Source organism: Anopheles funestus, chromosome 2RL (genome assembly GCF_943734845.2).
Source record: "Anopheles funestus chromosome 2RL, idAnoFuneDA-416_04, whole genome shotgun sequence".
NCBI lineage: Eukaryota > Metazoa > Arthropoda > Insecta > Diptera > Culicidae > Anopheles > Anopheles funestus.
Genome location: NC_064598.1, coordinates 99537978 through 99607999, shown reverse-complemented (window position 1 = coordinate 99607999; position 70022 = coordinate 99537978). Strand labels below are relative to the sequence as shown.

The following is a 70022-nucleotide window of genomic DNA, read 5'->3' as shown; positions in this document are numbered from 1 at the left end:
GGAGTGAGTGACGCACCTGGCACAGCACATCGCGTTCATTGCTGATCGGATGGAAGTTTTCGCCTGCCCGAAATCAAAACAGCTCATTCCACACGGCATGGCGAACGGGAATGGGGGACGGGAAACTGAAACCTGCGGGTCCAGTTATTTATGCGATACTGTCGGTCGATTTGTTCACCGTGTGCTTTCGTTCTTCTCACGTCCCTCTCACAACACGTGCCCTTATGTCGCACCTAATTATAGTGCGTTTTGGGTGGTGGAAAACAGACGCGAAAGCAGAGTGTGACAGTTTTGCCCGGTTGCGGATATCCCTGTTCCCTCTGCATTCAGGATAGAAGTTTTGTTAATTATTCTTTTTTCGGTTCCGTTGCAGCGATGCGTCTTAAGCAGGGGGCGAACTTTACGATACAAATTATGGGAACAAATTTATGACAGCGTGTGTTGAGTGCGTTGCAATTCCCCTCGGGAAGGTTCCGTGCAGGACGTGGGTGCAGCACGGCAGGAGAAAATCGAACCATCAACACCATCATAGAGCGCATAGTGCAGCGTGAAAGGTGATAAATTTTTCCTCATCATTTCCTCATTTTCCACAGCCCGGTCATCATGTGAATACAGTGCTCAAATGAAGCGTTCATCGTAACGCGTTCTATACCGTGATTTAGCTCCGGAGTTTTCCCTCGCTCGGGAGACGCTTTTCCTCGGAGATGAAAGCAAGCCTTGTTTGTGTGTATGGATGCACACAAATTAACTCTTTCGCTTAGCGTGGAGTCATGAAGATAGGGTTATTTGTTTTCCATTCCGACCTGCCCACCGGGAATTGTCAAATAAACTTAACCTGAATGTCACGCCCGAATCTCATCGGTAAGCATCGAGGAAGACAACAACATCATCAGCATAAAATCGAAAATGTTAGCAACCGCGAGGAAAAGGGTTACGCAGGGTGAGGAATTTGTTTCTCCTCCCATTTGTTGCCGAATTGTTCGTTTACCCGTACCCAAAACACAGCCGAAGAAGCTACATTTCATTTCGTTGAAAAGGATGTCAAATTTTAATTCGTTTCTAATGCTGTGCACCTTTTTCTCGTGGATTTTCACGTTCCACCCATGCGTGCTGCCCGTGGTTTGAGAAGCGTGATGACAAATTGATGAAATAATGCGACACATTTATCATATTTCCAGAAGAAACTCGGGGCCAACCGAGTTTGACATTTTGAGGTGGCCTGGGGGAGAAAAAGGTCATGGAGTAGTTTGACTGTTTTGGTCCGGTTCCGAATCGAATCACCATTCTTGCCTTGGAGGATGAGTGATGAGATGGGGGTTTTAAGAACGAGGAACAACCTATAAAGTAACGTCCTGTTGGATTGAGAATGAAATATTAGGCATTTTGACGAATCGGGAACCAACCATTAATTTGCATTTTAATTTTATTGGGGCATTTGAAACGAAAAAGAGAGAAGATAAAAGAACGGGAACATAATCTTTGAATAGAAAAAAAGTATGGTTGTGAGAAGTGTTGGTCAATGGGATAGTTTAAGTTATTGACTTGGTGGGACAAACAGTATCAAACAGCAGACAAACCAAAACTTTCTTCTTCATACAGCTATGAGTGTAGAATTTTAATCACAGTGCTGATTCACGGAGTATCGCTTTGAAGAATGGCTTATAGATTTTGTTTTCCGTTTTTGTTTTCAATGCATTAATCCCTTGCCATCCCAATTTCCCTAGCATCTTTTGATGAGGTTTTAGTGTATCCGCTCCCGGCATGCGCGTTTTTGGAAAGAATAACACAACTACAACACTGTGTTTCATTTAAACAAACAGATATAATCAAGAAGCCTCATTTACCGTCAACCAATGCTGCATGGAAAGACCACACGTGACACGGTAACGTAACATGAAGGAAGAGACAAAATTGTAATTGAATTCATTTGTACACAGCGAGTCGCCATAAACAAACAACAGTCATCAAAAGGCCGATGCGTTTTTTTATTCTTTCATTTCACCGACTACAGAACCCAAGCCTCAGTATTCCTCAGGGGACATGAGAATGAAGGGGAAAATCTTGGTAGGTTGGGAATAATAACAATTTATGTTTTCCAAGGTTCATTCAGCCAAGTCGGCCTGTGTCGACAAGTGCCGTCAATCCTTTCTGATCGTTCCCGAGCGACATGTGTTGTCAAATTGCGTTTGTGTGTGTTTGTTCATAAGTGGGGGGAGGTTTTCCGCGAGTTTCCAACTCGTTGAAAGGCATGGTTCAATTACGATAATCCCCTCAAGTAGCCGTACCACTTGTGGTGGTGGTAAGCCACTCGTCCTGCCAACGATGCAAGCCACAGTATCCCACGGAACAAGGGCAATTCCTCGTACACGTGTCCTTGCGTATGCAATTTGTACGAGTGGCACGGGGTGTCTGAAGAGAAGTTACGACGCCGTTCTGTGGTCATGATCGGATTGGATTGGTGGAAGTGCTCCGAGCCGCTTGGAAGGGTGAGTTATCGTTTCCTTTCTCTCATGTGATGGTTCATAAAAAAGTAACCGAGGGGTTGAATTTGTTTCCCCTAGGGGGAAACACTTCCGAACTTCTTAGTTCCTTAGGATTGGTTTTTTCTCCTTTGCCGAGAGGAATGCAAACAAATGTAAATGAACTGTCATAGTTGCTTGACGCTCTGGTAGGCTTAGGGAGCGTATCTTAAAGATGGGATCCGCTGCTGCTACTGCGGCACGGGAACCTGTTATCGTGTTGAAGCATCGCGGCACAATCGGATGTCCGGAAGAAGTCGCAGCATTTGGGAATCTTGCAGTGGAACGGAGAATAGAATAGAAGGAAGTTTGCTTGGGTGGTTCGAAAGAAGAACAACGGCAAGTCACCGTTTCGGTGCGGTGCACACACTTGCGTACCTGTAGTAGCTTCTGGACATGTCGCACCGAGCCGGTACAGTGATTTTGTGTATTCTTTACTTTGGGACAAGATATCATCTCCCCTCCACAAAACTAAACTGTACCGTGTGAATACGGAAAACAACACATTTCACGCCAGAACCCAGGGCGATATGGTTGAGCTGTAGAATTCTAGACAGTCTAGCGCATCATTTCCGTTCCAACGTTCGGTACGCTGTGGTCAATCGCTTCCGGGATCCGAACGTCTCCAGCTCCACCACTTGAAAGGGAGCGAAGCATGGGGCGATTCTACGCTACCGGAATAACTAGACTATGGTGTTCGCTCCGGCCAAGCCGCGAGATGCAGCGAGGCGTGAAGTAATTTCTGCGTTGAATTTCAGTTACTTCTGGTGATTCTTCTGCTTCCTGCTGCTTCTCTTAGCGTGACATCGGACATTTGAAAGAACCTCTCGGCGATGACTTGAGGTTGTCCGAGCAGCACGACGACGACGACGGTGTCATATGGCACCCATGGATGGACGTTCTTCAGCGTGTACTTCCGTCAGGTTACGGTTCGATGGAGACACAGTCGCTCACTTCCGGCCCAAGTTGGGCGAAGAAGTCGCAACCAAAGACGATGACCCAAAACAACGTGTAATGAGGAAGATACACACATGTAGGCGCATAGAGGCACGCACTAATGCATGTTGTCGGTGAGTCGTAATTGGTAAATCACTCGCAACTGTCCACTTGTGGGTAATTTCTTATACGAGAGTAGGGCTGTCATTGCGTCACACTGAGTACACTGCCAGTGGCATCATTCATCATGACCTGAAGAACACTGCACTACCATGGGAACCGTATTCTTGCTTCTGAACGAAGCGCGGAAACTAGAACCGCCACATGTTGGAATAGACGACAAATTTAAATACCTCCATCAAGTAGAACCGGTTCGTTTGTTAATTTCTTCACTTCCGTCTCGGGCGTTGTGGTGTAGTGGATGATATCACAGAGAAGGGGTTTTTAGTTCCTCTCCATCGTATTGTGTGTGGTGCTGCTCATAGTTTGGGGGTCAATAGTTGACTGGCCGGAGACCACAGTAATAGGCAAGAAGGTCTTGAACTGTAGTGCAGGGTGGTTCAAGGCGCTTTGAGGTTAGGCGTGTTGACATCTAAGCTCGTGTGTACGATTTATGATGTCTCAAAATTAATTTCCGTCTATGGCTTGCAACAATATGAGAAGTGCATCCAACGTTTGTATTTCCTAGCGGTACGAATAATTCCTTCAGAGAAGCGATAAGGTATTGTAAGGTACAGTATGTATTCTAACTAAAGAATGTTGCACAAAGAATAAACTTCAATCTGACTGGTTCCCAAGAATGTTTTTGTCCAGTTCCAGTGTTTGGTGAAAGTTTCCATTTGAAAGACCGCACCGAAAGACGAATGAGACCGGAAGTATGGTTCGTGTGGTGCACAAAGCTTCCTCTTGGTGGACACACCGTGTCCAAGGAACGATCCTGGAGATCGCACGCTTCATGATTGCCATCCACAATCGTACCGATGCGTTCATGTTTTTCGCTCCGTTTATGCTGCACTGCATTATTGTTTCTCTTTTGACGTAAAACCCACTGCTCTTCTCTGCTCTTCCATCGACAATTCCTTCCTGTTCGCTTCTTATGCTTTTCACTTCTGTTGGCTATTGCGTGGCCCCTTTTTTAACACAACCAAGGGCACTGAACCGATTCGACCGATGCGACAAACGATGCGAACGAATCGATGACATTTCGTCATGTGCATCTTCTTCTGTTCGTTTCCGGAACATGGGAAGTCTCCAGATGGTACGATGATGAGAAAGGCATGGGCGAAAGAGGGGGTTGTTGTGCTTCTCCCCGACATAATGATTATGTCGACCGATGCACTGATGCGTGATTGCAGTTGGGCGCAAAATCAAAGGTTTTTGGTTTATGTATTTTTTTTTGTGGGCAATCAGTGCAAAGGTGCAATGGCACAGGGCGACATCATTACTCGTGCAAGCGATTGGAAAGGCTGACGAACTTATACCACGGCGTTCCCACCGTTAAGAGTTCTGTGATTCTGAGGCCGGAAGTCGCACCTAGGTAGCTGTGTAGGTAGGTCGGATCGATTTCCCACGATCGGTACGCAGTCGTTTCTGCAGCGCAAAGTGTACCAAGGGCGTTTAACAATATCTTAAGAAAATCATAGGGAAGAAATTGGAACTTGTCCTTGAACGTGGGTGACTGAGAAATGTAAGGCAAAAGAATTTAAAGCAATGGAACAATCGATCTGTTGCAATAACGTATTCTTTTGATAGAAAATAAGAGACTTGCCACGCATAACTTATTTCAATATGTATGAATGTATAAAACTTTTGAAAATCGAGATGTTTTGGAAATGTATTTACACCTCTTTCCGGGGCGTGACTTAAAGGGCAATGTGTGTACCAGAAAATAAGGTTGCAACGTGTTTCCTTTTACAGCGCACTCATGTCCCTCCCATAATGAGGAAAATTCCCGTTTCACAGGAAAAACAGTAATAAAGCAGGATTGGCTCGAGCCCGATAATGGAAAGCAAACGGCATACGGGGCTAGTTGTAATATCTGACGGCCGCTCCCCCAAACCCTGTACAATACGAAATGACTCATCCAAATCGGCGAGATCACCTACGGAACGCAGAAAACAGTGAAATAAAAACACGTCGTAAGATCTAGCGAACATCGATCGAGCTCTCAGATGAAGCTGAAGATAGAGGATCGCAGCCATGGTTTTATCGGGCTGATGAGAGGAATACGCGTTCCTTTTCTTTTAACACTCCGCGATCTCTTCTTCCCCTTTGGTGTGGAGCTTAGTTTTTTCCCATTAAAAATTCTAAAAGGCTTCTGTAGCGTCCAAGCGACGGATCAGGTGCGCCAAGGGTGGAGAATTGCGGCAGAAGAAGCAATCTCACGCTCTTGGGGTTTTTTGGACCATCCGATCAGATCGGTGTAAATGGTGAATAATTAAAAAAGCCCCGTGAAAGCGCTACCATCATCTCAGTCCTATGCCGAGGATGAGTGGATCCGATTCCCTCAGTAATCGAATGTAAAATGGGGGAAAAAATAAATGAGTACTATATAGTGCCGAAAGTGGGGGACTGAGAGAGGGTTAAGATGAATCCAGAAGCTGGACAGATATGATGGGCACTAAAATCATTCGATTCGATCGATACGGAGACGACCGGAAGAAGTGGTCAAATGGCAGCAATAACAGCAATCGGACGGTGGACGGGAGTTAAAGGATGGTTGGACCTTGCAGAGACACGCATCGTACCGTTTGGTTGCTGGGAAACGCCGGATGACATGGACGCATCTGCCTTGTAGATGTCGAAGCCAGTGCATTTACGGTGTGGGATGCGTAATTTCATTCTAGCCAGTCATTAGACGAAAGATGGGCTACTGAACATCTCGGGAACTAAGCGAATGTCTATGCAAATCATGCCGAGAGAGTTTCATGGGCACAAACACACACACACACAGCGGCGTTACGGTAGCCATCACGATGGGCAACTTAGCAACGGAAGACACTCTCCTTGTCCTTGGAAAATGGAATGGATGGAAGCGCAAGAAAATAACTGGAGACTCGCCCGCTGACGTCGTTCCGTTGTGCCGCTGGCAAAGGAAGGCCTCGAAACAACCGTTACTATTAATAACATGCTTTAAATCGATGCTGGCTTTTATGATCCTGCAAACTACCACTACTACACCCCATGCGTCCAAGGGGATGGACGTTCCTGTGTGAACCTGTCCAACATTATTGTCATCGCGCGCTCTCCGGCGCTTCGTGAAGTTCGTCTCGTCCCGGGCGGCTTTCGGGCGCTTTTTCGCGTTTGTTGCGATTTGTTTTCAACGGCTCTCATTCCGTTCCGGTTGTCATCGAAGATTGTCCGGGCATGGGTATGAGCGATTGTGTCTCTTTTTTTTCTGCAATCGAAACACACACCTGATTCGTACCGTCCGGGAACGCAACAACAGTAGCAAAAACCAGGAGCAACAACAAACGGTGCATTAAAATGGACCGTGCTGCTACATGTGGCGCCGCAGGGAAATGGAGAAATTATTGGCTGCTACAAAACCGTGGAAGTCGCTGGGAAATGGATAATAATGGTACAAGCGAGAAGTAACGCAAAACAAAGAAATAACTTCCAAGCTGAAGCTAAGTATGTAATGTGTGGCTATTCTTCAGTTTTCTTGCGCAGAAGTCACCGCGTGTCTGCGAATGTTTATTAACGGTTTAGTGAGTCTGTTTGTCAGAACGTTGTTTTTGTTTTTTTGCTTCAGATTGACGAAGCAATTAGAAGCGTGCTGCAACTGGTAGTGGCGATCAATTTAATGATGTTTTTGCGTCGTAAGTCATTGGGCGGCCGAGGTGAACAGTAGGCTCGGCTTGTTAGTAGTAGCAGTGTAGAGTGGTCAACATGAGCGTGTTATAAAAACAATATATTTTTTTAAGATAGGGACCTAATTCTTACAAGACGAAAGTACGTAGTACTGAGTGTTCAGGATTCGATTAAGTTAATGAAAACCCGAAATTTCAGGCATAAGATTTCCTGTGGCGTGATATGAAGAAAAAGATAAGGAAAGGATACTGAAAACTCACTTAAAGATTTGTTGCCACTTCTGGCAAATTATAAACGATATTAGTCTAATAATATTAGCATGTAAAAAGGGCAGAACTTTGCCGTCAAAAATTGCAGTTGAATATATTGGACCAAATGAGCCATCGAAACGAAGAATTGATTTTTCACCGTTTAATACGACAATAGCTCAGCAATTTGTCGCTTAACTTAACCTAAAGAAAGGTTCTTTGTCGCTTCACCGACTTTCCCGCTTGTCGGCTTCCGTACACTTAATAACCACCAACCGAATTACACCAAAGCTCATCCACCCTTAAATCCACCCTCGATCGATTCCACCCGCACACAAAAAGGTCGTGATCCGAACGAACGAATTGGATCATCAACCGTCCCTCTCTATAGCGAACCAAACTCCACGACCACTCGAAAATACGACTCGCGACCGTTAGAAGGCGCTCGCCGTAGCTGCAGCGGAACAAGTCAACCAAGGTGATCCGATTACCGTGGCGACAGTGACGCTGGTTTTTGCTTTGATGTTGTCCCAACCACCGCGAGTGCTTCGACCGTCAAAAGGTCACTTAACGGTAGCTCAATCAGGGTTGGATCAGTAGCCGTTTTGGTGGTAGGAATTGTGTCTTAAGAGCCGAGACCGTCTTTGGCCCATCCCGCCGGTGTTGGGTTCCTTTCCTCCTCTCGCCAAATATCAAAGGAATCGATGTGTGAGGGATTTAAGCCTTAGTCCGTCGTGAAAAAAAAGCGATGGCCAGTGCATGGTAATTGGTACGAGGTGCATATGAGCGGAAAATGCATTTACACACGCTACTGGAAAACGCTCGCTTAATCCATACCGGAAAAATTGGTTAGCTCTGCGAGGATCGGCCCAACAACGGGCAGTGTCCGTACGCTGGAGGATTTTAGGGCTCGTAATGTGAGATGGTTGATTCATTTTCTGGTTCCGGTCTGGCGGAAAAACGTCCCACTCAGTTGAGTTGGAATTAGAATGCATTTGGTTTGTGTGGACGGTGGTGGCTTTGCGACGGGAAATGTCATTTGACCGCAAAATGTGGTGGTACGAGAGGCGCGCATTGGTCAACGGTCAACGGTGGGATCTCGAATCTCCCTGTGCAGGCCTTCATCGGTCACTAAGCTTAGCATGTGAACACAAGGAAACAAGCAGTGTGGATGCACACTTGTGCTATCGGTCGACCATTTCAGTTGCAGTTGCGTTACGTCGTTGCTGGGCAGTGGAAAAGAAACCACCCGCCCATCCTTTTTAGCACGGCTGCACACATATATTGTGTCACATGTATTATTAATGGATTTCAGTTTATAACAATTGCACCGATTGGAGGCTTTCATGTTTAGCCGTCGTCACCATCGTTGTCGTCAGCGTGTTAATTGCCACCAAATGGGCATCCTGGGGTTGATCCTGAGGGGGTGGTTTTTTTGTGCCTTTGCTGACCTACAAGACCGGCTGTGATGCAGCCGCTCCATTCCGTGTTGGTTGGGAAAGAAAATTTCATAATTATCACCATACGAGCACCGGAACAAGATGACGCACGCGGACGATGGACCATTTCCGTGATTACAACTGTGCAGTGTACGGGCACACAATGGCCAAACGGCGTCGCAGTGCAATAGGCCGCGAGGTTTTGCAGCGCAATGCGTGACACATGCGAATGACTCGCCGTTTTTGGATGTCATTTGCAGATTGGTCCCGTGAAACCCCTGGGCTACGGCAGTTTGGGAAGATTTGAATTTTCCCGCTGACAGGATTTGTTGCTGCATTGTTGGAAAAGCTGGCTACTTTTCAAAACCCGCAACAGGAGCATTAAGCGCCGTTGGACCAGTTTTGGGTAGGTGTGTTTTGGGGTGTCTTGAAGCTACAAAAAGCCGTGTGACTGGGGCCAAATTATGAAACAAGAATCGTCATTTGGAAAGGAAAAGTCGCTTGCTTTCCTGTTTTGTGAAGGAAAATACATGATGCATCCGGTACTGGAACAGGATCGGTATGACAGTGTTTTGGAGAATGCAGGTTCATAAAGCACGGAAATAGGAATTGTCCGTTGGCAATAATCGGGGATTTAAATCATGGTTTGGGGAGTGTGTATATTAGGTCTCTAGCCACACAAGTTGTGTTCTGGATGCTTTTAGTTAAATTGGTATGGGTTGAACATTCGTCGAATTTATCGTTGGTAATTTGAGGCTCACTTCTTGACAGTCCTGTTTGGTCGAATCGGGTGTGTTAAAATTGATACAACAGTGGTACAAAACTGTAATTTTTTTTTTAACAGAAGTTAGTTGTGTAACCTTTTGAATAGGTAGAAAAGGCTTTTTTAACCCTAGAGAGATTATTATTCTTTTCTGTAACGATATACACACTAGAACTTTCCATTTTTTTTCCTCCGATAATGACCCTTTTGTGCGTCAACAGAAATTCTGCTTGAGGTGCGTGAGAGGTTGTAATCTTTTGTCTGACGCAAGAGGTCATCATTTATAGCCGTGGGTAACGCTTTGCTACAATTTCGAGACTTCCTCGAAGAGGCAATCAATCATTGGTAGCTTCTTATCCTTTCCCTTTTGGGTCCTTCAGGGGCAACCAAACGGAAGAGATCTCGTAGTTACTAGAAAAAAAGGACCCAAAAGCTTACGACGGAATGTAGCATGCATCGTGTGGAAATAAATCCAGATCGGTATGGAGGTATGTGCCGGAGGTGGTGAATGATTGAAAATCATTACCACCACCCGACAGCTGTCAGAGAGGAACCATTATGGGAAAGGAAATGACGATTTGTTCATGATTTGTTGCTTTTCTTCCTCACTGTTCGTTGATCACATATGGTTGAGCAATTCGTAGAAGAAGAGCATGAAGTAGAAATATTCCGATAGTTCAAACATATTTTACTCCTGTTGGATAGGAAATAGGACGCCCTTGGACGATCGTTAGCGAATGGAATGGGTGCGAACGGCATTCAAATTAGCGCTCAATAAACTCTTGCAAATTGGGCGAAACGAAATCGGCAAGGAAAACAAAAAAAAGTTAACCATTATTAAGATAGACAACAGATGGAATGTTTCGGCATGGCTCGGCAATATAATGTGTCTTGCGATGTAGTAAAATTAATTTATCGCTACCTTGTACATATTGAACGTGAAGGTGCGCCAACCGGCGTTGAGAGAAAGCTTCTCCGGCAAGATATCGTGAAGGGAATATTCTATGAAGCGTTTACCGGTTTAGAAGGTTCACCATGGCGGATGCATGTGTGGTTGGCATCATGTAAAAGAGCAACAATATTATGCAGAACGTTCGTTTGCTTCGTTTGCTCACGTAGCTTTTGTCGTAGATAGTGTTGGGTCATGAGCGAAAGAGGTATCTCCATCGCTCCGCTCATCTATAAGATAAAGCCTTATGAAATTTTCAAATTTTTAGTTTTTATTTAATTTTTTATCAGTTTTTTGTTCATTTTTAATTTAAAGCATTATTTGAGTGAAAAGAAACTTATTTGAACCAATTGGCATTAAAAAAAATCAATTTTATTTTTTTTGCAAAATTTCTCAAAAAAAACGTAAGGGGTACCCCTTATGAAATTTTCGAGTGGAAAATTTTTTTGAAATTTTTTTCTGATTTTTTATTCTTTTTTTAGTTTAAAGCATTATTTGAGTGAAAAGAAACTTATTGCAACAAATTCGCATTAAAATATATCACATTTAAAAATTTTGCTGAATTGCAGAAAAATGAGGAAAATTTTACATTTTCTCAAACAGGGTAAGGAACTTGGTTCCTCGAATAACTTCTGGCACAGACATCTGAGGGCATGGTCGTCCAAGAAGATAATGTAGCCATTGGTGCCATCTATCGACCACAAGTTAAAGATTGGCGATCCGTTGGATACCGACCGAGTTATAGGCAAAACTTGGTGCAAAAATGAGGAAAATTTTACATTTTCTCAAACAGGGTAAGGAACTTGGTTCCTCGAATAACTTCTGGCACAGACATCTGAGGGCATCGTCGTCCAAGAAGATAATGTAGCCATTGGTGCCATCTATCGACCACAAGTTAAAGATTGGCGATCCGTTGGATACCGACCGAGCTATAGCCAAAACTTGTTGCAAAAATGAACCTCTTGAAATTTTCAAATTTTTATATTTTTCTTATTTTTTCGGATTTTTTATTCTTTTTTCAATTTAAAGCATTATTTGAGTGAAAAGAAACTTATTTGAACCAATTGGCATTAAAAAAAAATCAATTTTTTTTTTTTTGCAAAATTTCTCAAAAAAAACGTAAGGGGTACCCCTTATGAAATTTTCGAGTGAAAAATTTTTTTGAATTTTTTTTCTGATTTTTTATTCTTTTTTTAGTTTAAAGCATTATTTGAGTGAAAAGAAACTTATTGCAACAAATTCGCATTAAAATATATCACATTTAAAAATTTTGCTGAATTGCAGAAAAATGAGGAAAATTTTACATTTTCTCAAACAGGGTAAGGAACTTGGGTTCTCGAATAACTTCTGGCACAGACATCTGAGGGCATGGTCGTCCAAGAAGATAATGTAGCCATTGGTGCCATCTATCGACCACAAGTTAAAGATTGGCGATCCGTTGGATACCGACCGAGTTATAGCTAAAACTTGGCGCAAAAATGAGCTTTATGAAATTTTCTAATTTTTCTAATGTTTTAATTTTTTTATAATTTTTTATTCTGTTTTTTATTTAAAGCATTATTTGAGTGAAAAGAAACTTATTTGAACCAATTGGCATTAAAAAAAATCAATTTTATTTTTTTTGCAAAATTTCTCAAAAAAACGTAAGGGGTACCCCTTATGAAATTTTCGAGTGGAAAATTTTTTTGAAATTTTTTTCTGATTTTTTATTCTTTTTTTTAGTTTAAAGCATTATTTGAGTGAAAAGAAACTTATTGCAACAAATTCGCATTAAAATATATCACATTTAAAAATTTTGCTGAATTGCAGAAAAATGAGGAAAATTTTACATTTTCTCAAACAGGGTAAGGAACTTGGTTCCTCGAATAACTTCTGGCACAGACATCTGAGGGCATGGTCGTCCAAGAAGATAATGTAGCCATTGGTGCCATCTTTCGACCACAAGTTAAAGATTGGCGATCCGTTGGATACCGACCGAGTTATAGCTAAAACTTGGCGCAAAAATGAGGAAAATTTTACATTTTCTCAAACAGGGTAAGGAACTTGGTTCCTCGAATAACTTCTGGCACAGACATCTGAGGGCATGGTCGTCCAAGAAGATAATGTAGCCATTGGTGCCATCTATCGACCACAAGTTAAAGATTGGCGATCCGTTGGATACCGACCGAGTTATAGGCAAAACTTGGTGCAAAAATGAACCTTTTGAAATTTTCAAATTTTTATATTTTTCATTTTTTTTCGGATTTTTTATTCTTTTTTCAATTTAAAGCATTATTTGAGTGAAAAGAAACTTATTTGAACCAATTGGCATTAAAAAAAAATCAATTTTTTTTTTTTGCAAAATTTCTCAAAAAAAACGTAAGGGGTACCCCTTATGAAATTTTCGAGTGAAAAATTTTTTTGAATTTTTTTCTGATTTTTTATTCTTTTTTTAGTTTAAAGCATTATTTGAGTGAAAAGAAACTTATTGCAACAAATTCGCATTAAAATATATCACATTTAAAAATTTTGCTGAATTGCAGAAAAATGAGGAAAATTTTACATTTTCTCAAACAGGGTAAGGAACTTGGGTTCTCGAATAACTTCTGGCACAGACATCTGAGGGCATGGTCGTCCAAGAAGAAAATGTAGCCATTAGTACCATCTATCGACCACATTTTAAAGATTGGCGATCCGTTGGATACCGACCGAGTTATAGCTAAAACTTGGCGCAAAAATGAACCTTTTGAAATTTTAAAATATTTATATTTTTCTTATTTTTTCGGATTTTTTATTTTTTTTTCAATTTAAAGCATTATTTGAGTGAAAAGAAACTTATTTGAACCAATTGGCATTAAAAAAAATCAATTTAATTTTTTTTGCAAAATTTCTCAAAAAAATCGCAAGGGGTACCCCTTATGAAATTTTCGAGTGGAATATTTTTTTGAAATTTTTTTCTGATTTTTTATTCTTTTTTTAGTTTAAAGCATTATTTGAGTGAAAAGAAACTTATTGCAACAAATTCGCATTAAAATATATCACATTTAAAAATTTTGCTGAATTGCAGAAAAATGAGGAAAATTTTACATTTTCTCAAACAGGGTAAGGAACTTGGTTCCTCGAATAACTTCTGGCACAGACATCTGAGGGCATGGTCGTCCAAGAAGATAATGTAGCCATTGGTGCCATCTATCGACCACAAGTTAAAGATTGGCGATCCGTTGGATACCGACCGAGTTATAGCAAAAACTTGGCGCAAAAATGAGGAAAATTTTACATTTTCTCAAACAGGGTAAGGAACTTGGTTCCTCGAATAACTTCTGGCACAGACATCTGAGGGCATGGTCGTCCAAGAAGATAATGTAGCCATTGGTGCCATCTATCGACCACAAGTTAAAGATTGGCGATCCGTTGGATACCGACCGAGTTATAGGCAAAACTTGGTGCAAAAATGAACCTTTTGAAATTTTCAAATATTTATATTTTTCTTATTTTTTCGGATTTATTATTCCTTTTTTCAATTTAAAGCATTATTTGAGTGAAAAGAAACTTATTGCAACCAATTGGCATTAAAAAAATCAATTTTATTTTTTTTGCAAAATTTCTCAAAAAAAAACGTAAGGGGTACCCCTTATGAAATTTTCGAGTGGAAAATTTTTTTGAATTTTTTTTCTGATTTTTTATTCTTTTTTTAGTTTAAAGCATTATTTGAGTGAAAAGAAACTTATTGCAACAAATTCGCATTAAAATATATCACATTTAAAAATTTTGCTGAATTGCAGAAAAATGAGGAAAATTTTACATTTTCTCAAACAGGGTAAGGAACTTGATTCCTCGAATAACTTCTGGCACATACATCTGAGGGCATGGTCGTCCAAGAAGATAATGTAGCCATTGGTGCCATCTATCGACCACAAGTTAAAGATTGGCGATCCGTTGGATACCGACCGAGTTATAGGCAAAACTTGGTACAAAAATGAACCTTTTGAAATTTTCAAATTTTTATATTTTTCATTTTTTTTCGGATTTTTTATTCTTTTTTCAATTTGAAGCATTATTTGAGTGAAAAGAAACTTATTTGAACCAATTGGCATTAAAAAAAAATCAATTTTATTTTTTTTGCAAAATTTCTCAAAAAAAACGTAAGGGGTACCCCTTATGAAATTTTCGAGTGAAAAATTTTTTTGAATTTTTTTTCTGATTTTTTATTCTTTTTTTAGTTTAAACCATTATTTGAGTGAAAAGAAACTTATTGCAACAAATTCGCATTAAAATATATCACATTTAAAAATTTTGCTGAATTGCAGAAAAATGAGGAAAATTTTACATTTTCTCAAACAGGGTAAGGAACTTGGGTTCTCGAATAGCTTCTGGCACAGACATCTGAGGGCATGGTCGTCCAAGAAGATAATGTAGCCATTGGTGCCATCTATCGACCACAAGTTAAAGATTGGCGATCCGTTGGATACCGACCGAGTTATAGGCAAAACTTGGTGCAAAAATGAACCTTTTGAAATTTTAAAATTTTTATATTTTTCTTATTTTTTTCGGATTTTTTATTCTTTTTTCAATTTAAAGCATTATTTGAGTGAAAAGAAACTTATTTGAACCAATTGGCATTAAAAAAAATCAATTTAATTTTTTTTGCAAAATTTCTCAAAAAAAACGTAAGGGGTACCCCTTATGAAATTTTCGAGTGGAAAATTTTTTTGAATTTTTTTTCTGATTTTTTATTCTTTTTTTAGTTTAAAGCATTATTTGAGTGAAAAGAAACTTATTGCAACAAATTCGCATTAAAATATATCACATTTAAAAATTTTGCTGAATTGCAGAAAAATGAGGAAAATTTTACATTTTCTCAAACAGGGTAAGGAACTTGGTTCCTCGAATAACTTCTGGCACAGACATCTGAGGGCATGGTCGTCCAAGAAGATAATGTAGCCATTGGTGCCATCTATCGACCACAAGTTAAAGATTGGCGATCCGTTGGATACCGACCGAGTTATAGCTAAAACTTGGCGCAAAAATGAGGAAAATTTTACATTTTCTCAAACAGGGTAAGGAACTTGGTTCCTCGAATAACTTCTGGCACAGACATCTGAGGGCATGGTCGTCCAAGAAGATAATGTAGCCATTGGTGCCATCTATCGACCACAAGTGAAAGATTGGCGATCCGTTGGATACCGACCGAGTTATAGGCAAAACTTGGTGCAAAAATGAGCCTTAGTAAATTTTCAAATATTTATATTTTTCTTATTTTTTTCGGATTTTTTATTCTTTTTTCAATTTAAAGCATTATTTGAGTGAAAAGAAACTTATTGCAACCAATTGGCATTAAAAAAAATCAATTTTATTTTTTTTGCCAAATTTCTCAAAAAAACGTAAGGGGTACCCCTTATGAAATTTTCGAGTGGAAAATTTTTTTGAATTTTTTTTCTGATTTTTTATTCTATTTTTAGTTTAAAGCATTATTTGAGTGAAAAGAAACTTATTGCAACAAATTCGCATTAAAATATATCACATTTAAAAATTTTGCTGAATTGCAGAAAAATGAGGAAAATTTTACATTTTCTCAAACAGGGTAAGGAACTTGGTTCCTCGAATAACTTCTGGCACAGACATCTGAGGGCATGGTCGTCCAAGAAGATAATGTAGCCATTGGTGCCATCTATCGACCACAAGTTAAAGATTGGCGATCCGTTGGATACCGACCGAGTTATAGCTAAAACTTGGTGCAAAAATGAACCTTTTGAAATTTTCAAATTTTTATATTTTTCATATTTTTTTCGGATTTTTTATTCTTTTTTCAATTTAAAGCATTATTTGAGTGAAAAGAAACTTATTGGAACCAATTGGCATTAAAAAAAATCAATTTTATTTTTTTTGCAAAATTTCTCAAAAAAAACGTAAGGGGTACCCCTTATGAAATTTTCGAGTTGAAAATCAAAAAAAAAATTCTGATTTTTTATTCTTTTTTTAGTTTAAAGCATTATTTGAGTGAAAAGAAACTTATTGCAACAAATTCTCATTCGCCTTACCTTTTTTTGGGAAGTTTAGCAAACTTTAAAAATTGTTTTATTTTAATGCGAATCGATTGAAATGAGTTTCTTTTCACTGAAATAATGCTTCAAATAAAAAAAAGAATAAAAAACAAATAATAAATAAAAAAACAAAAAATTTGAAAATGTCCTAAGGCTATAGCTAGTGGGTCAAGAGCGAAAGGGTATTTCAATCGCTCCGGTCATGTTATTGTGCGCGCTCCCGCACAGCTCACGCGAAAAAGAGGTAGCTGTATCGCAGGAATCGCTCCTGCGTGCAGCGCTCCGGGTGCGAAACTTCGATCCTGGAAGCGCATCGCACAATCGCACCTGTGTGGAGCGCTCCTTCTGGAGCTACCTCAAGCGCACCGCATACTTTAGAGAGCGAGAGCGGTGCCCTCCGCTCTTGCAAAAGAGCTACTTGACACAACACTAGTCGTAGAGTTCCTCAGTGACGGGATATCATGATCCATGCAGGAGTGTGTACATTGACAGATAAATGGTTTGGAAGATAAATAGCTGGCAAAGAATAGAATTTCATTCGCATAAAGTTTACATTTAAATCGATCTGTATGCATCTGTAGCGCTATTTCTATGATCGATTTTGAACGGTATTACAACCTCAGGTAGAGCGCTAGGAGCTACAGGAAGTCAATGGTATTTTCAATCTCCCATGTAGATCACGATGGACATCACAATTTAACGCTCCCATTCATTGTCTGGCGGCAGTGGCCGCGTAACGGAAAACCCCTTAAAAACAGGGAATCTTGCATAGAGTTTTCCCACTCACTGTCCCACCCCATTTAACAGCCTTCCACAGGTTTGCCTTTTCAACGGGTGTTCGTCAAAGACAATAAACAGTTTTCATGTTTTTTTTGGTCTCTCCTCTAACCCAGGTGCTGCTGGGAAAGGTACGACTTCGACTGTTTGGCTGGAAATCACTGAAAGGTCTGTGGGAACACTTATCGTGCTACTTTATCCTGCCGTTCAATAAAAAAAGAAACATACATTCATGAGCTGACGAAAACAAAAAAAAACAGAAAATCCAGAAAGACGTTCTACTGTGTGTGTCTCCTCGGTAAACTGGGCAATTAACGTTTATCACGGGACGGTTCGAAATGTTTCGCTTCGAATGTTTGGCCACGACAGTCGGAAAGCACGGTCCGGAAGAAATTAATAAAATAACTAACTAATAACGTTTCCACGACTGGGAACGTTTAGCTGGAACGACACCCCAGGTCGGGATGGATGCTAACGAGAAAGCGAAGCTTTCAGCTATAAATGCCGACTGCCCTGCGGGTGCAGGAAGTAATTGCCGTTTAGTTTGGGGTTTAAAATTCTCCACGTGAAGATGTACGATGAGGCGATAAAAGGTATTTTTAATCACAAAGGTTCATGGGTTTCCTATGTAAGACAATCGGTTCGCTTAGCGTTCGTCAATTAAGACATTCATCGTTGAATGCGTGTAAATGTAAATAAATCATAATTGTTCATCGTACATGAAATAGGCATTTCAACAACCACAGAAGACAATGCCATATGTTACGCAAGCAAAATGAAGGTGTGTTTTGCTGTGTGTGAAGAATTACCATAGCGTTTATGGTACAATTAATATTCTGAAGGTATTGTCCGAACGGCGCGATGGAAGAATGTGAGTTTTGACGCGCTATTGACACATGTTCAAGATTTTCGTGAGTGAGTATAGCGCACCTGGCAATAGATGGGGATGTGTTTGGATATAACATTTGTTTTCATGCTTTTAATTTTAAATTCTTTCTGTCGTAGATGATCGTATCTACTCATAGCTTATTCTACAGAGTCTAGTGTTCAATATATTTAACATGAAAATGATTTGAATGTGTTAAAGTGAGCTGTTAACCCTCAATTCTGTCGGATTGGAATACTGGTTCTGTTGATGTGAAGGTTACAATAAGACATTTACCGACTTGTTGCCAAAGGCACTATTAGAAAGCAACCGGATGTACCTAGTCATCGCTGTTTAATGTCTAGCACTGCCTCGAGCGATATGGTTTTGCACACACAAGGTGTCAGACATTTCCTTAACCGTAAGAAGGTCACTCCAGTAGAGCACCTCGGCGAACCTCCTGCGAAGAGTGTATCGTTCTACCGCTCCCACGACATTCTAGCACGGCATCCTCGGGGGCTTTCATTATTACTGTACCCGCTACAAGAGCGAAAACAACACACAAACATTCAATCCGTTCGTTCAGCATCCGTGATAGAGCAGGCAGGTTCTAGAGGAGCTCTCAATGAAGTAATTACCGTTTACCATGCGCACTAGTTTGTTCCTGCCTAGCTGACGACTACGCCACCAAGCAATACTCGCGAACGTTTGGTGGGGGTGAGCGAATCGAACCCAGCGACTTCCGCGTTCTAGCCAGGCGTCATCGGCATCGGCTTGCACATAAATCTTCAGTGTGAACTTTCACTGCTCGCACCGTTGGTTGGCGTGCTGCGTTTTGACCGACGGATGGTGATTGCAGGTGGTTGATGCAGGGTCAACTGCAAACTACAAACTTGCCCGTCGGTCATGCTGTGGAAGCAAATGTCGCAATTGTGTGGGGTAGCTCACGAACTGGATAGGACAAGCGTGTGCACCCGCTCGCGACACAGTTACGCGGTGAGAACAAGCCGTTCCTACCCAAGGTCGATAAGTTATGCAAATATTTTCAACCTGCAGAACGCTTCGTTCGAGGAGCTGCAACCAACCTTCGACATTAAAGGGTTTGCAAAGGTGCGGATTGGGCTATTGGTGTGAAGTATGCAATGAATTCTCACTCCCACAACCTGACGCGAGTTGGAAGTTCGCCTTCGCAGGCGGATGTTACCATGTTTGGAGTGCACCGTTGGGAATGTGACAAGTAAGTGTGAGCGATGATGAGCTGTTGTGCCGGATGGGATGTAATCGAAGGTGTGGAAAGACGATTCTTGAGGATATCTAACAATCGACGCTCTTTCTCACACAGACAGGGTAGTTACGTTAAGATTCTAGTTTCAGGAAATCAACACCGAAGTAGTCAAATCTGAAGCAGCATGGAACACGAGCAATAATTGAAAAGTCATCTTATATAAGCGAACGTTGTCGGAAGTCAAGTGGATTACTAGAGTCTGTCGTGCTCGGTACTTTTCGCACAAAAAAGGGATGACGACTAGAGAACGGCATTCGCCGCACCGGGCGCCATTCCGAATTTAAAAGGCGGAAGTTATAGCATCGGTGCACAAGTTCCAAGCCCTCTCCCACGATTCCATTCGATTGGTGCTGTTGCACCGGAGTAGCAGTACCTGGCATATGCACCCTATTTCTATTGCTGTGCTTCACCGCCCTCAGCCGCTGCCCAGTGAGGCAATAAAACTTGATTAACGGTTGCTCGTGGAGCTGCCGTTTCTGTTGCTACTGTGGCCACAAACCGGGCAATATAGATATTGAGGTTTAAGGGTGGCACACAGCAAGAAGAAGAAATCGATACGGAACACACGAAGTTGTCACGGCGTTCAGCGATCACCGGGCCAACGGACGGAGGCTCGGGCGGGTGATAATTTCGCTAATCTGCGAGTAGATGCACTTCCGCGGGTTAGAGTATACCGATATGTCTCCGCCTTTACTTCATGAGGGAGTTTCTTAAGCGAAGTGCAGTAACGTGAAGTTAATTGCCGGACAATAGGTTTCGCGATTGATATTGGGTGGTGGGGTAAATTACCGCTTCACAAGTAAATCACGGAACCTTGGCGAGACTCTGGGTAATGGTCGAGTTCATTCAATTTTCTTCTTTCCTTTCATAGATCGCGATAAACCCCTGCAGCGTCTAGCACAGTTCTTTCTTTCTCACCTGTGGAAAGTAAGTTCCGCTAGGTTCGCATTGAGCTAGTTAGGGTGTTACAATTTTCACAGCAGGAATAAATTATGAAACAATTTAGCAGTAGGAACACCTACGGAAATCCTTAGAAAAGGCTCAGGATTATATGTTCTCGTGTAGCATCCTTGCTGCATTTGGGAAGCGAAAAGAAATCCCATATTAACACACAGCAATAACCGAACAGCACATCATAAAATTCTCAAGCTGTTTATCTAAAAGAAGGAAGCAAATTGGATTGAGGAAAAAAAAGAGGAAAATAGAAACGGTTGATCGAGAAAACGCCTCAAAGAGCTGAAGTACCTCTCTAAGGCTCACGTTGCAGTTGCCGTTTTCAGCTGCAGAAATGTTCCCACGCTTCGAAAATCCTAATGCAGACAATTAGAGTACAGAATGCCTGGATGTTACCAACACCACCATCATCCAGCTCGGGTTCATTTCCTACTGCCTTCTTGGAGAAAATCGATCGAGAAGCGATTCTTATTCCTTGCTTTGTCTCCTCTCTTAATTGTGGCGTTGCTGCACTGGTGTATCCTTTTGCCCGAGGACTAGGAGCGAGCTTAGGTTATGGACATCCTGTTTTGATAAAGTCCCAACGGTAAGGACATCATCCCGTGCAATGTTTAGTACAACCGCATCATGCCTGAAACTGAATTCAGTTTGCGTCATTTTTCTTATTCGTTGGTGCTTTTCCATTTTTCGTTCTACATTGGTGTGCGTTAAGCAGGTCGAGATCGAGTACGTTTTGATCATTGACACCGGCCGCCATCAGGATCAGTGCGGTAGATAGAGCAGCATGCTATCGTTAATGGTTTCCTTTTTTACTCGTTTTTTCCATTCCAGTGTCTGTTTTGTACTTGTAGATGGTGTCGCACCAAGGATGGTTTGGTTTTCAAAACAAAAATTATATCTTCCTGTGTGTCAGCGGAACGGATCGTATCGAGCATTACTGGTTTTGTTGGTGAGGTCCTCTGACGAGCCGGTTGGAATGTAGGAAGAACTAACGAGCAGCCTGTCGGAGGGTCGCTTATGCCCTGTCAGTGACCTGAAAGTGTCCGCATTGATGAGAAAGCGTAAGTAAAGAGATATAAGAAACCTTTAGAAATAGGATCCTTTTACAACGATTGCTTTCAGAGTAGGTAGGATAGGGTGATAGGGAAGGACGTTGTGTCGTTTGTAACTTGTTTAATGCTCAATGTCCAAATGGAAAATGAAGGAGAAAAAAAATAGAAAACGAACGTGCGGGAGTACGCAATTGGGAAAAAGGACTTTGCGCGAGAAAAAAGGATCGTATTTAAAAAATTCCTTTGTACATCCGATCCGACTGATCGTGAGTTATGAGGGTTGGTTCCTGTTTGTTTGTGCGCGGGTATGTTTCAGGGATGGAAATTGGCTTCCGTCTACTTGGCCTGGGAGAACAACGCCAAGTGATCCTTGCCATGAAAAGCTTCAATCTTTACGGTAAAGATTTTGATCGCCACCTAAGAGACCATTAAAAACGGCGCTTCAACCTTTCGATAGGTTGACGAGTTTTATTCGATTATTGAGGAGTCGTAAAACGATAAAATCATCCGTTGGAGGTATATTGCTGACGAGGTGAAACGAGAGCGTTGCGGTCAATCGTAATGTTTTCCTCGAAATCGCTAATCGGCAGCGATCGGCTGTTTGCATCACCCTTTTCCCAGAGGTTCCTTCCTTAAAGTTGGGTTGGCCAATGGTGGAGACATATTTTACTCGCGTAACGGGGCGGTACTGTAGTCACCAACCAGCTCAACGTTTGGGTCTAATCTTCCATTCTAATCGAGAAGATTAGGACAATTTCGTAGCTTTTACTTTGGGTGTCGGCCCCGGACCGTTCTAGAGAGATCCGGCAACATAGAACGAGCAGCACAGTGCGCAGGTCTTAAAGACTTTCTAGCTTTCCGGCATGGGATTGAAGTGGATCGTAAATGTTATGACAACAACAGAAGCAGGCAGCTTCCATCGTGCTGCCGTTAAACGTTAGCATCTACTCTTTAGCAGTGGAACCGAATGCCGTGGATGACCGCGGCTTGAATTATGAGCGTAATTTCCGTGGTCGTTAAAATGGGACGATTTTTTTACGACGCTCAAAACCGGGTTCCTTGCGCCGCAGCTTGGTGATGCTGTTGAAAGAGTGTGTGATGAGTGTGACTGTGTGTGTGTCGTTGGTTCTTTTGTTAACAGATGAAATCAAGGTGCTTCGGTTGGCGACAAATTCTTGGAAAAATCGTTAATTTTGAAGACAAACACAGATGTCATCAGGTCTTGAATTGGAGAAGCCAGTGTGGCATACGGAAGATAGTTCCGCCCGAGATAGTTGGGTGGAATGATACATATATGCATTAGGATAGACGTTTACAGGTTCAGATATTTTGTTTTAAATTTATTCAAAATAACCGGACGGGTACGGCTGTTAGACTGGCGATCAAGATTAGACTGTTCTTGTTTTTGGAGAGATCTGACACAAAGAAAACATCTAGACTATATTAAATCAGGGTTGCGTACAAGCATTGGGAAGATTGATAAATTTCGTTTGATGTTTAACAGCACGGAAATTCATTAAGGAATTGAAAATTTCTTGTTCCATTATATTGCACTGAAGTTCTTTTTTTCGATAACAATACACTAGGTGAGTTGCATTCTTTTTGACCGTGGGAACATGTATGCACTCTTTGCAATTTCTTTCTGAGCGGATCTTTACGGAAGGATCTTCCTGTGTGGTATATTTGGTTGAAAATTGCTCTCCGTACACGATCTATGGAATTATCCTTTCCGCAAATAGGAGAAGAACAGCATTATCCCGATACGCTTTGAGCTCTCCTTTGAATTGCAGCGTGTCGAGAAATTCATTAATTGCCCACTGCTGGCAGGCACATTCAAAAGCAACCGTCCCATTCTGTACAGGACCAGCAAATAATGAACTCACACTCAGCAGGAGGTAACGCTGAAGGTTTATGAACTACCACCGAGACCACCATGAGTGCAGAGCGAACAACAGTACACCCGTACGGCACTGGAACAGGTGACACTGCAATGCTCCCAATCCAGTCCAGTTTCGGAAGGAAATGAAACGTGAAAAGCCCGAAATAGAAGAGTGCAAACTAAACTACGTAGAAAATAAAATCACATTTCTGCGGAGATTATGCTTTTCAAATCTTCCCCAACGGGTGAGTTGGTACGGGAAAGGCCGGAATGTGATGGTGCATGTTTTTCAAGCTGTTAGGTAAGGGAACGAGAGAGAGGAAGGTACAATGTACCCGGGGGGCATCGATAAATCATCTCTTCAGCCGATTAGCCTTTTGTGACAGGCGACGAGTTGTTAATTTTGTATTTGTGTGGTGTATTTTTTTTGTTATTTACCTTTATGTTCGCGAAAACACGAACGACGTCGATGTGCAGTAAAGCGACGAACCCACTACTGATTGGAGATGGAAGGAGCAATGTTTCCGAAAAAAACACACACACACAATTTGCCTGCGGGTATTCTTTTCTGATTTTCAGGGTTTTCACCTGTGGAATGAAGGTAGGTATTTGGTGGATCATATTTCTGCCCAATAAATTATTCAATTCCAGACGAAAGCACTGCGCATAAAATAAAAGCTTCTATCTCCGTGACGGTGGGTGGAAGCGTTTTTACGTTAGTTGCGCCACTCCTTTACGTGAGTGATAGAAGAAAGAGGAGTGATGGGGTACAAAGAAATTGTAAGTAAATTCAACATAAAATATTCGTGCGTGTACGTTTGTGAGAAGCTGTTGTGTTTGTGTATTTTTTTATTACTTTAAATCAACATTTCTCCTCGGTCATACGAACGGGCGCGATCGGCACTCGGATGGCATTTTTGACATATGTAAATATGCTCGAGGCCCAGAGGAAGCAAATGATTGAACAAGTGGGAAAAAAGAAGGAAACGAAAAAAAATCTAACCTTCGTAAGCTGGAAGGTTTGATCGCATCAAAACCACTGTGAGGAAGTCAGGATGAGGAGCCTTCCATCACAGGGGCAAGGGTTAGGGTTGCTTTGGATAGAATATTAAATTATCTTTTATGCGGCATGAGAATTTTATGCTCCATCTCACTCAAGCACGGTGTTGTTCCCGTTTCTTTCAACGTTTTATTTTTCCTGTTCCGTGACTGTGTTTTTTGTTGTTATTCCTGTTCATTTTGAAACAGCAGTAGCGATGGTGGCACAAGTTCTTCCTGAACTTCCCCTGCCAGGCGGGGCTGTGTGTGAGCGATTCTTTACTATATGCTTTTCGTTGCGCATTCCACCGCTAAAACCCTCAGTTCAGTCTATCCCTTGTGTGCCAATCCGATCCGGGTTCAGAGGCCCCGGCTCTGATGCGATCGGTGATGTTTATTAATTCTTTTCAAAATATGCCACTTGATAGCCGCCTCGCCCTCTTTGTGTGTGTATGTGTGTCTCGTTCTCCACATCCTCATCCATTATCGTCGGAGCATGGATGCTATCTCGTATCGATGCCGTATACCTGCACGTGTTCGGCAGACGAGAGCTCGAACGTCCCCAACCATCCTCACACCTCAGGCACCCTCCGGATAAGAACCGGCATGATTCAATTCTAGCATAAGCGGGCAAGAGAGCTCAAAACGGAACTCGGAATGAGCAAGCAACCGGTTCTCGAACCAGCTTCTTGGAAGTTTTTTGCTTCCTTCGCCTGTTCTTCCCCACCCTCACATTTCTTCCGCCGACCCGAGGGCAGGTTGCTGGACGGCCGGGATGTACACACTTGTTGACAAAAGAGCGTTTGGGTAGGGATGTGAAGGGGTTGGTTGTTCTGGGTCCGCTTCAAACCGCTATTCCACCCGTTCTACTCCATCAGTTCTGGAAGGGAAATTAAAATCTTACGCCAAATGACAGCCGAGCTATCTCGGATGTCTGTAATGGAGGAATGGCTAGTGGAGGTGGGAGTCGAGGAGAAAGATGAAGGGAAGTGTGTTGAATTATTATACGATCATTTGACCACACAGCAAACTGGGGAAGATGATTGTTGCATGTGAAGCGGTTTCCACACTACTCGGCTCGGAAATCTGATCGCCCGGTGTGTTTCCTGCAGAAGGACATCTCGATTGGAATTAATTTAAATGAAAAGTGAAACAAGCGATCAAGAAAGATGCGGCCCCCGTTGCATGCATGGCTATAAGTGGTGGTGTTTATTGTCACGAGAAAAATAATGTTAAACTATTTGTGATAGAGCAAACCGTATAAGCTTTTCGAATAGTATATTTAATTAAGTGAAGCAGCCGTAACTGTTTACGAATTTTGTATAATTTTACACTAAAGGGTGAATGGTGTATAATGACAACATTAATTGGTATATTTTACAAAATCTCAAAAACAAAAAATGTAAAAAGGTATCAGCTTGAGTGAATAGTTGACAAATGATGATTTTGTTCCATTGTACCATCGTTGGAAGATACCGACATGGAAGATCATGCTGGCATATGAAATTCATCAAGGAATGTAAAAGAAAAGAAAAGATTATTCGAAAAACTTTAAATCAAACCCAATTGATTGGATCCTTTTCCAATTGGTCGGCGCTGCAACAATGTAGAAAATATTTTGGACTGCGTAGTGTGTGCTTCGCTTTTCACTCCATTCTGGCTGACCACAATAAATACCACCGAGCGGTAGCGGGTACGGCCGGAAATTGGATATCGGATCACATGAAAGGTTTCCTTTCCTCGGGGCACGATCCACCGGCATTCGAAACAGGTCCCCGCGCGATCTTGAGATCCTCCGGTCGAAGTGAGTAACCTCGGGTTGATTTGTGCGAACGGATAACGGGACACAAAGAACGCTTCATGGAGATGTCTGGCCGACGAAGGGTCGGTGCGAAAATGGCAGCTAGCGGAGAAGAAACCGAAGCTGCGCTGGTGGCTCCAGTGCACTGATTAAAGGAAACAGCCATCAAAATAAATGATGGAAGCGGGAAAAAAGCAAGAGTTCGCAGTGAGGCGAAAGGATATTTTATAAAACCTCCGATGAGGCGATGAGGCAACTCATCGTTGGTTCGCTCACGTGACAAGGCCCTTTCGGGGGGGCTGTCTTTTTTTGTTGTTGCTTGCTCAATGCTTCTTCGTACTCGGCACGAAGATGGAAAACGGGAGTTGGAAACCTTTAATTAGGCTACACGCACAACCAGTTCACCGGTACCAGCAGAGCGTGCTGATGATGCTGATGATGATGACGGTCAATCTGGGTGTGTCCGACGTGAAAGGATCTGGCCCCGAGGCACTCGTCATCGCCATCGTCATCGCCCATGCTGACTCAGGCACTTGGGTAGGTTCCAGGTTATCTTCCCAAGACGCGCACGTTATTTTTAATGGGCAAGTGTCAAGCGCGAGCCTCGTCAACATTCTTTTCCCACCATATACCGAAAAATGGCACATAAAATCAAATGAAACACACGTACACCTTTGCACCAGTGTGTGTAAAGTAAAGTGGTAAAAACGGTACGCAAAGGTACGCGTACGCGAAACCGGGCCGGAAGTCATTGCGCATACTAGCGCTGGAATGTGATGGCTAGGCATGATCAGTACATTCCTGGCACGTTCTGGCGAGTCGTAAATATCATTTCTAAACTATCTAATTAATAGCGTATAAAGCGTGGAGTGTGATTCGTGGAAGTGGGCGAAAGTTCTGCTGAATGCTCAAGAGGAAATCAGACGAATGCAAAGCGTGAAGGTACCATGAAAAGTGGAAAGAATTTCAATTGACTCATTATCATAAGCATGTGAAAAGATGTTGCTTTAAACTTCTTCCTCCCAAGCGTATGTTTGTTGTACTGAAGTGACTGCGGGAAGATGTAAATAACGAGTACCGGCAAATGTGTTGTAATACTTCATGTTGATGCCAAAGTTTACAGGAACGCAAAACTTTGTAAATAGTCATTGCCTAAAGGCGCTCACACGTGGACGCCACATTGTCTGGACATGCTAGAGATGCCATTTTTGGCAATCGATCGAGGGAATGGGAAGTGTGAACTGATGTTGATTCTTGTGTTTTCTGTGATCTCCGGTGTACACTGCCGTGGTTGTGAGTGTGTGTTTACCTTTCACAGCGAACCGAAATGAGTTCCACAAACAGTTGGGGTGGAACTATGAAATGGTGTTTGCGCTGATAACATCAACAGCCGTACAAACATTAATCACAAATGAGATAAAGGTGAGAAAATATCTTTCCTTTTTTCATGTAGTTGGTGATTTTTTAGTCATAAGTGTACTTTTCGGTAATTCCTTTTTAAAGACATTCATCGAAAGTGTCCTCAAAATCATGAAGAGGAAGACGTCCGACTAAAGGTGGTCGGGTTTGATGCGTCGTAACATCTGGTGGGGGTCCTTTTTCTGTCTTGATTTCGTGACAAATTCCTGCTTCCAAATTCAATTGCGTAATTTCATATCCGAGTGGGGACTTTCAAGACCGGTTGTCAAGACTATCAGCTAGAGGAAATGAAAGCTTTAACCTTATTTTGCAATGTAATAGTTTTTAATTCCAGACATTTGTAAAGCATCGTAGACAGTTGGGGTGTTAATTATCTGCCACATAGTACCTATATGTCCTGGTTTTCTGTGTCAATGAAGTAATTTATTAAGGTTATAAACAGGACTTGTAGATAACATTTAACTTTCTTAGTTGAAACCTCATCTCAATGCAGGTAAAGCCGCGTGAGTTCCTCATCGGTCATGAGTAACTTGAGAAACGAAAATGAAGTAACGATCGCACAGCCAACTACTACAGATCTTCCGCTTTTGTTTGTCAAATGATGGCGAAATCGGTCAGCAATGAAACAGCTCGTTTCGCATCGCAATTGGAACGAAACTATGAGCCAGAGGTGTTTTATTTTGTTCGTTTCTTATTCGAGTAAAAATAATAAGAATCACACCACAACGGAGGGTAAGCCGAAGGAGGTTTCCTAGGGGGTGACCGCATTACCTTTCACTTTCCGCTGCACGACCAGGCTTCACCAGGCATGGTGCATGGTGGTGGTAAGGTTCGCGATCGCGATGCGGAATTTGGTCATGAAATGAATACATCCGCATTATTTAATTTTCGCCGCTAATATTTTACGTGATTTTCATTCAGTTCCTCCCCACGCCAGTTGGTTTTTGCGTGTGTTTTTTCACTTTTTTTTTATCTTTGTTATGGCCACAGATCGGCCAATCGTCTCGCTCCCATGAGCTCCCCAGGTGTGTGCCTCGTGCATCGTGAATTATGTATTAATAACGAACCACTTGGAATCTCTGGCCGACTCGGTGAGCGGGAGATGGCAAATGCTATACGGAACAACAGCATAATAATGCCTCCGCCCCGAATCCCACCACCTCGTGAGGGGTTTAACGATCGTGGCGGAGGGCCGATTTGGCGTTCCGTATGCGATTCAGATGAAAAAGAAAGGGACAGTACGGATTACATCATCACCATCTTGTCTGGTGTACCGGTGTGGGAAGGTTTCGTGTGGAGGGAAGCGCTGGTGGACTTATTTCACTCCGCCGTCACATCGTCATGTTTTATCTGTTAGTTGTTATCTGTTTTTCCCCCCGTCTTTTCGGACTTCCAATTATAAAGCTCGGTAGGTCAGCTGTTTTTTAAACATGAAAAGATGTTAAGGCTGTGTCGTTGTAATATAGTGATGTAGGGGGTGTTTTCAGTGACATGAGTTAATCATTACAATTGTTCAATTTGATTCGAATTGTATGAAATGATAATTTTTTGGAATATTAAACATTTTAATTGAGTCAATTGGTTCAACTCTCGAATCCTGGTCATGGCACCACAAATGTGTTTTTTTCCACTATGCGTGCCTTTATTCTCAAAACTGGGCCAACAATTACAATGATTAGTATTATTCAGTTTACAAATAATATAAAATTAACAATGCGTTAAAAAGAAAGGTCGTGCGGGTGGGAACAAATAACACAAAAGGCGAGATGAAAAAACAAGAAAAACTGTAGGCGTACCAAGTCGATTATAAAACTATTAGGCGAAAGAGGCAGCTTCCCTGTGGTCTGTCTTTCCCGCGGTACCAACCAACGTCTGTATGTAAGTGTACACGTCAGCTGGAAGCTACGCGGAGCAGCTCTTTCGGCATTGCGATGTGTGTCTCTCTCCGTCGGTACCGTGACACAGATTTTGTTCGGTGGTCTTTTCTTTTCCTGTATACTGCGGGCGCTTAACGTAACGCGAGCCCCTGCGATAGTGGCCGGCTGGGGCCACTTTTTGCCATCCAAATCGAAGGTATGAGCTGTCTTTTCGTGGGGTGTACGGATGCAATCGTATGCAATAGCGTTGCATTTCGTGTGTCAGCAAGCTGCCGGATGAAAGGGGTCGGTGCTGTGAGTGTTTTTTTTGTTATTGTGCCTTTCGCTTCGCGAAAAATGGCACCGTGTTGAGGTTCGTTCGGCATACTCGCGGCCGGGGAAGGTTTTATAGTTGTGTAGGCTTTCGGATGCAGTTCCAGTTTCCAGGCGAACACGATTTATTTTCCCGCCGTGAAGGTTTTTGGGAAAGGATAGTATCACGCTTCCGGCTTTCTTTCCGGCACGATACTGGGAAGGTGTTTATTTACAGTCAGCCAGACGGTGGAGAGATGACGATGGCGATAAGCGAAATGTCAACTAAAGTTTCGTGAAGGGCGGCAAGTAGTATTATGCAACACAATCGGTTCTGAGAGGCATTAAAGTCTTTGTCGTTAAATAAAAACGAGAAACGTTCGTAAAATGAGACATCTCCATACGATTCAACCATAATCGGGAGTGATAAGAATTAACAACAAGGTTGGACCATCGTTACCCGACACGATGCAGCCCGTTGGGAGTCGCCACAGAATACCAAACAGTTTCAATCCGAGTAGCGTGTAAAGTGCACTACCGGCAGCGTTCTTAGACATTTTTCCGTCTCCAAAATGTCCCAGCCGTACATTCTACATGCGGTGCTGATGAATTAACATTCCGTTCAATTGACCAGTGAAGAAGTAACCAGTGGAAAGAAAGCGTTAAGCACTGTGTGTCCCGTGCGGCAAACTGTGGAAACGATCGGAACGAGCGGACATTCTTGCGCCCAATTCCTTCCGACTGATGATGATCAGAGTGACAGCGTGAAATCCACTTTGCTCGCTGCAAATAAGACAACGATCTGAATAAATTCGAATAAATTTTCTTTCTCCCATCTCTGCTGCTACCCGGTTACGGTTTAACAGTGCCGGACCTGGATCTCGGCCCGCTCACTTCGTCTCCTTCCCTGAACGGACGGTTCAGGAAGACGGAGCAACCACCACCGGTCACAGTTCAAACAACTTCAATTGAGCCAATCAAACGAGATGTGATGTGTGATGTACGGTCGATTCCGTTGCGTATTTGCGGCTTCTTGGGTGCAGTTGGACCCGTAGCATACCCAACATCTTCCGGCAGTGCGCACGAGCTCGCTAGTATAGCTGTTAGCGTATGTGTAGACGTCAGGAACTCCGCCATCGAGTGATGTGAAATTGTCAGCTAAAACCATAATAATTTAACTGATTACCACTCATCACGATTATGATGGCTTTGGGAAGATTTTTGAAGGAGTTGAGGAAATGGTCACCAGATATGGCGGTTCGCGAGTGGTTACGTCTTTGGTGTAACGAATTAAGGTCAACGGTGGTTGGTGAGAATTTTAAACCGGATCGGACATGACATATTTGGTGTGTTTTTTGTAGGAGTTATCTGAACATGTCTGGACCTGTGATGGGATGAGATCCAATTGAACGAATTTTTAATAACAATATCCAGAGTTTGTGATGTTCCAAAGTGGAAGTGTCTGGTGGGTTTGGTTGGGCAGTATTGTACAAGTGGCCGTAACTTGACGAAGGATCGACTAAACCGGAACACTTGTACAACATTCGAAGGAAAGAAATCAAACAGAACCCTGGAACGCTTCAAGCCACTCGAGGAAACATTGTGGTATCATGTTTCGGGACGCGTATTGCGCTTCTCAAGCAGACTTGTTGTCAAGTAGTTAAATAATGTATATAATTACAGGCATCCGAAAGGCGAAAGATCGTGCGTGAGTGGAAAGCGGTGAAAGTCCTGGGTCCGGTAAGGCTTACGAGGACATTCAGACATTGTGAAAAGTACAACTAAGAAACGAGATGGAACAGTGCGAGAGAAAATCCTGAATGATCATCATCGTTTCGGCATGTGTGTGTCCTTTTTTGTGTAGTGGCCACATTTTTGTTCCCGACTGGGCTGTTTGGTTCGTGTTCTTCTTGGGCTGGTGACGCACTACGACTGCCGTAACTGTCATTCGGCATGTGCATAAAGGAGATGAAGAAGAGCATTAAAGAGAGTAAAAATCTATCACTCAAAGAAACAAGATCGTATTTGGTAAGGGGTAGGCAGACAGAAGAAATGCATAGGGACGTTTGTTTACAAACGCATCCTGCCGGAGCGGATCTTAACGAACTTTCCCACGCATGTGGTACCATGAAGATATGGCACTCTGGGAGGGAAAGAAGCGGGGTGTGGTGTGGCGGAAAACGCACCAGATTAAACATGTGCGCAGTTGGGCACATTAGATGACATCCTTGTTTTTTTTGGATCGTATTTTTTTCCTGCTGTCAAAGAATTCAGACAAAGAAATACTGTCGCTTTCTTTGCAGTTGGTTTTAGGATGGATAGAAAGGTACAGCATGATGTGACAATAACTCTTTATATTACAGATATAATATGAAATTAATGTTCACTTATTCCAGTTCTTAGTGCCTAATGTTTCATTTGGTTTATTTAAGGTCTTTTGATAACTATTGCATTACCGACTCTTTCTCTCTCTCTCTTTTTTTCTCTCTCTCTCTCTCTCTCTCTCTCTGCTCTCTTTCAGAGTTTAATGACTCTTACAGGTTATGCAGGCCGTTACAGGCTTACTAGACTTATTTTTACCACTTAGCCGAATAGTCAGTTCTTTCTGCGGGGAGACGGTTCGATCCGCGTACTTCAACTCTTGATCTCCAATTCTACGGCCTAATTTGGTTTGCTATGCATTGTTTGTAATGAAGGAAGATGTAAAAAAAAAATCAGCGAAATCACCTAATTCTTTGTAAGTCTCCATCTAATCTTTAATGAGCTGCGAGCTTCTTACGTGTGCGGCGGTACATGACGTTACATATCCAACAGCTTGTCAAAGCAGTGACGTCGCATCACATACTTACCGATCATTACGATCTCGGATGAGAAAACCGATCCATCCGTGAAAGGTGTTCATAGTTTTTTCAACCCTGATTTTTCACCCACCTCACACCCCCCTTGGGGAGTTTAGATAGGATTATAACAAAAATAGGAAAAATAAATAAAATTGTTGGCCTAGTTCCGCTCTTCGGCCTACGCTCGATGCCACGCAATACACACACACAAACAATTCTCGCTGTTACCGCATCAGACAGGGCACGCGAGGAAACCAATGGATGAAAGAGTTGCTTGCAGCGCAACGCAACGAACTCCACGCGCATGCTGGTATGGTTTTTTTTCTTACCACCCAGTTGTGTGGTTTGTGCGAAAAAAAACCCTACCATAAACCTTAAACCCAAACCTCGTAACCCACTGCCGCGAAGAGGCCCACCGCTGCAAAACCACTTTCTTCGGTGGCACGTCCCGAAACGCGCTGGTGCTTGGGTGCGATTGCGTGAGAGCTTACGCATTCGACTACACAACGGTATGAAAGGGGTCGAGCAGTTGCGGGAAAAGCAATGGGGTGAAAGCGCTCACCGGCTGGTGTGAAGATCTCGAGAGAGCAAAAAAAAAAATGAATCATCGATCAACGCGCAAAAGACAATTGGGCGGAAAAAGTGGGCTGCATTGAGATTGCTTCGTTGCATCGCGAGATCATGCGGCGTGTGCTGCTGTTTTGCAGCACACTGTACGTGGTTAGTCCGATATTGCGTCACACCCGCCAAACGATCATCTGCCAGTATTGAGGTGGAGTGTTTATTTTCCCGCCGTCGCCGTATTCGTTGCCATGGTTGCTGGTTGGTTGCTGAATGAAAGTGGAAGTGGAACGGTTCGATCATGCGCGCGATCCAGCTGGGTTGTTGGGGTGTTGTTATGAAATCGGTTTGGAAAAGATTTCTTTCACTCGTGTCGCTTTCCGCAGACGATTGTCTTTAGTGTGCCACCGTGTTGACCTGGCAAAGCAGAAGGTGTTGCTGTAGGTGCTGTAAGTTGTTTGTCTATTGTTGTTTGCTTCCGTCGCACGAGAGCAGGAAAATGAGGTTTTGAACTACAATTGGCGATTGAGTAGCAGGAGTAAAAATGGTACACATTTTATTTATTTGAAAAATGCCTCTATTTTTTTTCTCTGTACTCTTTTATGATGAACAGGGAATAACCTTGAAATTCTAGATCATTTGTTCAATAATCTTCCCTTAATGGAGGACACAGTTCCTTAATTCTGAATGGGTATTGGCAAAATATTCGATCCTGAAAATATTGGCTTATTAGTTTTTTGTAGATCTTAAATGATATTTTAGTTGAATCGTACATCCGGGAAAAATGGAGGAGGATTGATGCCATAATCAGGTTGAGCAACCACCAATCCCAGAAGAGCTGAAATACATGAAATACGTTATATGTTATCAGTTTCACGTTAAGCAATATGGCGGGATATTTTTACAGGAATAAAAAAAAGTGTCACGTTAGCTTTAAATGTCTTACCGAATATAACGAATAGAAAAACTGTGTTTAAGTGCTTCATGTTCCTTAGTTGTTAGTTACAGAGTACAACGGCGATAGAAGTCAGTATTTCATTTAAATACTAATTTGAGTGCAACAAATGGTGTCGAATTGTTTTGTATGTTAATATTTCTCATTTTTGTTGAATGTGTTCAACGAATTGTGTGTAAATAATTAGCACCTGAACTATTACATCGTTTCCAGTGTAACGGATTGTAGGTAACGGAACTAAAGCTAGTTGACAAACAGGATACTTTTTTTAGTCAAAAAGTAAATTTACTTTTTAGTCATGTGAAATCTAAAATAAAGTACAAGTAAATGCACGATTTCCTTTAATTAAATTTTAAAAGAATATGAGAACTATATCATTTGCTAAATATGCTAAGCTGAATTATCCGCGTAAAGCATGAAATTATCGCACGATATGAGCTAAAATTCGGAATGAATCCCTCAATTCGGAATGAATTTACAATACAGTGATAGAAAAATACTTTGTTCTGTATTAGTTCAATAGATTTATTGTGGTGTCGATACCTAAATTATTAATCATCTTATTTGTTTTACGTGCACGTTGGTGGTATCGTTTACGGTAAATGTTTACACAGATTCAAATGCTTTAATTACGGTGGACATCTCTCTCTTCTTGGCTTAACGACCTTACAGGTCACGCCGGCCATTTCTGGCTTACTAAACTTATTTTTACCACGTAGCCGGATAGTCAGTCCTTGCTACGGGGGACGGTCCGGATGGGATTTGAACCCGGTCCGGCCGTGTGGACTGGCGCCGTTTATCACATGCACCGTAGTTCCGTCCCTCCCGGTGGACATAAATCCTGTAAATATTTGCTTATTAGTCTTATGTAGATCTTAAATGATATTTTAGTGGGATCCTACATCATCTTCGACAATTGGAGGAGATCCGACGCCATATTCAGGTTGGGCAACCACCAATCCCAGAAGAGCTGAATCACATGAAATACGTTATATGTTATCAGTTTCACGTTAAGCAATATGGCGGGGTATTTTTACAGGAATAAAAAAAAGTGTCACGTTAGCTTTAAATGTCTTACCGAATATAACGAATAGAAATACTGTATTTAAGTGCTTCATGTTCCTTAGTTGTTAGTTACAAAGTACAACGACGATAGAAGTCAACATTTCATTTAAATACTAATTTGAGTGCAACAAATGGTGTCGAATTGTTTTGTATGTTAATATTTCTCATTTTTGTTGAATGTGTTCAACGAATTGTGTGTAAATAATTAGCACATGAACAATTACACCGTTTTCAGTGTAACGGATTGTAGGTAACGCAACTAAAGCTAGTTAACAAACAGGATACTTTTTTTAGTCAAACAGTAAATTTACTTTTTAGTCATGTGAAATCTAAAATAAAGTACAAGTAAATGCACGATTTCCTTTAATTTAATTTTACTATTCTAATTGATATGGAGTCATATAATTGAATGATGACATGAGTCATATATTGAAGTCATATCAAAAGTAACTTTCCTTTTATTACTTTGCTGATATCCAAGTTTTACCGGTGCTTAATAGTACCAATATATGCGGCCTTTGATAGCTCATGGTGGACACTCTCTGATAACTCCAACCGAATCCTCACATGGATACAAAGGAGTCTGAAAATTGGTGCTTGTTAACTTGATATAACTCTTACTTTATAATTTATCTGTCTTACATAACGTTGAGTAACGACAGGAGAAGGATCAACTTTTGTCGTAGTGACATCAATTTCTTCTGATCCTACAATGCCCATTATAACTGAAATACATACAATATTTTATTTATAATTGTTGTTTTAGTACGACTTTTACTGCTGCTCAATATTATTTACCGAATATAACGAATAATATTACTATCTTGAAATGTTTCATGTCCTTTAGTTGCTGTTACTGACGATTGGGCAATGTGGGCAATATTCACAAAATAGCCTTTTTATATACCCAATACGATTGTAACAAATATAAACGAATTTATCGCTGTATGAGCTTGTAGAACTGTGTGTACCATAACAGATTAATTATTTGGGCAAATCGGTGAAATAGTAGCAGTATCCCACGCGACCGGCTCGGTGCCAAATCGCATTTGACCGGTGCTTCCGTACGGTGCAGATTATAGAGATAAATATTATAGATTACAGATATTGCAGAAATTTTAAAAGAATATGAGAACTATATCATTTGCTAAATATGCTAAGTTCAATTACCCGCGTAAAGCATGAAATTATCGCACGATATAAGTTAAAATTCGGAATGAATCCCTCAATTCGGAATGAATTTACAATACAGTGATAGAAAAATACTTTGTTCTGTATTAGTTCAATAGATTTATTGTGGTGTCGATAGCTACATTATAAATCATCATATTTGTTTTACGTGCACGTTGGCGGTAACGTTTACGGCGTTGCCGGTAAATGTTTACACAGATTCAAATGTTTTAATTCCTCTGGACATAAAATGTCATCCTGAAAATATTTGCTTATTAGTCTTATGTAGATCTTAAATGATATTTTAGTGGGATCCTACATAATGATAATCTTCGACAATTGGAGGAGATCCGACGCCATATTCAGGTTGGGCAACCACCAATCCCAGAAGAGCTGAATCACATGAAATACGTTTTATGTTATCAGTTTCACATTAAGCAATATGGCGGGGTATTTTTACAGGAATAAAAAAAAGTTTCACGTTAGCTTTAAATGTCTTACCGAAAATAACGAATAGAAATACTGTGTTTAAGTGCTTCATGTTCCTTAGTTGTTAGTTACAAAGTACAACGACGATAGAAGCCAGTTTTTCATTTAAATACTAATTTGAGTGCAACAAATGGTGTCGAATTGGTTTGACGAATTGTTTATGAAAAATTACAAATGGTTTTGAATAAACAAATACACACCTTTTACATGAAATGGTGGTAATATAATGCATTTGATAACAGAGTAGTACAATAGATGTTGTTATGAAATGGCGTTTAAGAATTAGTCAGTACTCCATTATGGAAAAACCATAAATTGGTCTTTATTGGCGAGTGAATAAATAGGCCGAACTTATCTTTTGATTTGACAAATAGGATGAAGAAGAAAAATAAATATTTGGAAAGTAACTTTTCCGTTTAAATTTTTTTCGTGCAAATATAAGTCAAATATCATGCTTTGTTTTTTTTCCAGGGATAATATTTATTACAGTATTGTTATCAACGATCTAACTATGCATTTTTTTCCAATTTTCTAAATCTAATATTTTCTAAGTCACTGTTAACAGGTAATGGTTGTTCTTCCTAATCTGGTGAAACAGTTTCGAGCGAACAGAAGATCCATTTTCCGAATTCATTTAAGCATGGTTCTTTTGGTTCGCCCTGCAACATAAAGGAGGTTTTTAATTTTTGAAATCATCTGCTAGTTTGTAGATTTATCATACCCATATCACAATACCATCTGGATCAACATTGTACGTTGTGCTTGTTATTTGCCCCCTGGTCACTAATCCCGAAGTGGCTGAAATGTGAAGATAAAAATGTAGAATAAGAACCGCCGTCGAATTAATTTTTTATATTCGTATAAAACGATCTATAGCATAGAATTAGTTTTGTGAATGGATTTGAAATATAAAATTTCCCCAAGTTTTTAATAGATCTGTTAACAACAAAAGATTTTTTCTGCTATTATCAAAAGGTAAATCTTTCTACTTTGGTAAAATAATTTCCCTCGGACAGAGTATTCTTGTTCCAAATTCATTTATGCTTAATGAATGTTCAGTAGGTTAATTTGCCCTCCAATAAGTGTTCTAAAAGTTCATTACGTTATTCTGTTTGTCAACTTGTAGATCATCGCCATGTCTATATCTCAATACCTGTAGGATTTTCCGTTGTATCTGTGATTTGCCCCGCAGCCATTAACTCTAACAGGCCTAAAATAAGACATTTGAAATAAGAAAATATGTTGAAGTTGTTGTCATATGTACATCTATACCTTACCGAGTACTGTAGAAAACAGTATTTGTGTCAAGAATTTCATTGCAATAGAGGATTACAGTATGATGATGTTGAAAAACGTCTTGTGTAATAAATAATGGAGTACAACTTTGATTATTTAAGTAGCAGTGGACCTTTGCTCTTTGTTTGTACAATAATAGTCTTGCTTGTTTGTTGATATTGTTTGACGAATTGTATAAGAAGAGTACGAATATTGAGAATTTCCTAAATGATGATAATGATGTTCTTATGCATAGCAAGTTAATGTTATATGTTGAAGCGAAACACGTCTAATAATGAAATATAGGATTTGGTACGTAATGAGATGTTTTTATTTCTGTTTTTAGAGCAACATTTTGAAAATATGTTAACGTTATTAAAGTTAAAGCAATCAAGAATCTTACTGCCCTTTCAACGTGTGTTGTTTCGTTTCAGGCTTCGGTGCATGTTGCGAATTCATCACGGTTGGAATAGCATGTCCACATTTGTGAGACCCCGGCATGCTACAAACTTCTATATGATACTGCGAAAGAATTGTTCATACAATGGTAATGTTATTATTTTTTTGGATTTAAAATATATTGGATGCAATGTTTACATCGTAAACCGGAAACGTTGGCAGTGGTAAAGTGTCATCCAAAGTTTGACCCATCGTTGATGCGATTAATACTGCAAAGTAGATTGCTAATTTAAATAAAGTTTAGTTTTAGTGTTTGCAAAATGAAATACTTTTTTTACCAATAACTATAAAACGGATAATTTTGATCAAAAATAGCATTTTCTTGTTACGGGTAACTTTGCTTTTTACACCAAATCGAGGAAGTAGTAGTGATGTTACTTGTGTTAATACTTGTGGTAACATTGTATAACTTATTTATAATTATGAAAAATGTATGCGTGGAAATGTGGCTTGAATAATTTTTGCTCTGGCATGGTTAATTGATTCAGCCGATTGATTTGTCGTACATATTAGTCACTGATACACCGAAAAACTGTAGTTGATCTGCAAATATAAGTATATGAACTTGTTTTCAGCAAATTAGAAAAGCTTATCAGACCCGTAGTGTGAACCGAAGCGTATGAAATTATTCAACGACTGTTTATTCAATAACATTAAATGCAAAAAGAGAAATACATGTATGTTTTGTTGAATAGTGATCATGAAAAAGATTAGTATCACTCAAAGTAAGTAGAAGCACCAATAAAAATATTCGATTATCATAAAGAAAACAATATAACTCTGGTTTTGGACCTCAGTAAAGATTCAAGAGAAAGTTTATTTTTGTTTTTAGTTAAAGTTTCAATGATTTTACTTTTTGTAATGGAAATTATACTATTACTTTTTAATTACACCATTTTTATCGTAAGGATCGTTGGTAGACAGCAGAGTCGGCAGTAAGTTAGACATGTTGTAATAATTTGAAGAACCAAATTTCCATTCCTGTATTAGTGTTGTTATTATATCTATCTCTCAGCAGCAGGGACAGTTGTGTCTGACTCTTTGGGAACGGTTTCTGTAAAATAAAAAGTAAAAAATAACTGAAAACATACTGTTTATAGTCTTAGTTTCCAAAGCATACTTGTCTTTGAGAAGATATTACGAAACGTATCGGGATATTTCTTCACTGCAATAACTCCCGTTATTACTGAAAAGTAATTTTTATTATCTTATATACATCGGACAATCATTGCAATGAAACAATAGTTTGAAAATAAACTTTGCCTACCTACTTGTGAAACAATAAACAGTTTCATAGAAAGCTTCATTATTTGCGTCTTTAGGTAATGCGATGTGTGAACGTACTGAAGAGGCTTTGGTGTTTCTTAAGGTAATTTGCAGATATTTTCTACAACGCAAACAAATATTGTTGATAGTGCTTAACATTCGCGACCAATCCGTAACAAGCATACAAGCTGTTTACTTCAAGTGGCACAGAGTAAGCGATAAGATTTACCGGGGAAAAAAGTTTCATTTATGACGGAGGCGAAAAATTATAAATGCAGTAGCCTTTCCCAGGCTACATTAACAATTGGTGAGTTTGCGACTAACATTTTCTACTTTAATAATAAGATGTTTTGAATGTAACATCACCAAACATCAGCAAAACATGAAAGAGCATCGCTTTTAGTAAATTATTTCTGATTTATTGACCAAAACGCCAAATTCCCGTAATATCAGTCTGTCTACGAGCTGCAGGTGTAATTTCTAACACAAAAAAATAAAAGAAAACGTAAATGTAATTTAATGTTAGTTTACATATTTTAACTGTGAACAAATTACCTCCATCCAAATAATACATGTCCAACCTATTCAGCAGAAATTCTGAAAAACAATGAACATTGAAACATTTGTAAAAGGAAAACAGATTATTTTTTTAAACATCAATGCAATAGTGTGTCTTCTTTAATTTCCTAATTACCTAATAATGCGTAGAGAAACTCAATCAGTAAATCCTTCATTATGTTTTGTTTTGTTTTATGAAGTGTCTTGCTTAGTTTCAACTAACGTGTGAGCAATAAAGTAGCTGATAGCTTTTGCTATTTAAATGAAAATGTGAGAGAGCGAACTCTCTGCCCTGTTTGTTACTGAATTGTTGTGAGTTTTAGTTGATAATTAGTATAAAATTGTTTGTTTTGTTTTTACGAGTGCGTAGTGAATATATTTTTTCCGTATTATAAACCATCAACTATGTCGATTTTTTGGTTTTTAACTTTTCCTCAAAACATTCAGCTGGTGGTTGTCCATGTTGGAGGCGTAGCAGTAATCCAGCAATCCTTTTCACGGCCGAGTTTGACACATAATCTCTCATAAGCCGCCTACAAGGGAAAACCAAGGTTAGTTGGTACGCTTTTGATAATTTCTATATGCATCTGTGTGAATCTTACAATATCTTCTGGAGGTGGTTTAGCAGACACAACTCCCAATAAAGCTGCTCAAATGATAATAAAAAGTTGGACAAATTAATTCTCACGACATATGTACTAGTATCACTTACCGATGAAAGCAAAAAGAAAAATTTTTGTTAGAAACCTCATGTTTGGTGTTTTACTTCTGAGGGTGTAGTTTCTAGTTATAGCTAGCAAAGCAATTTTAAGACTGGTAAGAGCTATTTGAAGAAAGTGTTGGTTTTAATAAAAATAAATTCTGGTATATGGTCAGCATGTTTGCAATTCACTACACCTTTTGGATTGTTGTTAGCATGTATGTAGCTACATACCCTTGAGTTTGACCAAGAAAGTCATACCTTTAAACATCACGTTGGATTGGTGTTTTTGTGAAATGACTACTTCCATGAAAAAAGGTGGAAAAAATGGAAAATAGTTTGATATCAAATATGTTTTGTTATCGGCTGTTAGCGTTTCTGTTTGTTGCGTCTCTATAGGTGTAATAATATCAGAATATTGCTATTGTATGTCAATTTATACCGTGTATACTACAGATGAGAATAACAACTCTTTTTAGTGAACCAACTCAGAGTGAATGAGTCGTTATTAAGAGTCAGCTCGTTTAACGACTCATTTCGCAGTCATAAAAAAACCAGCATAAATCTCCTTAGCTTTTTTTTTGGGAAAATTTAAACAAAATTTTATAAATCGATTTATTCTAATGGGAATTTGTTGAAATAAATTTCATTTCACTCAAATAATGCTTTAAATGAAAAAAAGAATAAAAAATCAGAAAATTTTTTTTAAAACATTTTCAACTCGAAAATTTCATAAGGCTTACCCCTTACGTTTTTTTTTAGAAATTTTGCAAAAAAAATAAAATTGATTTAATTTAATGCCAATTGGTTGCAATGTGTTTCTTTTCACTCAAGTAATGCTTTAAATATAAAAAAAGGGAAAAATTATAACAAAAATCAAAAAATTAAAAAAAATTAAAACTAAGGCTCATTTTTGCACCAAGTTTTGCCTATAAATCGGTCGGTATCCAACGAATCGCCAATCTTTAACCTCTGGTCGATAGATGGCACCAATGGCTACATTTTCTTCTTGGACGGCCATGACCTCAGGTGTCCGTGCCAGAAGTTATTCGAGGAACCAAGTTCCATACCCTGTTTGAGAAAATGTAAAATTTTCTTCATTTTTGAGCAATGAAGCAAAATTTATAAATGTGATATATTTGAATGCGAATTTGTTGCAATAAGTTTCTTTTCACTCAAATAATGCTTTAAATTGAAAAAAGAATAAAAAATCAGAAAGAAATTTTAAAAATATTTTCAACTCGAAAATTTCATAAGGGGTACCCCTTACGTTTTTTTTGGGAAATTTCGCAAAAAAAATGAAATTGATTTATTTTAATGCGAATTGGTTGAACTATATTTCTTTTCACTCAAATGATGCTTTAAATTGAAAAAAGAATAAAAAATAATTAAAAATTAAAAAAATGTAAAAAATTGAAAATTTCCTGAGGCAGTTCTCTTGTCGCCATTATATCTCTAATTGGGACATTCATTGTCTGTAGTTTGCTGTAGTCATCAAAGTCTTTACAAGATCTGTTTTTATAGTGTAGAGTGTAGTTGAAGGGCACCTTTAGGAAGCCCTTCAGACCAAGGTTGTAATGACACAAATTTATGTGATATATTCTCAAAAAGGGGCGCCCATAGGGGTGTATGTGATAAACAGGAACTATCAGGATGGGATTGTAAGAACTGACACTCCGTCAACGTAGTATAAATAAATCTAGTAAGCCAGAATTGACCGGCATGACCTTAGAGGTCGTTAAGCCAACAAGAGATAGTTTCTCAAGTAGCGTGTTGCGTAGCCTCACCAACACGTGAATATAGTTAAAGGTAAAAATGTTTAGATTTAGCAAATGTTAGAACACGATTTCGCTTTCATGGATTTATTACCAGACCATAGTTTCACAACATTGAATTTTGCAATAACTTATCACCACATCATTGAGCCGACGATTTTGTAGTTGGAGGACGAACAGTTATCCAACAATCCTTCTCAAATCCATATGTAATGCATAACTTTTCATACACCTCCTGTAATATAATATTAACGTTAGCGGGTACGTTAAATTGTAATTTCTATCTGGTATGAAAATCTTACAATATCTTCCAATGGTGGCTTGGCAGACACGAATCCTATTAAACCTGCAAAAACTAAAAAAAATTAAAAGGTTTTTAGCTACTGTTATTAGCATAATTGTACTAATTTGACTTGCCCACGAGTGTAAAAAGGGATATTGTTATCAAGAACCTCATGTTACGGGTTATACTTCTGGGATAATAAATGGAATCAACCAGTTATACTGGGTTTTAAAGAGTAAACGCGCATTATATTGATTGGCTTTTAATAAAAATATGTTAACATATGCTCCATATGCTTACAATTTTCTACAGCTCTTGTTAGAATGTTGCATGTAGCAGGAGTACAGTATGTACCTAAATTGGAGCAGGAAAAAACATTTCTTTTGATGAATAATGCAGTCTTTCTCTCCCTCTCTCTTCTTGGTTTAATGACGTCTAAGTTCATGCCTGCTATTTCTAGCTTACTTGATTTATATTTGCCATGTAACCTGTTTTTGCTACGGTCCGGAGGGGATTTGGTACCCGGTAGAGTGGGATGGTTTAATTTAGAATAATTTAGAACGTTAGTAGAACATTAGATTATCAGTATAAAGTATCGCAATACTTAAATTAATCCTGAAGACTGCTAAGAAGCACTTTGCATAAGACTTTACGTCTATTTTGAACGAAGCTGTAAATCATGCTACTGCTACCTTAAGAGGTCTATTTTACCCGTAGCAAGATAGTCAGTCCTGCATATGGAGTTTTGTCCCGCATGGATTTTGATCGCTGGTCCTGTCGTGTAGAGACCGGCGCCGCAAACATCTCCATCACCCTTTTGTTTGAAACAAATATTATAAATCTAGAGTTGTATGGAGGAAACCAAAGGAAACCAATTGCTCTATTTAAAGGATCACAGCTTGTGAGGTCAACCTAGACCTCTTCGCAAAAAACCTGAATGAGATGTTATTGAAGGCGAGCTACGAATTATGACTTTTTAAATCAAAAATAGAGAGCTAATATCGATCAGTTCATAGTTAAAAAATTATACAACAATAAAAATAAATAAGTAAAACAAAATAGGATTTACTTTTGCTGTTTCACATAGTTGTTTATATCATTTTATTTCACAAAACCTCTTATTGCGGGGGTTTGAAGGTTTGTCTAAGCGGTACGTGAGACACTTCCGCGCCAGCTACTGTGGTAGGACCTGTCACCCAGCAGTCTTTTTCCAGACCATGCGCTTCGCAACGTTTTTCATAGTCTTTCTGCGGGGTGAAATAAGAGAAAAATCTTTGTTAACCCCATATGAAAGAAATGATTGATCAGAGTAATTACAATTTCTTCTTCGGTTTGCTTTCCGGCGGCAAAACCAATCAATGCTGCAATGAAAAAAATGAAAAGATTGAAGCTGTAATAAGATAGTCAAACATATTTAACCCAATACTGTTATCATTTACCGATGAGAGCGAACAGGAACACTTTCACGAGGAACTTCATTGTATTGTAATGTTGTTTAGAGGTATACTTTGTACTTTGTAGAGACGGTGAGCTCCGACGATGACACTGGTACAGAAATAGCCTATTGCTGCCTATTTATATGAAAACGCTGCATAAAGTTTTAAAAGGCATATAGGTTACTCCACCCAATTCCTATGTACGCAATTAGTCAGGTTATGTTGTTTTTCGTTGTTAACATGGATGTTTTTGAACAATAGTTGTGTTACCCTTATCATGCGTTTATTGTAATCATTTCGTTTCGTTTGAGATTACAATACGAACTATTGTGCAAGGCTGTATACACCCAGTTTGATACAGATGCGCTTTTTATATCCATCGTTTAGTTCTCGTTGGATTAGTGAACTTGAGCGTGCACTAAAAGTATTGAATATATGATTCGTACAGAGCACCATTACTTGGTTTTCAGCAAAGTTTCATAAAGATAACGATATGGTTATTATTATGCAGCCATCTACTTCATAGCATAAAAGATATTCTGTAGACGGTGCTAATCTCATTAGAAGAAAGATTGCAGAAAATACAAAATTAAGAATAAAAAAAATTGCAAAAAGCGGAACAATATTTACCGCAAAAGACGTAGAAGAACACTTTTATTATGCTTTTCTTCATTGATTTTGAACTTCTCTCGCACTTTAATAACGTTATGTTTCGTTAACCCGATTTATCGGGAATATTTTAAACTATCTAATCAGATAAATATGCAACAATGGTTGATTGATTGGGGGCGTGAAATTCGAAATAGTAAATAAAGGGATAGCTATTCGTCGCAAATTTGGGCCTGCTCGATGGTGTATCCGCTATCGTCGTCGATCGACCGTACGACAAGATATAACATAACATTCGCATAGTTCTTCGTTGCAATTATTGACTAATATAATTAAGTGTATTAACCTAGTTAAGGTCGACTTTTTGCCAAAAAGAAACAGAAGTAGAGCTTACTCGAGGGTTAGGGAAAAATGTGCAAAAACAGACAATGGACGTCAAGTGTAAGTTCAAAAAAAAAATTAAACGACATGTAAGAAGTAGTGTATGATATTTATGTTATTACACCATATGATTACAAAGGCAGAGGATCGGGTCTGATGATATTTTAACCCCACCAGTAGAAATTGGGGCACATTATTCTGCCGTCCATAATTACACAGGCAGCAGGAGCAGGATATTTCATTGCCGGGGCTTTTGCACTCGGATAAGCCGTAGTTACGCCGATGAGAGATACTGCAAAAATTGTGAGATTGAAATTATCATTTTAGGCAAATGTTAATCTAAACACACTCACCTGCTACGATGAGCGTTAAAACAGAAATGAAGAATACGTATTTCATACTGTTGCCTGTCACGCTTAGATTATGGGCCAAATAGTGGCTTGCGAATGACATATGCGATAAAGTGTTGCGTCCCTTTTATAATCTTTTTTCCAATTAGTGTTTTGCTAATCAGTCAATCTAATGCTAATCTAGACAAGGTATGTACAGCAAGGAATATATTTATGTTGTAATGTATGCTTATCGGACAAGTAAGTTGTGTAGTTATGTTTTACATTTCATTTAACCTAACCTTACGTCTTTTTTGTATTGTTTTGCTTAATGGCTTAATAGCGATAGTTTTTGTTGTTTTGTGTTAGTCATATTTTCGTCGTTACATATTGATCAAATCTTAAAAAAATTACATCTACTTAATTTTGCATTCTGTGCTGTATGTTTTTTATTCGCTTATTTTCTTACATTGAAATGTCTGAAAAATGACGAAATCAATGCTGGTTACGAACATAGACAGGAATATCAAATATGATCAAGGATGGTAAATTTACTCGCATGTAAAGGCAAGTGTCAGAGTAGTGAATAAGAACCTAACCTATAAGAATCGGAAGAGGAATGTTTTGCGGCTATATTGTATTTATCAATCTAGGTTCATGAATAGGCCAATGATATATGGATGCCATGTTACTGGTTTTGGGCAACCACTACTGCTTTTTTTTATAAATAACGATTTTCTTTTTCTTTACTTTTTTTATTGAACTTCAGTTATTAGTTTTACGTTTTCATAATGAACAAAAAAAACAAAAATGCCATATTTGCTATTGTTTTTTTCTCTGAACGTATTTATTGCTTAAGCACGAAGCATATGGGAAGTTTCAAATATAAGCATTTTCATTAAGAAGATATTACATTTCTTAAGACGAAAAAGGTTCTTTCTGATCGATAAGGTTAGGATCTGGTTCTGATAGCCTCCATATAATTCATAGCATGTCGAAGCCGTCTCAAAATCCCGGGTGGATAAGTCGTGTACAATTGTTGTGGTTCAGCATCAGCAACCGAAAGCGAAGCTATTAGGAAAACAAAGAAAGAAACGAACCATTTTAAATATTGGCTTACAATTGTTGTATAGTTGATACTTACCTGCTATTAAGAATACGACGAGCGCAAAAAAGAAAAGTTTCTTCAACATCGCCATTATTGTTTGCCTTCGAAGGGAACACAAAGCACAAAATGGATGTGGGTTGCCAGTTTTATGGTAAAACTGTTCCTATGACTAATTATCATACATTATACAAGTTGTAAAATCGTGTAAGTTAAGTGTAGAGCAAATGAAATAGTGTAGTCGAAACCATGTAGTTAGTTGAATTGAAATGAACATGAAAATATTCATAACATTTCTTAGGGATGATTTAATCACTACGTAACGCAAACATTGTACATTTTTCCCTCCCTATCGTAACGAAACGTAACGCTGGAAGCATGTGCTCTCTATTATTTACATAATAGTTCATAATAGTATAACAAAAATAAAAAATAACATTTAATAGATTTTCATATTTCACATTTCTTAAGACAACAGTAAGGAGCAGTCCTAAAAAAATAAGGATTTTCTTATTGTAGTGTCGGTTTTACAGTAATGTATAGTTTTATTTGCTGGAATAACCTTATACACTAAGCTTTCTTTTCGAATTTAATGCCGATGCTTTATTTTCGAATTATAGTTATGTGTTTAACTACCTAATTGATCTGTTTAATATATTTTTCTGTTAGTTTGTAGAACTTTGCTTTGTTACTTACTGTTCAGGGAAAAGTAGAGCATAAAGTTAAATTAATTAGAATTACTTTATCACAGTATCAATGAAATTAATGTACAATTCTGTTGCAATGAAAATTGAATTACTTCTATTGAATTAATTCTAGAAATACAGTACAACTTAAGCGGGTTTCAGCCATTTCTGGCGTTCCTTAACATTGCTTACCTTATAAAGTTGCACTTTATACTTCTTTTCATTTATTGAATGATTGAAAATCTTTCTTTGTTATCCCTTATCTAGCGAATGTCAACGACGGCTTGCAAAAACTGTAAATGAAAGATCTTCTTCATGTCTATATGTGAGACAGCTTTCATCATTTCGACGATATTGCGATATCACAAAAACATGCAAAGAGACTATTTCAAACAAATTAATTCGCTCGCTCGTAATCATCAAATTTATTAAAGAGGTTCTCACACACTAAAGAATTTAAAAGCCAAACGTTGTTGTATTCATCTTGAGCATCTGCTTAGACGCACAACACGATAATGGTGGGCAAAGATAGATCATAGTGATATCTTGGGTCAAACCTATACCATTTAGGATATTTTTTCAACTTTAACCCTTCGTCTGTTCTTTAGTCTGTGCGTCTTTAGTTTGGGGTACTTGTTCCACCTGAGCGCGTGGTGATTGTTTCTTTGGTGACGCTTGCGCAGATCCTTTGATTTGTGGTTGTGAAGGTCCTTGCGGACCTTTCGTTTGTCTAGGTCCTTGCGAACCTTTCGTTTGTGGAGGTCCTTTTACCTGCGCTGGAGGAGTTTTAACGGCAGATTTTGAAGTTTTCGTTGTTGGGGTACCTTTAATTTGGGATTGTGGATGTTTCGCTTCCGGAGGACCTTTGATCTGTTTTTGTGGTGGTTCTTTTTCACCCTTTGCGGAGGGAGTTTTCTTCTTCGGCGAATTTGGACTTGGAGGATGCTTATCTTTCGGTTTTTGTATTTTTTCCGGTTTTTGACCTTGTGGGGGATTTGATGGTTTCTTGACTCCTGATGTCTTTTGAGGTGAATTTGTATGGGGATGGTTTGGAAGTTTCGGAGCTTGTTGTTGCTCTTGAACAGTCTGCTGGGGAGGTGTTTCTCCTTTTACCTGCTGACTTCGAAATTGGACTGGCTTTACTTCCTGAACTTGTTGTGAGTCTTCTCGTTTCTCCAGTGCTCTCGCATTAGCTGTAGATGTAGAAATAAGTATTTTAAGATACGGTGAGGTTTTGGGGGAAGGGATGATGTTATTGGTGTTTTGATTAATTTACCTATTGTTGCTATACAAATCAGAATTATCAATCGCTTCATGGTTGCCAGCACTCTAGACTTGAGTTTTCGAAGACTTTCTAATGCATTGTAAGGTAGTTTAGGATAACTACTATTTTTATAGTGCATTTAACAATTCTTCCGTAAAAAATCGATTGGTCGCATTAGTTAGTGTGGCATGAGGCGTGAAAAAATAAAATGAAATTCTTATTGTTGGCAATTAGTTTTACAAGACGGGTACTTACTGTGCAAATTTAACAAGGATACTGGAAAAAAGTTTGCATAAATGAGATTTCAAGCAACAATTGATTAACAATTGGATACATTTATAATGGAAATGGAAATGAATTGCGTGTATTATACATTCTCGCTTACACGGCACTATGTTTAGTTTCTGATCTTGCTCTAGGTGTAAAGGTATGCACAGGATGATGAAGTCTTTCCGATGTATTCAAAACTCCTTAATTGACTACAGTCATAGAATTTGCGGTACATGTATGATTCATTCAATAAATACAATTCCTGAATATCCATTGACTGACGAAATACTGAAGAGTATATGCACCATAATGCTTTATAATGTGTAGTATGTCAGTTTAAGAGTATAACGAAAAATATGAAAAAAAGCTTGTTGTTTAAGCAAATGTAGAAAAATTTTATTTGATAGCTGTCATACAAAGGCACCCGAAAGATGAAAGAGCTGTACTGCGCTTTTCTCTGATAACCAGTATCATAATGCAGTGGTTCTTAACTGTGATGACGCCTAGGTTCATCTTTGGACGGGGGCCCTAATCCACCCATCCAATGCTAAAATTAGAAATTGCAATATGAAAAAAGCTGATTTTTGAATTGTATTTTGCTGGAAGAACTACGTACTCCACCATGTCTTCCTGGTGGAGGTATCCGGTATCGTAGATGATGTCTGCCCAACCCATGGCCTTCCTTCGGTTGAAGTGCTTCAGCTGACGTGACAGTGACGAAGAGATATGCTGTTGGTAGGATAACATAATATACATTATACATATGCAAATATTACAAATACCTATATGAAATGAATGCAAAAAACTACCAATTGCTGCCAACAATGCCGTGATGTATTTCATACTGACGCTTGTCGCTTCCCTTTGACAGTACTACACCACCAAGACGTCCTTAAAATAACTAACTGATAACTTTGGCTGACTATTTATATATTCTCTCTTAAACAGATTAAATTCATGCAGCACTAAATAATTCGACATGATTTGTAGTTTGTTTTTTAGTATTTTTTATTACACGCACTAATTGCGTTATAAATTTTACACGTGTACTTTTTTATAGTAGAGTTTCTAGAAACGACTTTTTATTTCATCTGTACCCTATTTTGAAGAACTTGTTGCGTAGATCATCGTCTAACTCAAGTGAATTTATCACTGATGATCACATGATTTCAGAAATGAATAGTACAGACGTTTCATATCCTAGACAACACATCTCATCCGAAATTGTTAAGAGTAATGTAGGCTGAATCTACCAATAGTAAAACCAGTGAAACTCGTACAGATTCCAGCGATGATGTAATATAAAGCTAGAGTATCTCGAATGGTACTCTGTCTGCCAAAGCGTATTCCAATAACCGGGATGTTGGGTTCGTTTTTAATAATGAACACTTTATTTGATTTTGTATTTAACATGGGTCATAATAGGGGCAAAATGTTGGACATCGCGTTACGCTGATGGGTTCTTCCTTGTTATTGCAGTTTTTAACCGTGATGATGATTATGTCCATGCTGTTCACAATCACCCCATAGGCACCTACGTCCATGTGCGCGCAGCCTTTCAGGGCGTGGCTAAAATTTTGATAGACCAATTTCACGTTTATAAGTTTTGGATTATTTTCGGTATTTTAAACCACGTACAGGTTTTCTAGGCTCCCAACACTTTCCATAGAGGCCTGGTGTGCAAGGTCTCTTATACTCTTTTTCTACCTGTCGTAACAAATGTCTGTTCAACGCATGGTGTTCTCTTGGATGTTGTGATTCAGCAGATGTTAAAGTGATGAACACATATGCTGTTTAATGGAGAACGTAATGTTAAATATCAACAAATGGCCGATGTAATGAGTGAATGCTAAAATAATTTACCAATTGCAACCAACAGTGCCGCGACGTACTTCATGTTGATTCTTTTCCCTTACGTTTGGTTCGATACAAACACAAGAACTTTCTCAAAAAAGGTTTCATTGGCTGATCTTTTATATACACTCCTGTTGTAAATAGTAGTCTGATTCGGATCGTATGCGTATGCGGATCGGAGATTAGTAACATACAGATTAACTCTTTTAATTAATTCGGCATGATTTAGAATTTGTTTGCGTTAGTAGTTATATGGTATAATTCTCCATGACAACGTTATCGTTTCCATGGACCTTAAAAAGCACAAAAAGGGTTATGTTTCAGTACTACAAAGAAAATTAAATGTACGACAGTAGGTGGCTATTTTACGGTAATTGTATGCTTTTCTTTTCATGAGATCGAAAGGTGATATGAAATATATGTAAGTTCTTGTTGGAGCCTGCTGCAAAAATTATCGTACCTGGTTACTGTCACTCTCCTCTCTTGAATCAATCTCATATTAAAGGCATTTCTGGCGAACGCATCAACGTCATCATTGCATCTCAATGTCGGGACCATCAAGCCTTTTCTCTCAAAGTTATCGGTAAAGACTTCACAGGTGGGATTGTTCGGTCTTATTCTAATGACGTTACCAGCTTGTCGGAATATGGGAAGCCTACGTTGCACGATAGTGACACGTAGTTCCGGCAGTAGTTCAAAGATGAACAATTTTAACGATATATAGTTGGCATGAAAAGGATTTTATTTAAGCAAAACCAAGAAAACAATAGAGAACTTTCATAAGAAGAATCCCAGAAGTTCCCATATGAACGTCAAGTAATCTTCAAGCAGGGTATTGTTGATAGTCCCAACAAAATACAATATAGCCTATAGTGCATAGAGGAAGATAATCATGAAATTAACAAGCATATCTTCAAATCGATGATCCTGATGTGTAGTATTGGAGTTGCATATATGGTTGAACCGGCATTAGGCATCATATAACATCAGGCACCCGTTGTCTATTGATGTTGTTGTACCTGGTAGTGTTGATGTTTTTGTTGCTGAAGTTTCCTGCCAAACTCTTTCCATTGTTCCACTTGCTTCTCCTGCTGGAGCCTTCTTCCAATCTGTTTCCATTGTTCTACTTCCTTCTGGTGTTGCAACTTCTTTCCGATCTGCCTAAATTGTCGTTCTCCTTCGACATAATCACAACGTTCAGGGAATATCAGGCATTGGGGGTCTTGTGGATGGTTCCGTCGTGGGTAAAACTGCTGCTGCTGCTGTTGGGGCGGCTGTTGTGTTTGGTCTTCGGAGTCATCGCCTTCGTCGCGTTGTCTCCGCTGCTGGGGCGGAGGTTGTTGTGTTTGCTCTTCACAGTCAATGTCATCTAAGGTACAATCTGGGGCACGTCGCCTGTGACCCCACTGCTGCTGCTGCTGCGGCTGCTGCTGCTGCTGCTGGGGCGGAAGTTGTTGTGTTTGCTCTTCACAGTCAATGTCATCTAAGGTACAATCTGAGGCACGTCGCCTGTGACCCCACTGCTGCTGCTGCGGCTGCTGCTGCTGGGGCGGAAGTTGTTGTGTTTGCTCTTTACAGTCAATGTCATCAACCGTACAATCTGGGGCACGTCGCCTGTGACTCCACTGCGGCTGCTGGGGCGGAGGTTGTTGTGTTTGCTCTTCACAGTCAATGTCATCTAAGGTACAATCTGGGGCACGTCGCCTGTGACCCCACTGCTGCTGCTGCTGCTGCGGCTGCTGCTGCTGGGGCGGAAGTTGTTGTGTTTGCTCTTCACAGTCAATGTCATCAACCGTACAATCTGGGGCACGTCGCCTGTGACCCCACTGCTGCTGATGCTGCTGCTGCTGGGGCGGAAGTTGTTGTGTTTGCTCTTCGCAGTCACCGTCAGGGCCTCGTTGTCTGAGATTGTTCGTGTTATGATATTGATGCTTTTCTTTTTGAAGTTTTCTTCCAAGCTGTTTCCATTGTTCCTCTTGCTTCTGCTGCTGTAGTTTTCTTCCAATATCCTTCGAATGTTGTTCTTCTTTTTGCTGTTGTAATTTTCTTCCAACTAGTCTAAATATTTCTTCGGCGTGTTGAATTTGTTGTTGTTGTTGTTGTTGAGCTCTTATGAAATTAGGCAATTAGGAATTAAAATTAGGAATGAAATTAGCTTACCAAGGTCTAGGCGATCACACATTCATGTTACCTTTGAGGTTCAATCTGAATCTCCTGCTGTCCTTTTATGCCACCTTGGTTTTGGAGGAATAACCTTGCCATTTCAGGATTAAAGGCACCATGAAGCGGCATGAAGGTATCGCTTGCTACAATGGAAAAAGTTAAAAAGTAGGTTTTTTAAATATTTCCGTGAGGAAGAAGTACAGAGTTACCGAGGTAAACAATGGAAACAATAACGCGATATGAGTACTTACCAATCGCCACCAGGCAAACCAGAACTGCCAAAGACTTCATGTCGACGACGATTATGTGATGATACGAAATCAGCACGCTGTACTGCTATCGAGCTCGCCTTGGATTTATATAGCAGTTTGGCGGGAATGAAGAACTAATACATATTTTCTTACGGTGGTTGTACCAGCAGTACATAACATCGATCATATTGTAACATTGTTGTAAATTCTTTCTAAAATAATGTTAACATAGCCTATACAACTATACGCGTGTTGTTGGTCTTGTAATTAATAGCAACTACACTTGATAAATGCAAAACATGCATGTTCAATATTCGCAACAGCTAATGTGATCTCGAAGAAATGGATGAAATTGTAGAAATTGTTTGTAGCAGGTTTGTAGTAGGAAAAATTCTGTTATTGCGCTCGCGTCTTTCACGAAAGTTCGCTTTTGCGAACAAAAGTAGCTCAATTTTTCATTCTTTTTTTATTTAAAACATTATTTGAGTGAAAAAAAAAGTTATTTTCACAAATTTTCATTAAAATAAATCAATATTAATTTTTATTCTAAATTTCCCCAAAAAAAACTAAGGCCTTACAAAATTTTCAAGATTTTATATTTTTCTTATTTTTTCGGATTTTTTATTCTTTTTTCAATTTAAAGTATTATTTGAGTGAAAAGAAACTTATTTGAACCAATTGGCATTAAAATAAATCAATTTAATTTTTATTGCAAAATTTCTCAAAAAAATCGTAAGGGGTAAGCCTTATGAAATTTTCGAGTTGAAAATTTTTTTAAAATTTTTTTTCTGGTTTTTTATTCTTTTTTTAATTTAAAGCAATATTTGAGTGAAAAGAAACTTATTTGAATCAATTGGCATTAAAATAAATCAATTTAATTTTTTTTGCAAAATTTTTCAAAAAAATCGTAAGGGCCTTATGAAGTCCCTAAGGCCTAAGCCTTAGACCACGTAATGTTCCACTGTCCACGGTTTGCTCGAACCCAACACGAGATGCAGCAGCAGAGCCACACCCGCTTGACGATAGAAAATCTTGCAGCGGAAATGTGTGCCAACAGCAACACATGGGAAGCAGTCCGGACCGCCGCAAGGACCATCTTCAGAAACCTCCAAGTGAGATGGAATGAGGAAAGTCCACCTACGGCCAGACGGAGACGACAACAACGACGGCGGAACACGGAACAAACGGGACCGCACCAAAGGATGACGACAACGGAAGCAGCAGCAGCAGCAACGAGTAACCAGAGCAGCAGCAGGAGCTAGACCCCACCGGAAGTAGCGGCTACGGACGGGCGGAATCAAGCAGCAGCAGCGGAAGGAAGGCACGAAGCAGCAGCAGCAGCTGAGACAACTAGGACGGATGACGCAGTGGCAGCATTGGAAAGCAGCAGCGCGTCAACAGGATGGGTGCATCGCACAAACGTTCCTGCATGGAGTACTACGCACATCAAGCGCATCGGCAGGGTTCGGATCAGGTCGAGGAGTGGTTTAGTTAGGGTCCCATCGGCTGCCGGGTCCGCTTCACGGGCCCAGCGTCACGATGAATCCCACATAACCCATCTCGGAGGGATTGGTTTGTAGCCGCAAGCCGCCCTTCGAGGTGGGTACCTTTTGAAGGTTCCCTCCCCGTTAACAAAAAAAAAAAAAAAAAAAAAAAGGCCTAAGCCTTATGAAATTTTCGAGTTGAAAATTTTTTTAAAATTTTTTTTCTGATTTTTTATTCTTTTTTTAATTTAAAGCATTATTTGAGTGAAAAGAAATCTTTTTCAACGAACACCTATTAAAATAAATCAATTTTAATTTTTTTTTCTAAATTTTAAAAAATAGCAAAGTTTACCTTAGAAAATTTTCAATTTTTTTTTTATTTATTTATTATTTTTTATACTTTTTTATTTAAACCATTATTTGAGTGAAAGGAAACTTATTTCAACAGTTTTACATTTTGCATTAAAATACATCAGTTTATACAATTTCGCTAAATTTCTCAAATATTGGGTCAGTAACAAATTTTGCAAGTTCCCTAGAACGATTTTGAGCTCATGGCTGGGGTACTAGTTAATGGTTTTTTTCCAAGGTATGGTAATGGTATAGAAATCTGTTCTTACTCTTTGTCAGAATTTATATATTTAGCTGATTTTATTACCGTTCTTTCCTTACGTGTGTCATTTATGCATTTTTAAGAAGGTGTTTTATAATTACATTTTTCAAATCATTTTCATTGATGTCCTTTCAGTATTGTTTATGACCGAATTAAAACATGTTTTAACTGAAGTCTAATTGTATCGCTTTTGACTATTATTATGATATTTTTGAAATTGGATGTTTGTTATCCATGGTTAGGAATTAAAAGGGTTGAATGCAAGCTGTTGAAAAACACAAAATAATAATTTATTCGTACATGACAAACTTGTCTGGTATTGATATTAGGAGCTTGTATTGATATGAAATTGTTGGTAAAATCAATCTAACAATTCCGGTCGGTTGGAAATCTATCTACATGATTCATGAGACGTCCTATGTTAGGTTTATGTTACCCGACCATGGACATGAATGTATGTCCATGTATGTCATGTATGTCAGCAATTGGTCTAAGCAATGGCTCCATGACGATTGGTGATATAGCTTCAACCATTGCGGGATTTAGACTATGCATACCAAAATGCGGTTCGATTAAAGGACATTCCATAATTGGCCAAATACAGATCGCTGATCGATGCAGGACGCCTGCGTTTGCTGTAATGTAAGTAATATTTAAAGCAACAGGTATCGAATGATGTTTAGGAATTTGGACTTACCCATTGCAATACAACAGAGTAGTAGCAAAACTCGCTTCATTATGTTTTCCGATAGAAGTGTCGCTTTCAAACAACAATGCAAAAGTGAAGAATAAATGGACCCAGACCGATGTTTTATAGTGGTTACTAAAGGAAAGTTCTTTTTCGATGGAAATTAAGCCAGGTTAACCCATGATAATTATGAGGCGTGGTATATTTTCAGAACTTCACGTAAAAATAATAATGCATTATGCAATTAACAATCAGTTATGGTAATGCGTTACGGTAAAACTTCGTTTTGAGTATTTGATACTATTGAAAAGGTTTTGTTATTGGACAGTTTTTTCTCTCTGGGTAATTAAATTAAGTTTGAGGATAGTTCATTTCAAACACATTACCGAAACCCTGCTTGCTGATATCAATATATCAAATAAAGCACAATTCATGAAAAAATAAATTTTATTCGTGCACTGACTGCGTAGAAATATCCATTACGAGTAATATTTGTAGTTTCAATTTCCATAGAAGAACAATACAGAACAAATCTTTCAGCTACAAACCAATGATAAAGAATTAAGCGAAGTTTTTAAAATCAAACTATAAAAATTCTTTACGAATTTTTTTTTGATGCGATACACTTTTATTTCAAATATTTCAGCTTCATTTTGATTCGAATCTCAAAATTAAGAGAAAATGTTTTGTTTCAGTAGAAATGCGATAAAGTTTAAATATTCGGAGATCTGGCTCTACGGCCAACTGAGATTTGGCAGAATTTATCTTCGGGTAGACAGTTAGGAGGGGGTTGAACCATCATAAGGCGCAAAGAAGATGGCGATCGGATAACATCCTGGGTATTCGCTAGAAATATAGGAAGAGTCAAAGTTGATGATGTTAGCTTAAACAACCATACTCAGCTTACCCAGTACTACGAGGCAAAGTAGAATAACAATAGCTTTCATTTTTCGACCTATAAAAACACACCCGTGAATCGTTTTGCAACGATGATGGATGAACGGTCTTTTATAGCCATTCTAGAAGAACAATACAAACAAGAAATTGTTGTTGAATTTGAGGTGGATTTATAACGAGCGTGATGTTTAGTAGCAGTTTAAATTAAGCAGTTTAAATTAACACACAGCTACCGGAACGTTTTTGAGAGATAAGTTCTCAGCGGGTTTAAAGTTTAAAAAGGTTTGTTTGAAATTGTCTGATTACAAAAACTACAACATTTTATTGAACAATTTGCCTATTTTATACGATATGATAAATTAGTACTACTGTATGAAAAAGAAAAATATATTTCCGATATATCCTTGTTCTTGTCGGTTAGGTATTCGTCTATATGGATCATGATACGTGTTTAAGCGCTGGTCCTACCCTATGAAAGGCCTTACCTCACAATCCTTTTCTCCATACATGCATGGTGGCAGTGCATTTACACCAAAAATACGATTGATATATCTATCAGCCACTATAGATGAATAAATAATATTGCCCCAACTAAGTGGTTGTCGTCGCGATTTTTTTGAAAAACCTTCTATCATTTCTATCACTTGATTATGTTCGGCACAACCCTTCCGAAATTTGCAGCTCTGCGATCGCTGTCTTCGGTAAATTGCAGGAATAGGCCATTTTGGCTCTACTTGGCCCACCGTAGTTGTGATAAAAACTGTAATATAAACTAAAAGCGTTTACTCTCTGTTATGTATGCCTTTTGGAAGTACGGACTTACCTATCGCAAATAAACAAAGTATTAATGCAACTTGCTTCATGATGTTGTGCGATAGAAGTTCGTCGTTTGCAGGCGATGAAGACAACGTTCGTTTATGAGCGGTTTAGATGACTTCTGCAGCAGCCCAAGACCGCGAGTAGTTGTAGCTTGGACTAAGTAAGTCGTTAAGAAATCATCACCAACACACTATAGGCGCAGTAAATGGTTTTCAGCCTGAACTGTGTAAATTAAAAATATAAGAATCAATTAACGATGGCTTAAATTATAGCATGGTAAATAGTAATATGCATCGCCACCAAAATCCCGTTTTAATTGTTCCATTGTCCGATTACTGGTTACCAAACAATTGGAAAATAAAAGTCGAATAATACTTCAGTCAAGTGATAAGTAAAAAAAACGACAGTAAAATACTACCGAGATCAAAGTGTCATAAAGAAGAAGAATGAGTGATATCATGATGAAAAGAAAGTGATATCATGATGAAGAATGAGTGATATCATGAGTGAAAAAAAGGTTCTGGTCATGTTATATGTAATAGCAATACTAGTAAACATTAATAAACGTTTATCCAAAGGTTTTATTAAATTATGTATTACATTTTATGCTTTAAAAATAGTTATATTTAATTTCACTTGCGATTTACGTTGTTAAGGCTTCAACAGAAAACGGATTGAAACATAGGACTTTTATTTGAAGCTATATTTTTTTTTTGGAAATCGATTGAAATAGACTAACGTAATAATGCATTGCTTACTCAGTATCCAAGGATAGAAATGGGGATAGGTGGGAACAAGGGAAGAAATTTGGAGTACAATTTATTGCACTCTGTGTCTTTGGGATCGCAAATACGGCGAGGCGGTTTATTTCTCAACTGCATCCGGAGCAGCGATTCGTCTTTGAGGAAATATTCAACAACTTGATTCACGATCCAAGACACTAGTTTTTCAATGGCTTGTATGAGTATTTCCCTGCTTCGCAGTGACTTACTATAATCGACAGTATAGTCCCCAACTTGTTCTTTGTTGGTCGGCCATGCAGATGGGTTAAGGTGGCACTGTATATCATCAGGATGACAGAGTTGTGGCGAGATACGTGGTCGAAAAGCCACTTGAGCATTTGCTGGAAGGATAATGTTGATAGGATGTTGGTATATAGATGATGTATGTAATTTTAAAAAGGACAATCAGCTCACCCATTGCTGCAAAGCAAACAAGTACTACTATGAAAGCTTTCATATTTGATCTCTGAACATCAAACAAGTATTATAACACTTGAATGAACGCTCTTTTATAGCTGTTATTGTCTTTGATAAGAAATTATGATCATTGATAAAGATTTGTTTCAAGCGTGATGCATAGCTGTTCAAGAGCTAGCAAAATGAAAGGTTTATAAAAACTCGAATTATTTCGTGAATGTTTGTAGTACAACAAATTAGAATATATCAACAATAATTCATATCGAACCAAAAGATTTCAAATCATATGAGACTTACAAATATTAATCGATCTGTTATGGTTACTAGTTAATCGGCCCCGTATACAGGAATACGCAATAGATCTACGTAATGCTCAAACTCCAAGGTGTACTCTATGAAGTTTTCTTCACATGCAGTAGAAGATCTTTCAATGTTCAAAAATTAGAAGATTTTGATGGAAAGCTTTAGAAAATTCCGCACTGGGCCTCTCTTCAAACGTACCAAGCGTAGGGTCGATTTCCGAAAAGGAATATTCTTCGAATTGCATGACATGTATTCCGCATTCTACGGAAAAAAAATTAAATTGTTGAATGAAATGTCTACGCTGTCTAAGTCCAAAATGCGTTACCCCTACCCAATAAGATCAATTTAAATTATTATATGAATATTAGTATTATTATCACCATCTTGACTAGCTAATGCTTTTCTACTGGACGGATATCAACTAGCATTGATTTCAATTCCCTTTTTGTGGCACTCTAAACTCAAGAAGTCGCGATTACTGCCTTTCCTTGGCTTTATTTATCCGTAGCGAGATAGTCAGTCCTATAAAATATCCTAGAAAATATCAAATCTTTCGGTGAAAACAGCTATGCCAACAGTGCAGTAACGCTGCATAATGCACGTTACATTTAGATTTTAGTATTTTATATGTAGAACCTGAATTTAAAACAATAATAAATATTATCCATTCCCGAGTTGATAAATAGTTGATTTATTCAAATAAAATGTTGATTTTCGTATCGCATCCGCAGTGAATTTTCACCAAGAATTAAATCAAAAAGTGATACAAACTGTTCACTCACACCCCAAATTACGGTCCAACATCTGGACACCCCAAACTACCGAACGTGCAGTGTGGTATGGTATAAGTACGTTGACCAATAAGTCTATCAACTGGTGCTAGAGATGAGAGAATAGCAGTGCCCACACCTGGGTTCTTTCGTAAGTCTACTATCAAAATGTCTGACAATTGTGGGATTTGATTGTCTTCGGGACAGTAACCTCCAGGAATACAGCGTTGCTGATGCTGTCGTCGGTAGATTGCAGGAATAGGCCATTTTGGCTCTACTTGGCCCATCGTAGTTGTGATAAAAACTGTAATATAAACTAAAAGCCTTTACTTTTTGTTATGCCTATGCCTTTTAAGGAGAACGAACTTACCTATCGCAAATGAGCAAAGTATTAATGCAACATTATGTCGCTTCATTATGTTGTCTGATAGCGCGTCGTCGGTAAACAGCAATGCAACTAGTGAACACTAGATTGCCTCAGACCAATGTTATATACTGGTTAAGGAAGGAAATTCAACGCTTGATTGTAACTATATTTAATTAAAGCATGATAATCGCAAGGCGTCAAAGCGTAGTTAATGCTATAACCTTGAAAATTCATAATCAATTAATCATGTGTTCAATTACGGCAATTAGGCAATTAGTATTCGCATGTTATCATTGATCATCGGTCATCGATCAATCGTAGAAGATTTCGAAATGGTATCAAGGATAACATGCGGAAAAGGATCTACTATGTATCAGCACTAAGCTGACGAACTACTCACCAAACTATTACGCTTCCAGCGTTACGTTTTTTTTACCACAGTGAGTAGTGGGTCAAAAATTGTCAATTTGTACTTTACGTAATACTTAAATCATCCCTTATAAATTACATTTACAGTAAAATTTATATTTGAAGTCTTTAAGAAAAGTCACTTAAAATTGCTTGGGGAAGGTCGCTAACAAAACCTCCCATAATGGAACAATTTATTTGAAGATTGAATCGATTGAACTAATCCAATAACATACGTTTTATACAATTGGTGGAGGCACGGGTAAAAATGGGTACAATGGTAAAAATGGCCTCACCAAATTTTTCATTTTCTCTTTTTTCTTTCGGTCTGCTTCGGTTCGGTTTTTGTCGTTTTGCATTCGGCGCAGTGATTCTTCTTGGGAGAGCAATTCAATCACCTTATTCACGATCCAAGCCACTAGTTTTCCAATGCCTTCGACGGTTGGTTCAGCGCTTCGCAGTGATGCGCCATCAGGGAAAACATAGTCCACAATTTGTTGTACGATTGACGCGATCAAATTACCAACATTCGCGGTATTAATTGGCAAGGATCTTAGTAATGCTGGTGGGCTAATGTGACACTGTACATCATTGGGATGACAGAGTTGTTGTACGATAGGTGGACTAACGTGACACTGTACATCATCGGGGGGACAGAATTGTTGCAAGGTTGGCGGTTGGAACTGAGCGGTTGCTGGAAATGTAGAACGTTTGACATATAAGATCATGAGCGTAATATGAAGATTGAATCTGCTTACCCAGTGCTACAAAGCAAACAAGTACTATAACAGCCTTCATTTTTGACGTCTGGGAACAAACCTGAGAACTGTGGTATGGCAATTCTATGAGACGATCTTTTATAGTTGTTCTAGCACGGCAATTTAAACAAGCAATTGTTTCAAGATGAATTTGATTTTCAGTCCGCTTATGATGTGGTTATTAACGTATTGCTAATCATCTATATAATGGGTGTAATGCAGTGTTTCATACAAGTAATGAAGGGTAACATAAATAAACAAAAGTGTCATAAATGGCGATTCGCATATTTATGACTCTTTGGTATAGCTTGTCGCGATGCCGATTTCGGTTGTCTTTCGAGAGTACCGGTATTCGACAGTAGCAAATGACATCTAGGCTATTGCCTAGAATGCATACCTATTTGTCTACTTCCTAGGTCGTTACTTTATGAAGGGAGTACCTATATTGCTGATAGCTTTGTTTAATTTACAAAAATATTACGTTGAATTAATTTTAAGCTGACTTTTCTTCCTGGCTCGGTGTGTGTATCACTTTGGTGACTTTTATACCCTTCCGAATATTCAGATGTAAGCATTCGTCCAACTGGCAGGGTTTGCACGTATGAGCGGATAACATCTTTAGGAAAAGGTTTTCATTGTTCGTGATCAAGGGGAGCTTGGAAATAGTTAGACTATGAATGAACTGCATGGTTTATAGAATGAACATTAAATGCCGCAGAATAAAAGTCTGATGAGTTATAAGCAAAAAACCAAACACAAAATCATTAAACAAAGAATTAGAACTTTACAAAGAATATAATTTGCTGCTTATCAGTATTTATTCACCAATAATCAATAGAAGTGCCTAGTGTAACACAAATTATTGAAGCATTCAATTTGCATCGCACAGCATTTCTCCCTCAGTATGGTCAGCAGTTGGACTAAGCGGGTTGTCAGCGGGGTATTGTATATTTCTTAGCCAACTCCTCCTGGTCTTGTCATAGGATTACCAAATTGAGCAATGACTTCATTGACAACCCATGATACTAGCTTTCCAATGCCATCTATGGTTCGATCCTCATTGCCTGGTGCAGTACCGTCAGGGAAAATAAAGTCTACAATTTGTTGTACGAGTGAAGCGACCAGGTCCCCAACATCGTTGCTATTCAGTGGTCTGGCTCTAGGCTCTCCTATTGGATTGAGGATACAATCGAAATCATCGGGAGGACATGGCAGCAAGGTAGGAAGAACCTGAGCGTTTGCTGGAAGTGTAGATCGTTTGAAATTTAGATGATGAGGTTGATTTGAAACCGCATAATAGGCTTACCCAGTGCTACAAAGCAAGCGAGTACTATAACAGCTTTCATTTCTGGCGTCTGACAAATCTTGACGACTACGGTATAGCTCTTGAATATACGAACTTATATTAGCAATGGAAAGGAAAAATAGTTTACAATTGATTTTGCTTGTCGATATGCTTATGGTATGGTTTAATGTATCCGAATGACTTGTGTGTTACAATGCATACATCATGCTTTAAGGGTTTTATTAATGGTTTAATTTAATAATGAAAGGTGTAATAAATAAACACAGGCGAAGTTGCTAAATTTTTAAATATTGAAATAAATTTAGCTAGACAATTATTTCTTCTTCTTGGCTTAACGACCTTACAGGTCACGCCGGCCATTTCTGGCTTACTAGACTTATTTTACCACGTAGCCGGATAGTCAGTCCATGCTACGGGGGACGGTCCGGATGGGATTTGAACCCGGTCCGGCCGTGTGGACTGGCGCCGTTTATCACATGCACCACCGGGCCGCCCCAATTATTTATTTAAATTTATTAATTAATTTCCACATGTGAGTGGAATTTCCCAATATTTGTAATTCTAAAATGTATGAGGTAACAACCAAAATGATGTGATAAACTCATTATCGCGCAACGTATTAGATTTGCTAGATTCCGATGTACTGATCACGTCAGGATATTGAAACTAGACCATCAGTGCCAGAAGTATTTTTACATCTATGTGATCAACAGTCATAGCCCGTAGACAGAGGACTGCTGTAGCAGGCACCCCTGGTATTAAGATAAGAAAATTTATACAACATCTTTGGAATAAAAGTTGGCGAAAAGTTAACTTATGCAGTTGTTAGGAATAAAACGCTTTGGAAATTGCCGAACATTTGCATCACATTGGATGTATCACACATCATTTATCATTCAATACAATAAACTGGCGTTTGGTCCATGCTGCTTGGTATAAAACACTTGTGGTTTAACTTTAGTTTTTAACCTACTCCACCTGGTCTCGTCATCGGATTACCGAATTGATAAGCTCTTCGCAGTGATGTACCCTCAGGGAACATATTGTTCACAATTTGTTCTACGATTGATGCGACCAGATTATCAATATTCGCAGCATTTGATGATGTACGTCTGAGAGTTTCTGGCCGGTGCAGGTGGTACCTTATATCATCGGGACGGCTTCGTTTTCCCAAGATGGGGGGTGGGAAACCAACCTGAGCGAATGCTGGAAGAATAAAACGTTTGTAACATATTTGAAAATTTAAAACGAGGTTTACAGCTTACTCAATGTAACGAAGCAAACAAATACTATGACAGCTTTCATTGCGTTTGAAGGCACAACAAAGCACTATGGTATGAGCATTTGTTTTGGCAGTTCTTTTATAAAGATCATACCAGAGCAATGCACAAGAAATAGTTTATAGTTAGATTTGTAACTAGCCGTAATATACGACAGCATCAATATTTCGCAAAGCAATTTGTTTGATATATTTTATGATTAACCTAGTGAAAACAATAGACTGGAAAATAAATAAATAAATTTATTTACTAACATAATGCAAAGTTATGTTACGCGAAAGACGTTATAGAACTGAATTTTATTAAAGTAAACTATTTATAGATCATCTTGATGTCCTTAAAGGAAAACAGATATATACATATACAGTAGAAAAACTTGTTACATCGTTTAAACAAATAATACAAAGTAAAAGTTTCATTAGCGAGAGAAATGCGTTTGTGTTATTATATATAATTTATAAGAGTTAATTGCTCGTGAAACTGTAGATAATAAATTATAAATTGAACTCATTAATGAATTACACCTGATAGAAAGAGAAAATCATTCGTTCATCATAGTTTTATCTAATTAAAAGGATCACAGTAATGATTCCTCGAAATCAGTCATATTTAATCATATAGGTGTATAGTTTACAGTTAAGGACTTGTAAATGCTTGTAAGTGGGTTGCAAGCGTGCAAGATTCATACAGCCACGACCTATAGATTTAAAACCTCAAATAAAGTTTCTTTTGAAGATCCTTTGACAAAGCAAACGTTACAATAGATTTCTTTATTGTTTAAGTTTTCAGCATAGTATTCAGTTATTTTTCCTATAAGCCTGTGCCTTATGACCGTAATATTGCTCATTTCCAGATGGAACATCGATAGGTACCTTCATCTTAATGGGAACTTGGATTTTGATCGGTTTGATGTTTTGTCTGGGCATATGCTTGGGCATTCGATTTAGATTTTTAACTATCTTCGAACCTTCAATGTGCGGAGATTTGAAACTTTGACACTTATGTTGAGATGGTTTTGTCTGATGATTACAGTCCGCACATTCTGTAGGATGTTTTTCTGATTCTGAATGAACCACTACATTCACGTTTAGTACTATTGGGATTGGTTTGGAAGAAACGTCTGACTTCTGCTGGGATAATGGCGTTGAATCAGTTGGAGGTAGGGTGCTGGATATGTTCTTGCTAGGGTTGTTCGGATTAGGGGCACTTGGCTTGGAGCTCGGCTTTGAAGCAATTTGGGATTGGGAAGCAGTTTGGGATTGTACAGGTGATTTGACTATTTGAACAGTAGGTTTGGCAGTAGTTGATACTAAAGACTGCTTTTGTAGTGTTTCAATAGTTTTTGATTGCGGGGCCTGATTGATAAATGGTACATGCTGGGTTATATCTCTGACCGATTGTTCATCATCATAGTTAGGTTCAGAATCTTCAGGATCGGTAGGGACAGTTGTCTCCATTGGCAACTTGTTTTGCTGCCGAACAATTCGCACCAGGGCTGGAAGGTCATTTGCCATCACAGCAGACGACGGGTACATCAGACCTACATCAGAACAGAAATAGTTAAAGTGAACAAAACAGAAAGAGGTTAAAATTTTCGAGAAAATGTTCTTACCCAAAGCAAAGAGCAAAGCAATGAATACGTCCATAGTTCAACCATGCACTAGAATGAGGTGTGCAAAATATGTACAGCTGCAATAAAAGGAATAGCAAACTGTTGCTTTTGAAGCGAAATCGATAGTGTTACAAACGTTAGTGTTGTACTTGGCCGTACACCGTGTTATGTACTTAGTCCCACTGGTCAGGTGAAAAACAAACAAAATCGATAAGCAATTTAACCTTACCTAAGTGTTTGTTGTAGCAGGTTTAGCATGGTTTGATTTATGAACGTCACAATATGTTCCACTTCCACTTCGGAAGACGCACTTCCAGACGCAAACGGATCGGGTTCTGAAGCATTTAAAACCGTCCAGTCGAAGGCCACATGCATGGTATGTTACGTTAGCTCCCTCACAAAGGCCTTCAAACTGTCAGGTTGCTGGGCCAATCTTGGCAAGAATCCGTTAAAACCACCCCGAAACCGTTCGCAAACAGACCCGTGGGAAATTGTTACAACGCATCAGGACAGAAGAGAATATTAAAAGAAGTTCTACAAAAACCAAAAGATCCAAATTTGCTTCCAACTAACACATTTACCAAGCATTGTGACCGAAAGCAGCCAACATTCCATCACCGAACATGAAATTCGATCCGAACGGTAGTGCAATTTTTCAGTCAACTTTATGGCTTTTCCTTTGCCGCCAGATCGGAGGCAGAGTTTTTATATTAAATTCTACTGCTAGCCCCCGGCTGCTAGCTGTTGCTTCAGCAAAACTGCAAACCAAACCACGAACTGATACCCATTTGCTATCGGTCACTTGTTAGTGGAACGATGCGAGGGTTTTTACGGAGGGTTTATGCATATGCTGTGGGTCCGTATTGGAGACCTCCGGTCGCATCGAATGTCATATGTTTGTTACAGGAGAATGTGGCTCGTTCTCGTACTCAGGGAACAGGGAAGTGATCCGGCGGACGGTGTGAAATTGGGAAAGTCAAATTTCAAACATCCGCCATCTTTTTTAAGGTGACACTTGATAAGCGAATACAGCAACACCGTCGCCGGTGGTCAGATGGCTGTTGGAAATGCACAAAAAAGATGCAAAGGAAGCCAACCATATTGGATCGGTTACAGTGTTTTGGGCCAGCGTCCATTGTTTGCACCTTAACAAATTTACATTTATTAAATATTTGGTATTTTTCGTTGGTCTGTGTAAAAATATTCTTTACGTGAGCTTGTGGAGCAGTTGCTAACAAAGAGCACGTTAGAATAGAAAAAGAGGGTTCCCAATGCAACACAAATGCATAAATAAAACTAGAAACGATGAAACGACAAAACACTTTCAATTAATGTTTAGAGGACGAGGGCAAAAAGATTGAAGGAAATCAAGAAACCCCTAAAGCCGGAACGGCATAGAATGCATTAATTCATTGGATGGATTTATGCTGCTGCAGTAAACGGGGTAAAAGCAACATAGAGAACGACCGAAGCGACTCGTTTAATTGATGCAAACAGTGAAATTTGTATCCGATTGGGCTTTCTTCCCTGTTCAGTGCGTGGTGTGGTTGTCGCGAGGTTTTAGCTTAAATGGTTTAAATCGCTTTGCTACATTATTTGTGATTGTCGTTAATGAATGCCGAGGAGCACCCGGAGACGTTTAATTAACGTGTATGGTGGATGTTGGGTTGAACGGACAAAGATGGGAGTATGGTTTATATGGTGCCTTTAATTAAGGTTAGTCAGACTTGTTTAAAAATGTTTTTAAAATGTATGCGCAATTAGTCATAAATTAACGAAATTAATAACGAGTTTTTGTATTGGTAACTGAAACGAAAATAAGTTTTTTAAAGCGTTACTAACGATAGCAAAATACCCACACAATCTGAGAGAATGCATACTCTGGCGTTGTTTTTCGTCATTTAAAGGAAACATCAATTTGTGACTTAACTTGATGAAGCATGATAATAAAAAAAAATAAAATATATCAATACTATATTTTTAAATTGCACCGTGTTAAAAGATCTGATCTACATAACAACTCTTCTGTTACGTATTTTCCCACGAACAGTTTTTCTTCACGCATTCCACTTGAAGTGTTTGGAGTGATTTAGAATCCTGAACGGATCGGCATCCAGGAAATGTGGCATTATCTCCCACTTAGACCCGCCAGAAAAGGTCGTCATCAGTGCAGCCGGTTCATCCATCATCATTTTAGCCGATCGGGTTTAGTTCAGCTTATTAGTCGGCTTGTTATTATCGTGATAATTTCCAGCGCGCCCGCAACCGTATCCCATCCGATCGGAATGATGCTCCGATTGGTACATTTCGAACGGTCGGTGTCGGTTACGACTTGAATGCGCATCACACTTGAAAATTGGTGATTTACATATACGGTCGAGACGATGCAGCAAAACGGAAAACGCTGCTAGAAGACATGGAAACATTATGAGAAACATAAGAGCGCCAGCCTATCGAGTGCAGCTCGCCAGATCGGTAACATGCAAACGGACCTGGTAGAATGCAACACCCGATTTTTTGTTGTCGGCTGTATGCGTATATATGCACACGAAAGAACCATTGGATGCTAAAGGAAAGGGAAAACCTGCTAGAAATTTGACTCCTTTTGGAATGGAATATTTTGTATGTTTTTTTTCGTTTTTCTTCTTCTGCTATCTTTAGCAAATGGTTTCCAACCGAGACACTCAGGTCAAAAAACGACATGATCCATATCCCGAGAGAATTTTCGTCTAAAGTCGAGCCCATTTCCTGTCTGGGCTTTTTGGAGGTTTTGCTAGCATCGAGCTGGTTAGACGATCCAAACTTCAGATGTCTTCCTTGAAGACTTTCTCGTTATTAATGATCATGGGAGATCTCTTGCAAGGATGATTTTTTCCAGGATCTTTCGTCCTTTCTAGTGACAATTGAGTGACTTTGTGAAACTCGGTACATTGTTACAGGAAGTTAAAATATCTGAAGGATGAAGGATTTTTTCACATGATGTAACACAAGTGAAGAATGGTTCAAAATCTTGTGGGAGTTATCAGTAAACTCTTTCATATTTCTAGAAATTATGTTCAATAGTATCTTCTATTTTTTGTGCTTGTATTCCTCATAAAACATGATTGACTGCTTCCTGTCGGTAATGTTTTTAATTTATGCTTTTTTATTAATTTCACATACAGTCACATATTCAGAAGTAAAAGCTTATGTTCTCGGAAATCATTTGACAACGGTTTCGCGGATCCTTTCGTAAAGCGTTTTCTAGTGTAACCCCGTCACTAAACATTTATGTAAAAAAAATGGTGATGAAATTTAATGAGAATTTTCTGAAATAAGTTTCTTTTCATTTAAATAATGCTTTAAATTAAAAAAAGAATAAAAAATCAGAAAAAAATTTTTAAAAAATTTTCAACTCGAAAATTTCATAAGGCTTACCCCTTACGTTTTTTTTTGAGAAATTTTGCAAAAAAAATTAAATTGATTTATTTTAATACCAATTGATTCAAATAAGTTTCTTTTCACTCAAATAATGCTTTAAATTGAAAAAAGAATACAAAATCAGAAAAAATTAAGAAAAATATAAAAATTTGAAAATTTCAAAAGGTTCATTTTTGCACCAAGTTTTGCCTGTAACTCGATCGGTATCCAACGGATCGTCAATCTTTAACCTGTGGTCAGTAGATGGCACCAATGGCTACATTTTCTTCTTGGACGTACATGCCCTCAGATGTCTATGCTAGAAGTTATCTGAGAAACCAAGTTCCTTACCCTGTTTGAGAAAATGTAAAATTTTCCTCATTTTTGAGCAATGTAGCAAAATTTTTAAATGTGATATATTTGAATGCGAATTTGTTGCAATAAGTTTCT

The 70022-nt window shown here is 39.0% G+C and overlaps 6 protein-coding genes and 3 long non-coding RNA genes across 17 annotated transcripts; all 9 read right to left on the bottom strand.

The window, feature by feature from the left end:
* Positions 1-39520: 39520 nt before the first annotated feature.
* LOC125763628 (uncharacterized) lies at positions 39521-41476 on the bottom strand. 3 transcript variants are annotated; one of them, XR_007418356.1, is made up of 8 exons: positions 41461-41476; positions 41276-41386; positions 41166-41209; positions 40700-41096; positions 40561-40602; positions 40007-40485; positions 39860-39925; positions 39521-39793 (listed from the first exon to the last, which is right to left on the bottom strand). It is a non-coding gene; the product is annotated as an uncharacterized LOC125763628 (long non-coding RNA). The 3 variants fall into 3 exon arrangements; XR_007418357.1 differs by lacking the exon at positions 41461-41476 and having other exon boundaries at positions 40011-40485; positions 41276-41433; XR_007418355.1 differs by lacking the exon at positions 41461-41476 and having other exon boundaries at positions 41276-41430.
* Positions 41477-43109: 1633 nt separating this feature from the next.
* On the bottom strand, positions 43110-43941 carry LOC125763629 (uncharacterized). Its single transcript, XR_007418358.1, has 2 exons — positions 43341-43941; positions 43110-43273 (listed from the first exon to the last, which is right to left on the bottom strand). It is a non-coding gene; the product is annotated as an uncharacterized LOC125763629 (long non-coding RNA).
* Positions 43942-48268: 4327 nt separating this feature from the next.
* LOC125763576 (basic salivary proline-rich protein 4-like) lies at positions 48269-49255 on the bottom strand. Its single transcript, XM_049426888.1, has 2 exons — positions 49144-49255; positions 48269-49060 (listed from the first exon to the last, which is right to left on the bottom strand). Exons 1-2 carry the CDS (start codon positions 49181-49183, stop codon positions 48453-48455), a joined length of 648 nt encoding a protein of 215 aa, XP_049282845.1. The 5' UTR covers positions 49184-49255; the 3' UTR covers positions 48269-48452.
* Positions 49256-51974: 2719 nt separating this feature from the next.
* On the bottom strand, positions 51975-53780 carry LOC125763488 (putative uncharacterized protein DDB_G0271606). Of its 5 annotated transcripts, none has more exons than XM_049426733.1 (4): positions 53670-53780; positions 53447-53561; positions 52744-53364; positions 51975-52629 (listed from the first exon to the last, which is right to left on the bottom strand). In XM_049426733.1, exons 1-4 carry the CDS (start codon positions 53707-53709, stop codon positions 52257-52259), a joined length of 1149 nt encoding a protein of 382 aa, XP_049282690.1. In that variant the 5' UTR covers positions 53710-53780; the 3' UTR covers positions 51975-52256. The 5 variants fall into 5 exon arrangements, with proteins under 5 accessions (XP_049282690.1, XP_049282689.1, XP_049282686.1 ...); XM_049426732.1 differs by having other exon boundaries at positions 51975-52810; positions 52901-53364; XM_049426729.1 differs by having other exon boundaries at positions 51975-52848; positions 52939-53364.
* A 2099-nt stretch (positions 53781-55879) lies between these two features.
* Positions 55880-60931, bottom strand: LOC125763597 (uncharacterized). 3 transcript variants are annotated; one of them, XR_007418354.1, is made up of 5 exons: positions 58175-58337; positions 57837-58123; positions 57362-57473; positions 56464-57300; positions 55880-56401 (listed from the first exon to the last, which is right to left on the bottom strand). XR_007418354.1 is itself a non-coding variant. In XM_049426937.1 (5 exons), exons 1-4 carry the CDS (start codon positions 60856-60858, stop codon positions 57167-57169), a joined length of 567 nt encoding a protein of 188 aa, XP_049282894.1. In that variant the 5' UTR covers positions 60859-60931; the 3' UTR covers positions 55880-56401; positions 56464-57166. The 3 variants fall into 3 exon arrangements, 2 of the variants coding, with proteins under 2 accessions (XP_049282894.1, XP_049282895.1); XM_049426937.1 differs by lacking the exon at positions 58175-58337 and adding an exon at positions 60813-60931 and having other exon boundaries at positions 57837-58111; XM_049426938.1 differs by having other exon boundaries at positions 57837-58111; positions 58175-58336.
* On the bottom strand, positions 58845-59685 carry LOC125763630 (uncharacterized). Its single transcript, XR_007418359.1, has 2 exons — positions 59367-59685; positions 58845-59293 (listed from the first exon to the last, which is right to left on the bottom strand). It is a non-coding gene; the product is annotated as an uncharacterized LOC125763630 (long non-coding RNA).
* A 449-nt stretch (positions 60932-61380) lies between the features above and the next one.
* Positions 61381-62085, bottom strand: LOC125763604 (uncharacterized). The gene is made up of 2 exons (XM_049426948.1): positions 61976-62085; positions 61381-61911 (listed from the first exon to the last, which is right to left on the bottom strand). The coding sequence occupies exons 1-2, from the start codon at positions 62013-62015 to the stop codon at positions 61457-61459; spliced, it is 495 nt and encodes a 164-aa protein (XP_049282905.1). The 5' UTR covers positions 62016-62085; the 3' UTR covers positions 61381-61456.
* Positions 62086-62771: 686 nt separating this feature from the next.
* Positions 62772-63386, bottom strand: LOC125763613 (uncharacterized). The gene is made up of 2 exons (XM_049426963.1): positions 63282-63386; positions 62772-63216 (listed from the first exon to the last, which is right to left on the bottom strand). Exons 1-2 carry the CDS (start codon positions 63319-63321, stop codon positions 62930-62932), a joined length of 327 nt encoding a protein of 108 aa, XP_049282920.1. The 5' UTR covers positions 63322-63386; the 3' UTR covers positions 62772-62929.
* A 1914-nt stretch (positions 63387-65300) lies between these two features.
* LOC125763566 (uncharacterized) lies at positions 65301-66325 on the bottom strand. Its single transcript, XM_049426879.1, has 2 exons — positions 66174-66325; positions 65301-66101 (listed from the first exon to the last, which is right to left on the bottom strand). Exons 1-2 carry the CDS (start codon positions 66205-66207, stop codon positions 65359-65361), a joined length of 777 nt encoding a protein of 258 aa, XP_049282836.1. The 5' UTR covers positions 66208-66325; the 3' UTR covers positions 65301-65358.
* Between the last annotated feature and the right edge of the window lie 3697 nt (positions 66326-70022).

Bases quoted from the DNA above. Each gene is read 5' to 3' on its own strand.
- LOC125763604 (XM_049426948.1), bottom strand. From the start codon at position 62,015: ATGAAGGCTGTTATAGTACTTGTTTGCTTTGTAGCACTGG. The intron at 61,912-61,975 runs GTAAGCAGATTC...CTACATTTCCAG, and splicing joins TGTTTGCTTTGTAGCACTGG to CAACCGCTCAGTTCCAACCG.
- LOC125763488 (XM_049426728.1), bottom strand. From the start codon at position 53,709: ATGAAGTCTTTGGCAGTTCTGGTTTGCCTGGTGGCGATTG. The intron at 53,562-53,669 runs GTAAGTACTCAT...TTTCCATTGTAG, and splicing joins GGTTTGCCTGGTGGCGATTG to CAAGCGATACCTTCATGCCG. The intron at 53,365-53,446 runs GTAACATGAATG...TAATTTCATAAG, and splicing joins ATTCAGATTGAACCTCAAAG to AGCTCAACAACAACAACAAC.
- LOC125763566 (XM_049426879.1), bottom strand. From the start codon at position 66,207: ATGGACGTATTCATTGCTTTGCTCTTTGCTTTGG. The intron at 66,102-66,173 runs GTAAGAACATTT...GTTCTGATGTAG, and splicing joins TGCTTTGCTCTTTGCTTTGG to GTCTGATGTACCCGTCGTCT.
- LOC125763576 (XM_049426888.1), bottom strand. From the start codon at position 49,183: ATGAAGCGATTGATAATTCTGATTTGTATAGCAACAATAG. The intron at 49,061-49,143 runs GTAAATTAATCA...CTACATCTACAG, and splicing joins GATTTGTATAGCAACAATAG to CTAATGCGAGAGCACTGGAG.
- LOC125763597 (XM_049426937.1), bottom strand. From the start codon at position 60,858: ATGAAGCGACATAATGTTGCATTAATACTTTGCTCATTTGCGATAG. The intron at 58,112-60,812 runs GTAAGTTCGTTC...TTTATATTACAG, and splicing joins ACTTTGCTCATTTGCGATAG to TTTTTATCACAACTACGGTG. The intron at 57,474-57,836 runs GTAAGGCCTTTC...TTGTTCTTCTAG, and splicing joins ATGGAGAAAAGGATTGTGAG to AATGGCTATAAAAGACCGTT.
- LOC125763613 (XM_049426963.1), bottom strand. From the start codon at position 63,321: ATGAAAGCTGTTATAGTACTCGCTTGCTTTGTAGCACTGG. The intron at 63,217-63,281 runs GTAAGCCTATTA...CTACACTTCCAG, and splicing joins CGCTTGCTTTGTAGCACTGG to CAAACGCTCAGGTTCTTCCT.